The following is a 68,919-nucleotide window of genomic DNA, read 5'->3' on the forward strand; positions in this document are numbered from 1 at the left end:
TAGGTGCTCACGTGCAGCGGCGCCCGCCCATGCCCGGTGCCCCCGTGTGCTCGGCCCTCTCTCTGGGGCTGTCATCGTGGGCGCAGCGCGTGTGAGCGCACCAGGGTCCTGACTGGGGCAGACTTCCGTCCCCACCTCCACCGCCCCCTGGGCTTTAGTGCTTCAGGGAGGAGGTGTCGGTCTTAGCTGAGAACCTGGCTCCCGTACGTGATTTTCTCCTCTTGCTCGTGACCATCAGTCAGCCTTTCTGTGTATAGACTTGGCCCTGGTGCCAGCAGAACCCCCGGAAGGAACGTGCCCCAGTGCCTTCAATAGGGAAGGAAGACGGAGCCGGGTTCCCGGCTTCAGAGGTCACCATGGATGACAAGAACTTTCGCACCGGAGGACTAAAGGCCTCCTGCCTCCTCAGGAGGCCGGCGGGCTCTGGGAAGGCTGGTCTGACCCCCTGCACGGCCTTCAGCTTCAAGGTCGGGCCTCGGGCATCTCTGGTCTTGCTCATGTTCTTCATCTTTTGCATAAAGCTTGAAACTGTATTGTACAAACAAGACAGGCTCATCACAAACCCCTTTAGAACGTGCAGCTACAGCAAAGAGAGCTCCAAGATTTCTACTGTGGCCCCCAAATACACATGTGTGACCCCGGGGAACTCTGGGGTTCGTGTCTCTCCAGATGGCTTTCCTATAAATGCAGCTGGAATGTCCATTTTGTTGTTGTTGAGTCGCTCAATCGTGTCCAACTCTTTTCGACCCCATGGACTGCAGCATGCCAGGCTTCCTTGTCCTTCACCATCTCCTGGAGCTTGCTGAAACTCATGTCCATTGAGTCAGTGATGCCATCCAACCATCTCATCCTCTGTCGCCCCTTTCCCCTCCTGCCTTTCCCATCAGCTGAGTCTTTTCCAGTGAGTCAGCTCTTGGCATCAGGTGGCCAAAGTATTGGAGCTTCAGCTTCAGCACCAGTTCTTCCAATGACTATTCAGGGTTGATTTCCTTTAGGATGGACTGGTTTGATCTCCTTGCTGTCCAAGGGACTCTCAAGAGTCTTCTCCAGCCCCACAGTTCAAAAGTATCAATTCTTTGGTGCTCAGCCTATGGTTCAATTCTCACATCCATACGTGACTACTTGAAAAGCCATAGCTTTGACTAGACGGACCTTGGTAGCCAAAGTGATGTCTCTCTGCTTTTTAATATGCTGTCTAGGTATGTCATAGCTTTTCTTCTAGGGAGCAAGTGTCTTTGAATTTTGAATTCTTGCAGAACATCGTGGGATCAAGTCTCTGTAATCCCAGTGGGCAGCCAGCCTCCAAGGTGGTCCCAGTGGCTCTCATTCCCTGGTGCTCCCACTCGGTGTGGGCCCCGTGCTGAGTAGGGCTAGCCTGCGTGGCTGGCAGGAAACTGCAGTGACAGAGTGTGCCATCTGTCTCCAGGTCCTGAAAGCCTCTCTTGGGTCACTCGCCTGAGGGACGCTGGCTGCCGGAGGGGTGCTAATCTGCGCACCAGCATTGACCTGCCATCCCCACAAGTGAGAGCTGGGACCAGTAGAAGCGGACCCTCCAGGGCCTGTCCAGCCTCCAGAGGATGCCGCCTAGCCGACAGTGTGACCCCGTCTTCACGAGGACCCAGAGCCAGACCCTCCAGCTGAGCCGCTCCCGGATTCCTGGACTCGAAGCTGTGTGGACAGGGTGTCTAGTTATTTCAAGCAGGTAAGTTTGGGGGTGATTGTTTGCACAGCCTCCCTAGTGTGTTATCCCGCCCTCCCCCCCTCCCCGACCCCAGCAAAGTCCCGCAGATGGGCCGGTTTATACAGTGGAACTCTCACTGTCCCAGAGAACACAGAGATCCCGACGGCAGAGACCAGGGTGGGGCAGGGCCGATTCCTCCTGCGGCTTCTCTCCTGGGGGTGCAGACGACTGTTCCCCCACCCCCACCCCATGTCCCCCCACGTGGTGCCATCTGCGCATGTGTGCCCTGATCTCTTCTTCCCGCTGGATTAGGGTCTGCCCACATGACCCCACTGTACCTTCACCACCTCTTCAAAGACCTTCTCTCTAAATACAAGCACATCCCAAGGAACTGGGGGTTAGGGGTTCAACATAGGAATTGGGGGCATGCCGAGCCCTCAGCAGCGGTGGAGAATACACCACACTACCCTTTTTTGCCCTCATTCTGGCCTTTGCCTTAGTGTGGCCTCATTTTGTCCAGTGAATTCTGGTCATCAGCTGGCCCGTCCTGCAGAAGCATCCCCCTCTACAGGCATGCGGGGTGTTAATTTTTGTGCACTGTGGCTGCTGTTGGGTGGCAGGCCACATTGTGCACCCCTGTCCACTTGTGATGTGTTTCAGATCGGACCCTGGGAATATGGGTGCCATGGCAACGGGGGAGGGTGTCTCTGGGTTTGCCCTCCCAAACCCTGCACTGCGTGGCTCTCCCGGGTGCAGGAGAGAGGCCTTGTTCCCACGCCCATCTTTTATCCCTGCTCACCTGATAACCGTTTTCCAGTGAGGTTGAAGGTCATGCCCCCAGCGGCCTGCCCCTCCTTGGCCTCAAGCCCCAGCCTGGCCCTGGGAGACGCACTTAGTAGAATTCCCGCCTCACTTGCTCAGAGAGGTGAAGCAACCTGGCCAGAGTCACACAGCCGGTGGCTGCGCTGGGCGGGGGCTCCAGCCTAAGCCCAGCTGTAGCCGAGAAAGAAGAGGCTCTGTCTCTGGGCTGAAGGGAAGTGGCTCTCGGGGACAGATCCTGGCCTGGCCGTGGGAGCCCAGCGTGGGACCTCAGGGCACAGCCATTCCCACTTCACCAGCTGCGGACATGTCCAGGGTCCCCTGGGGCCCAGAGCTCAGAAACTTCCTTCTGAGACAACAGGCAGGCTGAGGCTGCCGCCAGGCTGGCCCACCGCGGCCCAACGTGTAATTATTAAGGACATGGGCTTCCAGCGGGGCCGGGGCCTGGAGAGAGGAGCGTCTGAGAGCATGTCAGCCGCTGCTTGGGGGCCCGAAGGGTGTTTGCACGGCGCCCCACACTGTGAGGGGCTGGGGGACAGCTCGGGCCAGGGGGCGGAGGGCCGGGGCTCCCCAGCTACCAGCTGGTGACACCAGAGCCTCCTGCCTGAGCTTGAGCAGCCTCCTCAGACCAGAGGACGCCTGCCCTGCCTTCCTCCGGGGACCCCCTCACCTCTCCTCCCGGGAGGCCTGCCCACCTTCCCCCCAGAATCTCCATCACGCCCTCCCCTCTTCCTTCTGTCACCCAGGAGCTGAAGGCAGGGGAACTCCCTCTTGCCAGGTGGGAGCCTTGACATGCTGTGCGAGCACCCTGGGGCGCCGACCCCTACCTCAGACAGGGTCTCGTCGCCTCTCACGAGTGTCACCCTGAGGCTTCCCGGCCTCTTCACCGTGTGGCCACAGCCCCGCCACACGGAGCTTCCGGGCACTCGGCATCCATGTGACTGGACGGTCCCCGTGAGCTGGACTCGGGGTGATGGGCTGCCTTGGGGTCCTGTGTGCTCGGAGGGGTCCCGAGCCTGTGACCACCAGGTTTTCCTCCATCTGCCCTCCTGAGCCCCGTGCCCCCTGGAAACAGTGACGGCCAAGGACCCCCATCCCTTCACGCCCCATACCTCCCAGGACCGCCTGCCCCCGCATCTCCCGAGCTCAGACTCCCGCCTGCTCCCGGCGGCTCCTGAGGCGATGTTGCCACCGTTTGTAACCTTCTCCAGCGTGGGTGGCAGGGCTGCTCCCGAGGCATTGGACGCGTTCGTGAAGGACCGGGGGCCGCCCCCTTGGCGTCAGGCGCCATGGCTGGACTGCAGGGTTAGCGCTCACTTTCTTGGCCGTGTTAAGCGCCACCCTTGGCACTCACGGTGTGTGGGGTGTGAGGTAGGGATCTGAGCGTACGGGTGTTTGTGGGTAGACGGTTGTCCCCACACCCGCACCGGTCGCTGGAGAACCCCTGCTTCCCTCGCTGACGCTCAACGCGCGAAGTTTCCATGTGTGAGACCTGTTGCTGAACCCTCTGTCCCAATCCGTCAACTCAAATCAACCCGCAAAAATGAATTTAACTAGCCTGGCTATGCGTGACTCTGAAACAGCTGGTTAATTCAGTGAGAAGAATCACGTGCCAGATGTCAACGGATCGTGTAACCAAGCGTCCGGGTTGCTATTTTCAGTTTAGAGAGGGTGCTAAGGGCCGCTCATGCACAATTCACAGGGCGTCACGTACTGACCGCCCCCCGAGGGTCAGGGCCGGGCTGGACTGCAGGGTCGTGACAGTGCGTGGAGCTAAGGTCCAGACGGTCTGGAAGGAGATGGGCAACCAGGGGGCAGATGCTCGAGATCAGAGGGCCAGCGTGGGGAGGGGACAGCGCAGTGTGGCCGAGTGGCTGGCTAGGAAGGGCTTCTCAGCCTGCATTTTTGTTTAGTCACCAAGTCATGTCCAATTCTGTGACCCCACAGACTGCAGCATGCCAGGCTCTCCCGTCCTTCACCACCTCCCAGACTTCGCTCAAAGAGATGCTGTCCAACCATCTCATCCTCTGCTGCCCTGTCCTTCTTTTGCCTTCAATCTTTCCCAGCATCAGGGTCTTTTCCAATCAGTCGTCTCTATGCCGCAGAGTATGCTGTGGACCAAATGTTTATGTTAAATCCTATCCCCAAGGTCACGCTGTCAGGAGGTAAGGGACGCTAGGAGGTGACTAAGCCTTGAACCTCGCAAATGGGATTAGTGCCCTCTAAAAGAGACCCCCAGGGCCCCTTCCCCTTCCATGAGGAGGACACAGCAAGAGACTGGCCTTCTCTGAATCAGAGTTAGGTCCTCCCTGGACGCAGACACTTGCCAGCACCTTGACCTGGGACTTCCAGCCTCCAGGACTGTGAGAAATCGAGGTTTGCTGTTTAAAGTGCTCAGTCTGGGATGGTTTCCCACAGCAGCTGGAGGGGACCAAGACACAGGAGGTGGCCTCACTGCCTGGATCTGATGGTCAGGCTAGAACCCAGGCACAGCGCTCTGGAGTGGAGATGGTCCAGGAAGAGCAAGGGCAAAGGCCCTGGGGCTTCCCATCACCTAGACAGGGCCCCGAGTTGGGAGGGGGGCTGGAGAGGCCATCAGAGAAGCAGGAGGCGTCAACCCCAGAAAGAGGAGACCCATGAGCCAAGGAAGATCGGCAAGGCGGCCAGGACATCCTGTCCCCAGGCCCATTGTGCATGTGGCTGCGGGGGCCCGGAGTAGGCTCCTCGCAGACGGGGCCTGGTGGAGGGAGACTGAGCTGCTCCCTGGCATGGGTGGCCCCGTGAAGCCCAGATATCTGAGCCTGGTGCTGGGGCTGCTGAGTGGGATTCCCGCTCGCCCTCTGCCCAGCTGCCCATTTGCAGTTTTCAGGTGCAGCCTCCCGGCCAGGGACATCCATCCAACCAACGTGCTCGAAAGCCAAAGCCGGTGGCACATTTTAAAATCTGAGAACCCTGGACGAGCCTTGTGGTGTCACTCTGCAGCCACGGAGCCCACGTTTCGGGGGCCCCGTGTCTGGACAGACACAGCATCCACTGGAGCTGATGCGCTGGGGCGGCTCTGGGCAGCTGCCAGGAGCCCTGCTGGATACAGGGGCCAGCCTGGTCCTCCAGGGACAGCGTGGCCCCACCTGGCGTCCAGTGCCCGCCTCTCCTGGTGGGGGTGGGGGGAAGGGGGCAGTGGGCAGACTGAGCTCCAGTTGGAGGGGGGACACTCTGGGGCCTCTGGAGGCATCAGGCTGCCCCCCGCCCTGAGCCGCAGGGCGTGGTGGGCGGGAGCGGGTAATGGGCCCTGGCTGTGATTCTTGCTGGGGAGGGCGGGGCAGTGGGGAGCCGGCTTGTTCGGCGTCAAGCCTGGCTCCGCTCTGCCAGCCATGGAATTCTTCCTCTGATCCAGCTCCAGATGGGCCCAGAGAGGAACTGGGGGAGCACTGATTTGTGCCCCATCCAGGACCGCAGGCAGGGAGCCCCTGCCCGTCTTCCGCCATCCTGTCCCGCCTCTCCCCTCCCCACACCCCTGGGACACCCCTGGACAGCCTGCTGGTGCCACCAGGAAGGTGGAGCTGGGAGCAGTGGGTCGGGCCCACCCACCGGGGTCCTGCTCACCCCCAAAGGCAGGAGCCCAGCAGGGTCTCCAGGGGGCTTGCTCTACCAGCCAGCACTCAGCTGGGCACGGGACCCAGGGACGGCAGTCACGCCCTGGCCTGAATCCCCCAAGGACAGAGACACGCCTGTGGGGAGTGTCAGAGACTGAGGGGTGTCCCCAGGCCTGGGTAGCCGAAGTCAGAGATGAAGGGAGGCCACGGATGGATGCAGCCACGTGCCCTTCCTGGGCTCTTGCACTGCCTACTGTGAGCTTCCGGGAGGGAAGGGTAGCCTTAGGCAGGCTTCCTGGAGGAGGCAGCCCTGAGCTGGTGAGGGGCCCGGTGACGGGCAGCAGTGGGCTGGGCTGCGGGGAAGCCGCTCAGTGGGCCGGGCCCTGGGCGGGCAGCCCTCGAGGCTCCGGCTTCAGTGAACCAGACGTCCTCTTCCCATGGGCCCCGTGGCGACCGCACGCCTCACGCCTGGCTGAGTGCTCTCAATCGCCCGGAACGTCTCTCCCCAGCGCCTGGCTTCCCTGAGCGCCCGAGTCGCCCAGCAGGCCCCGGGGGGCCTCCTCTGTGGCCAGGCCAGGGTGGGAGGAGGCGGGCAGGGCCGCCAGGAGGCCGGGCCAAGAAGCCGGCTGGGGAGGGGGTGCCCCAGGCAAGTCTGGCTGGCTGTCCCCGAGGGATGCTCTGAGGGGACCCGGCCCTCAGCATGCAGGGGGTGACCCCTGGAGCCTGAAGGGGTGGCCCCTCCACAGAAGGAAGCCGACGGGGCGGTCCAGCAGCAGCCCCCGGGCTGTGGTGGGCTCTGGCCTCGGTGTTGCCCTGGCGGGTGGGGCCGCACCTGGGGCAGTGGCCCCGCACAGCAGTGGCCGTTCGCAGCCCCTACCCCGGCTCCTGCCCCGGGAAGCTGCGTCCACTGTGGCGAGACCTGGGTTGGTGTGCAGTCCCCACACTCCTGGCGGTGTTCAGGCCCTGAGCCAAGTTTTATTTTTACTCCAATCTTGCCACTGGGACTGACGATTCTCACTTTTTATTTCCGTTACATCCTGAACGTTAACACTGTTAACTCCAACCTCTTGTTCTGAGGGACAACTGTACTAACAGCCCAGAGGGGGGCCTCCTGCCTGCTGGCCTGGGCCCTGGGCAGCCCCTTCCGACTGCCGGGTGGGTAAGGAGGGGCGGCCTGATCCAGAGTCCCGGGCCAGCTGGGGAGCAGTGGGGAAACCGGCCCAGCGTCCGTTTGCCAGAGGCCTGCCTGACCGTCGGACCCGCCAGCCTCCCCGGCTGGCTCCAGCTGTCCTTACCTAATGCCGCCGCGGGGCGGGAGGCCGGGCGGCCGCCCCCACATGTGTTCCCGGCCGCCGTGGGGTGGGGGGCCGGGTGGGAGCCAAGCCCAGGCCTCCCGCCTTCCCTGGAGCGGCCTGCCCAGTGTCCAGAGCGGGGCAGCCAGGCGCCGGCTCGCTGCCTGCATGACAGGCCCCGGGGGGCAGGGCTGGGAGGAGCCGGGGGCCAGGGAAGGCCGCAGGCCGAGCCTCTCCTGGGGTCCCTCCCTGCCAGCTGCCGGAGTACCAGCCAGCTCGGGGGAGAGGGGGCTTCCTGGGGCGATGGGGGAGGGGAGGGCTGTCTGGCCTGTGCTCAGCCCTAAGGGGAGGGAGGAGCCCCCAACCCCGGCCTATCCCGGGCAGCCTCCTGTCACGCTCCCCACACCTCCAGGTGATCCTGTGTGCCTTCCGCGAGCAGGGAGACCAAGGCAGAGAGGGGCATCCACTGTCGGAGCCCACGCTGGCCAGGAGGGCCATGTCTGTGTTGCTCTGTCCGAGGGGTGTCCAACTGCCCGAGCGGTCTGACGGCCGCCCTGGCTCCTGGGAGCCTCCCTGTCATGCTGGGCCCTTCTGGGCCCCACTTCCTGCTCCTTTCACCTCTCACCACCTCCAGGAAGCCGCTGGGACTGCTCTGCTCAGAACCAGTCCTGTGTCCCCAGCCCCAGCCGCTGGCAGGCCACAGCACCGGCATCCGCGTCCTGGGTGCGGCTGGGCACTGGCAGGGGCCTGTGGTGGGGTAGGGGCCGCCTGGCCACACGCTGTCCAGGCCGAGTGGGCGGGCCTGGGCCAGGAGAATAGGCGCCTTCATGCTGCAGCCCCGGCTCCGTGTGTGCCGCGCCCCGGCCCGCCCGCGCCCCCCACCCCGCTGGTGCCCGCCGTGCCCTCCTCCGCTCGCGCGGCTGGCGGCAGGGCCTCCCCGTGTGGGACCGGGCAGCCACCTGCTGCCCACAGCCGCAGCCACACAATGGGGCCCTTGTGCGCCGGCGGCCGGCGGCCGGCGGGCAGCGCCTCCCGGCCCACCCCAGGCTCAGAGCCCTGTTGTGTGGGGTGGCTGCCCGGGCTGGGCAGCACGGAGCCGGACGGGCGGGCCTCACCGCCCTGGGCCCCACGGCTACCAGGCCTGGGCCCCCAGCCCTGTGTGGCTCCTGCCCCTGAAGCCCATTAGGGAGAGGTGGGCTTCCCCAGACTGAGGACTCCATGCCAGGGCCCCTTCCTGGGGAGTCTGGGGTGTCTTGCGGCTGAGCGCCCACCATGAGGCACCGTCTGCCCCTGGCCCCCAGACCTCGCCTCCTCAAGGCCAGGGTAGGGAGGGTGGTGGTGGGATGTGCTCTGTGGCTCTAAAGCCGCCCCATGAGTTATCTCGCAGCTCCCAGCGGTCTGAGGTGGCTGGTGGACACGTCCTGTTGGGGAGGGTCCCCAGAGAGCCAGTGGGGTGCTGCTCTGGGTGGAGGGGCACCAGGCAGAGGAGGGCTGGCTGTGTCCCCGGGAAGGGCTGTTGGGACGCCAGGCACAGACAGCTCGGGACATGGGGCGTTCAAGGCTCAGGGCTGAGCTGCTTCCTAGTGTAGCTGTGGGGTGCAGGGCTCTCCTCCTCAGATTTTGCCGCACACCCTGAGGTGTCACTCGAAAGGCCAAGGGTCTCTGCTGGCACAGAGATGCCCCGTCTGTAGGCCGACAGCTCCATGTGCCAACCCTGCGACATTAGAGGCCCACAGGTCCTCCACCCGGCCACCTTGGCTTTGTGCGGTGGGCAGGGGCTTTATCACAGAGCCTTCTTTTCCACCGTGGATGTGACATGTGACCACAGGGCCAACCTGAGCCACCCCAGAGCGGGACAGAGGAGAGACAGGTCCTCCCGTATGCAGGAGCTCAGTACATGGAGGGGGCCTTCTTCCTTGGGTAGTGAGAGCACAGAAATGCTGAGCCGAGCACCTGGATCCAGCCGAGCCTGAAGCTGTATTCTGCAACTTCATGATCCTGGAGCTGGCGCTTTTTGCTTATTTCCGGGAGTCTGATGCCTCTGTCCTTTGCTCCAGGATGTGGGGTGGACCCTGGGTGCAGGAAGGGGCACCGGGACATGCTCAGGACATGTGACGGGGAACCTGGCCCCTTCCCCTCACTGGGTGATCAGGCTTCAGCAGCCTGTGCCCATGCCCCTGCATGGACCTGAGGAGAATCACGGCCCCACTCTGGCCTACCACCCTTCGGGGCCACGCCTCCTTGGGGACCTGCCCCTGAGGGCAGCACTTAGCAGGCAGGGAGACCCTGCGGCCGCCAGGGGCCCCGTGAGGATGCGTCTGTCCAGCTGGGCCTGGCAGGGCCTCTGAGCAGCACAGATTGCACCTCCAGGCTCTCGAGGTCACTCCCGCACCTGACCAGAGGCCAGCACCCCTGGGGGGTTGTCCTGTGTCTCCTGATCATCCCAGGCCACAGCCGTGTGGCCCCTGGACCTGCTCCAGGGCAGCAGGGAGTGGGGCCACACCTCCCCTCAGGCTCGGGACCCCGAGGAGCCCCTCCTGCCCCGACTTCCGCCCTCAGTGGGGGCTGCGCCCAGAACCTGGCTGTCTCAGGAGCCAGGGATGTGGTTCTGTCCTGGCGGGGGGAGAACGGACAATCACAGCTGCTCAGGGCAGATCGTCCCTGCCCTGAGGTGGGGGTGCCTCCCCGGCAATGCCGACACAGGTCCCTCCAGCGGGTCTCCTTGGTGGCTGGGAGCAAGTTCGCTGGCGGTGGGTCCTTGGAGAGCAGCCCCTGCCTGCCCCTCTTCAGGCAGGGTGCCCCCAGCCCAGCCCAGCCCCCCGGAGCGGGAGAGCAGCCTTCCCCCACCCCCACCCCCGCACCCCCGGCAGCGCTCCCTCCCAGCTGTTCTAGACAAGCTGCATCCCCCGGGACCTGTGCAAAGCTGAGGATTTCCTCCGGCCCGGGGGCCCACAGCTGCGCTCACACGTGTGCGAGATGAGGGGTGAGATGGGCTGCGGGCGGGCGCTCGCTGGAGCCCCTCCCCCCGGGCAGCTCGGTGGTGCCTGGTGGGGGCTTGGGCTGAGCCAGTCCCAGTGCCGTGGCCTGAGAGCCTGCATCCGCGGGTGGAGGGGCTGTCGGGCTGCGTCTGGGGCGGCTTGTACCACCATCTGGGGGACCCAGCTGGGCACACACAGAGGGCCCGGAGCTCAGGGCCACCCTCGGCCTCTCCTGAGGCTCCTGACACCTGCACGTGTCTCCTCTGCACTGAGCACCCAGGTCTGGGTACGGGCTGGCGGCAGGAGGCACACCCCCTGGTGGCACAGGGTCTGGGACCCTGCATTGGTGCAGCAGGGTGCCTGGGGCTGTCAGGGGCCAGACCGGCTACAGCTGCTGCTCCTCGTCGGGGCTGGGGGGGTCCGCATCGTGTCATCCTGATAACCTCAGCTGCCCAGGGCCTGTGCCTGACCCCGCACCTCCTGGGTCCCCATGACCTAGGAGGTCCTCCAGGGGCCCAGCTCCTCCGAGGCCAGCCGTCCACTCTGCCAGCCCCAGGACTCAAGTGGAGAGAGGAGACCCAGCCTGGTGCCCAACCATGGATTCTGTCCAGGGTGGGGGTTGCTGGGCAGGGCAGTTTAAATTAAGGCGCTGAGAAAGGCTGGGTGAGCTCAAGAACACAGGGCCTGCAGCTCTGAGCTTTATAGTCCAATTTTGATGGCAATTAGCCAAGTCTGTCATGAGACAGGGAGGGCCTCAAGGGTGTGGGAGGCAGCACGCGCCCGGCCTGCCCCACCCAGGCCCCTCCGTGTCTGGGCCAGGAGGGTATCCCCAAGCCTCCTCAGTCAGCAGATTTTCCTAAAGTCGCCCCTGAACCCCTCCTCTTCATCAGAACCCCTCCCCCAATGCACACACAGCAGAGTGGGGGGAGGGGACAACCTCGTGCCCAGTTGCCCACCTGCCACCTCTGGTTGCCATGTGGGTGCTCAGCCTGTCTGGGCCTCTGCTCCCTCATCTGGGGAATGGGCTAATAGTCATGCACGTGTTGGATCAGGGTGGAGAGAACGGGGCACAGTCCACGGAGGCCTTCCAACGGTGCGTGGTGCACAGGAGCGCTCTAAGAATTTAAGTAACCGCCTCTCTGAGCCTCGCGCCCCTCCTTATAAGGGGAAGGCCACAGGTGTCAAGTTTAGAGATGGACAAGTCAAGCCAGGGGCACACAATAGGTGCTTAATGAGTGCTAGTGGACACTGGCCCAGGCCAGACCCAAGAGCCCCAAGAGGCGGCTGCCACCCAGGGGGTTGTCTTCCAGGGCAGGGAGGTGCCAAAGGGAGTGGCCAACATGAGGCCCAGCTTTGCTTCCTAGCGTCCGGCTCGAAAGTGTGGCCCAAGTGTCTGGGCTGAGATTCGGGCAGGCGTTTCGGGGCTGACCTGCTGTGGGTGCTGGTCCAGCCTTGGGGAGCTGCTGCTGGCCCCGGGCAGCTGGGCCCACATGAGGAATGGTAGAGTCATCTAGCTGAAATGAAGATCTTAATAGCAAAGCCACGTCTTTCGAGGGAAAACATGCTTTGCGGCCAGCCAGCACATGCACACAGGGGTCTGGAAAAGAAGAGAGGTCTGTGCAGAGCTGCCTCGAGCCTGCGGCTGGATTATTAAACTCCTGCGTGGGGAGAAGCGATAAAAGAAACATGCATGGCTTCAGCCGTGCTCAGAAGTGCACGATCCCGGAGATGGGAAACGCAGACCGCGCGGAGCCGCCCCGCAGAAATAAAACCATCAGATGTCGGTTTGAAGATGCTGGGGAGAAACAAAGCCCAGATAAATCACCTGCCTACAGCCACGAGCCTCTCGCTCCAGGCCTGCGCCGAAGGCTGCTGATGGATTGAGTGCTGAGGAGGGACTGCAGAAACTGATACTAGGGGCGCCGGGGGCCCGGAAGCGGCGTGGGGACCCTGTCTGCCTAATCAGACGTGTCTGGCCTGGGCCTCCTTTCCTGGGGGATCAGCAGGGGACCAGCCAGGGGAGCTGGTGTGCCCACTCCCTCCTTGTCTTTCCAGGCAGCCCTGGACTCACCTGGAGACCTGGGGTTCTGGACAGCCCACTCCAGGCTGGACATCTGAAGTTGGCCTGAAAGAGATAGCTCCCAGGGGGCGCCTGGCGCTGTTTTGAGGCCCCAGCACCCCCCGGCTGGCAGCTGGTTTGGAAGAATCTTCAGAGGCTGTCTGGTTCTCCTGCTCCATCTCAGCCAGGCAGCAAACACCAGCATAGCATAACTGCTCATTGTGGTGCCCGGGCAGACATCACTAATCGAGCCCTGCACACGCTCCTGCAGAAATGACTTCCTGACCTTCCCAGCACATCCCTCCAGGCAGCCTAGGCGTCTGACAGTGCTGGCTGGAGAGTTCCAGCCCACCCCCAGCCCTCAGTAGTCCCTGCCCCAGGAGAAAAGGGTCTCCCCTCCTCCCCAGAACTGTACCCACCTAGGGGCTGATGCCACCCTCCTCGATCCTGGAAGCCCAGATAAGTCACCCTGTGTGCTCCCCCCAGTGGGGACTCCTACTCTGTGCCCAGGGGACAGTCCTGTTGGAGAGGGGACAGTCCTGCAGAGGAGAGGTGGACGTCAGGGGGATCACAGCCTCTCCCTATGGGGTGACGGAGCAGGAAGAGGGCCTGATGCCCGGGGCCACACTGCCCAGCCCTGCTGTAGTGCCGGGAGTCACCCCTCCAGGTCCCTTGGCCTGCTTGCTGTCCTCAGGTCCCGTGTGTGGTCCACCTGTTCTATCCCCCCACCCTCTACCTGGGGCTCGACAGAGATGAAGATTTACAGCCCCCCACGTGCAAAAGAGGCCTCCAGGGCCCCGGGGTGAGTGGAAATACACCTGTCTGCACATGAGGCAGCCCCACCAGGTGTGGCTGGAGCCCACACAGGTGAGCCTCGATCTCAGAGCCCTGACATCCCAAGGGCCCCTTCCACAGCAGGGCTGGTCCTGATCTGGGTTCCTGCCCTCAGAATGAGCAGTTCAGTTGACAACATAAATTTAAACCCAGTGTACAGGTCAGGTGATGCTGCCCACGCACAAGGGCTGTGGAGGCCCACCACCCCCGTCAGGAGCCACCACCACAAGCTGTGCCCAGGTGAGGGTCCTGGGGACGAGGCAGAGATAGGCGGGCTGGTGGACCGTCCAGAGGGGGGCCTGCTGGGCACCCCAGAGCACCAGGCACTGAAGCACAACTGGGCCACAGCCAGGAAGTCCTGCCCCCGCCCGCCATGTCCAGGGACAGGCCTGTGCTGGTATCCTGGGGCCGGCCACTGTACAATGTTCACAAACAGGGCTTAAAGCAGCAGGGAGGGACCCCTCTCAGTCCAGAGGCCAGGACTGTAGTCAGGGTGTGGGCAGGCCCCACTCACTCAGTCCCCCTGAGACTCCAGCTCCTGGAGGCCTCTGCAGCCCCTGGTCTGTGGCCACGTCCCTCCAGGATGAGACCGTGCCCGTGACATCAGTGATTTGGTGACACTGGTGCTCCCTCGGCCCAGCCCGGCCTCACGGTGACTTAACCACACCTGCAAATAGGACTGCAGCTGAGGGTCCAGACGCACGTGAACCTGGGGGACACTATTCAACCCAGTCAAGGCACCAGTGGTACGAGGGGCAGCTCGTGCCAGCCTGTGCGATAAGACCCCTCTCCGAGTCCCGGTCTTTCCTCTGTGAAGCAGAGCCACCTGCCTGCAACCATCCCAGGCCCCGTCGTATGCAGGAGTCACGCCTTGTTCTGGGATGAGGTACCAGGCAGAGGGAGGGTGTCGGGGCAGGGAGTCAGTGCGCTGGTGTGGGGTGGCGGAATGGGATCCCCAAGCTGGCCCCTGGTTTGAAGCCTTAAGCTCCTCCCACTGTGGCCTCAGAAGGCCCGAGATACGGGTGGCCATGCTGCAAGGAACAAGCAAGAGTGTGCTGGAAGCAAGCAGAGGGGGTGCCCGCGACTGACGCTCACACGTGGCCTCCACAGCTCAGGGCCCCTCGTCCTGGAACAGATTGGGGAGCACGCTGCGGGTGCTGGGCCCCGAGGGTGGGCACTGAGGACAGGCTCACAGGTCGGCGGGCACGCTGCGGGTGCTGGGCCCCGAGGGAGGGCACTGAGGACAGGCTCACAGGTCGGCGGGCACGCTGCGGGTGCTGGGCCCCGAGAGAGGGCACTGAGGACAGGCTCACAGGTCGGTGGGCACGCTGCGGGTGCTGGACCCCGAGAGAGGGCACTGAGGACAGGCTCACAGGTCGGCGGGCACGCTGCGGGTGCTGGACCCCGAGGGTGGGCAGTGGCATGGGGCAGGGCCCCGGCTGAGCCTGGGCAGAGGGTGGGGGCGGCCTCCCGGGGCTGCTCACTGCTGCTCACTCGGGGGGCCTGGAGTGAGGACACTGTGGTCCTTGGGGCACCTACTGCTCTCTGCCCCGGGGACCTTGGACAAGACGCCTGTGTGCGTTTTCATGGCTGGCCTTGAGGTGTGGGTGCGAACGCGTGGCAGGGCCCACTCCTGGCGCTGGTCACAGCCCACAGGCTGGCCGCTGGGGCCCTGGCCTCTGCTACCACAGGCCCGAGAACCCTGAATGCCAGCCCCAGCCCAGGGCCCCTCCAAGACCGAGCAGATGAGGGCGTGGGGCCTGCTGTACCCCTGGGACCAGCCCTTGGCAGGCTGGGCTGGGCCATGGGGGGCACACCTGCTCTGGGGAGGGTGGGGGCTTCCGGGGCTGCAGCTGTTAGTGCCCGGGACAGACACAGCCTCCCCGGCAACAGCTGGGCCGGAGGTCGGACAGCCAGGACAGCAGAGCCCAGGCCGCCCCCGGGCCCCCTGGGGGTCGGTTACAGCGGCTGCAGATGCTTGGAGACGGTGGGGTGGGGCGGAGGAGAGGAGCGCCCTGCCCAGCCCCCAGTCCTCAGGGGTGATACCAGGACTCCCCTGGGTGGGGGCAGCATGGACTTGGCTGTCCACCCCCTCCCACGGCCCAGGGATCCCGCCACCAACCTGAAACTATCCCTCGGCCTCCCCTGCTCCAGGTCTGAGTCTCTGATCAGCAGCCATCTGCAGCCCAGGATATAGGAAGACCCCCTCCCACTAACCCTCTGGGCAGCGCTTGGGATACCCCACCCTCTCCCCAAGGCTGACGACCACCAGCCAGCATCCTGGGGCTGAGTGGAGGTGGGCAGGGCAGGGGGCAAGATGGAGGCTGGGGGCCTCGGTGGGGCAGGCCCGGGGGCTAGGGATGAGAGGGGCTGCCCCGTGTGGGGGCTGCAGGGTCACCATGGGCACCCCAGAACACAGCAGGGCCCCATCGGCACTCCAGGCGTCGGCAGCCCAGGCTTGTCATTCACTCCTGCGGTGCTTGGTCTCACTTCCCGCGCCTGAGATTTGGGGGTCCCCAAGCAAGGGACAGTGGGTCTCACCCCAGGCCTGGGAGCAGCCCAGACACCAAGCTCCAGCCGAGGGGCTGCCATAACGCTGGCCCCTTCTCTCCGGGCCATGTGGGTCCTGAGGTCCCCGTCGTGACTGTGGGCTGAAGCCTCCCCACTGGCTGCCTTGTCTCAGAGGGACAGTGCCCAGACCCCCGCCTTCTGGTCCAAGGCGGCCAGGGTGCCCAGACTCTTGCTTAAATGTCTCCAGGCCTGTCTGCTGACATGTGAATCTGTAGGCCCCTGAGACCCAGCCCCGCCGTGGGGACAGGTCCACTCTGCCCAGAGGCCCGGGGTCTGCACAGCCTGGCCAGCCTGGATCCCCTGGCCTCTCCGGGCCCTGGGGCTGTCTGCTGGCCTGCCTGGCCTCAGTCCCTGCCAGCCAGTTCAGCAAAGGACAGGCCAATCGTCAGGGCCAAGGACTCCCTGGCCTGGCCAAGTGGGGCCGGTTTTCAGGACTCGGGGATTTTGAACCAGCTGCTGTGGCAGGTGTGGCCGGCCCAGCTGAGCAGAGGCACCGGCCGCCCGGAAAGTTGCCAGCCAGCTGCTGGAGGGTGCGGGGCAGCCAGGCTGGCCCCTCGCCCGGGCAGCAAAGCCAACAGAGGGCGGATGGGGCTGGGGGTGGCAGGAGGCCCCCACAGCCTGCAGGGTTCACTGCCACCCCACCGGAGCAGGGACCGCAACCCGGCTTTTCTGGGCCCTCCGGATGGCCGGGGTGGTCGGCTGGCCTGAAATCCCCGGTTCTCAGTCCACAGTGGGAAATCCTCATCATCCACCAGAGAAGAGGCGCCGCCAGCAGAGACCCGTGCCCCAGCCCACGCCTCAGCCTCGGTCGCAGGGTCGGGAGCATTTGTGAGCTGCTCACACCTCCCAGTGGCCACTGCCAGCTTTGTTCGTAGGAATTCACAGAGGCTGAAGGGTGCCGGGGGATCAGGGAGCCCCGCGTGGTGCTGTGCTGTGGTCCACTGAGGGGACAGGCCCAGAGGGGGACCTGATCTGTCTCATGGGGGGACAGGGTCAGGGGGCTGGGCAAGAGGAGGTAGCCGAGGAGAGGTTGCCCTCTATGGGAGCCTCACACCAGACAGGGTCTCAATGCTACCAGGAGCCCCGGGGGGTGTGTGGGCCACCCTTGGGCTTGGCCCCCATCAAACGGGTATCAAATGAGTATGCCCAATACCCAGGTGACTGGGCACCAGCTGGCCCCCGTGCAGGATGGTGGTCCCCCTGCGGAAGGGGCCACTGCCTGGCCATTGACCAGTGGACTCAGGCCCTCAGGCAGGTCCCCGAGGAGTGGGGAGAGGTGCGCCCCCTCCCCTGTTCTGTCCGGGCCACCACACAGCCCTGAGGCCTCTGACACTAATCCCTGAGAGAAGGGCACCCCATGGAGGGCTGTCCCCAGGGAGAAGAGCTCGGGGAAACACTGGGGAGGGGTCAGCCAACCGAGGGGCCCCAAGGACCCCAGTCCAGGCTCAGGGAAGGGGCAGGGCTCTCCTGGAAACTTCCAGAGGAGGGGACCAGAGGCGCAGTAATTATGATCCCGGGTTTTTGAGGAGGATGCTGAGGCTCAGAGAGGTTGGGTGACCAGCTGTGGCCACATGGTGACCTGGTAGGAACCTGGCCCGGCCATAGGTGGCACTGGGGACCGTAGGCAGACTCTGGTCACCCGTCACTCGACTCGCTCCAGAAGCCCAGCGGCGCCTCCGCCCCGCCCGCAGTGACCGCAGCGCCCAGGCAGTGGCGCCAGAGGCCGATGGATGCGCGGAGGCCCCGTCAGCTTGCGACCTTCCCCGCAGCACGTGTCTGGGTAGGGTCCCGCCGCGGAGCGACAAGGGGTCGGTGCAGCCCCTGCCTGGGGACCGCCTGGCGCACGGAGGGTCAAGTGGGGGGCTACCTCCTCCCAGGGGAGGAGACGGGGGTCCCGGCATCCGGGCGCCTTCCCTCTGCTCCTGCCTCTACAAGCTGCCTCCCACCCCGGAGAAAGGGGAGAGCTGGGTGGGCCCCACAGGCAGAGGGAACACAGCAGGGGGCTTGGGGGGTCCCAGGGAGAGGGCAGAGCAGTTGAGGGTTGGGGGGAGGCGAGGTGGGGGCCCTTGGCCTGGGTCTGTGCTGCCCCCCCCCCCCACCCCCCGCTGAGCCACTCCGGCTCAGACCAGGCCCCACCCCCGGCTATTTTCTCCCAGACCCGTTGAGAGCCTCTAATTTGCCCTAATGCTTTTTATTTGTCTTTTCAGCTGGTTATCACTGTGTCGGTTTGATGTTGAGAGAGTCCACGTGAGCACACAGGCAGGGCCAGGTTCTTGGTACCTTTGAACATTTTCTGCTTGAGGCCCAAAGCCCCTGACCAAGAGGGGGTCCCAGTCGGGGGCTCTGGCATTTGGGGGGCGCTGCTGGGCTGGGGCCTTTACGATCGCGTCTCACGCCAGAGGCACAATGTGGGCGCCGGGCAGCAGGCTCTGGGGGCCCCGGCTGTGCCTTTCCCAGCCCCCCTGTGTCAGGTCAGCGCCTTCACGCTACACGCGTGGCCCGGCCTGAATCTTCAGTGGAAAACCCAGTTTCTGCACCCCATCCCGCTGTGGGATGGGGCGGGTAGGGGGCCAGGGGGACACGGCCAGTTGCCTGGGTGATTCCTCAGGCCCACCTCCACACGCGAATTGCTGTGCAGACCCTCCAGGAGGGTTTTGCTCCTCTAACCGCACTTCTCATTCGGAAGGTTCCATCCGGTTGTTTTCCGAATCCCCTGCCTCTTTCCCTGCTGTTGGTTTTCACTTCCGCTGTTGTCAGTTGAATCACTATGCTGACTGCCTGCTCTCTTCTGACTCACTCCGCTGTTTCATTTCTCGTCCTCAGAGTGCTAGTGTGCCTGCTGCCACCCCCGTGTGTGCGCTGATCCTCAACAGGAGCTGCTTCGTGCATGGGGGGCGCCCCCCTGCAGTGGACACGTGCCTTTGCTGGGCCCTGGGTGGTCTCTGCAGAGGCCCACAGTCTCTTCTTCCCAGCCACCCAGAGGAGCCTTCCCAGGGCCCCGCTGCGGCCTGGCGTGGACACCTGATCACTCTCAGCCACAGGCCCAGGGCCTGGCTCTTATGGAGTGGATAGCAAAGCCAGCCCGGTGCTTGGGAGAGTGTCTCGGGCTGCCCCTTGCTCTGGGGCAGGTGGAGCTGGGTGGGCTCTGCCCACACCAGGGTCAGCTGTCCTGCCCCACTGATGCTCCAGGTGGTCCCTCACAAAGGTACCGGGGGGACCAGCCCCAAGCCCGGGGAGGCATTGCTCATAAGCAGTGCTGGCCGGTGATCACCACAGCCGGAGGCCTGGGGCTGAATCCAGCACTGGTTCTAGAAGCGGGTGGTGCGGGAGGACCGTGGACCTGTGTCTCCCCAGAGGTGTGTCTAAGTCTCCCTCCCAGTAACTGCTGGCGGGACACTATGTGGAAATAGAGGCTTGCAGTTGTGACCGAGTCGAGGCTGTGAGGGCAGCTCCTGGCCAGTGACTAGTGTCCTTGTGAGCAGAGGGAACTTGGACACGCAGAGAGGCGGCCGTGGATGGAGCAGAGGCAGACAGGGGTGAGGGAGCGTCAGGAAGGAAGCAGGAGGGTCCCCAGCCTGAGGAGTGGGTGCGGCCTGCCCAGCCCTGCTCCCACCTCTGGCCTGCAGACCCCGGGGAGCCAGGCTCCTGTTTCAGCCCCGGCACCCTGCTCGGTCCTGCAGCTGCAGTGACCACGGCCGGGCTCTGCCCGCGGGGCCTCCCTGTGCCCCCAGCCCTTGGCCGTAGGCATGACTGAGGTCTGCGAACAGCGCTTGAAGCCGGGTCCTTCCAGGCACCTGGTGAGCCCGGCTTCAGCCCCGGGGGCCTGGCCCGCCCCAGCCCCCACCCCAGTCCCCAGGTGTCATGAGAGTTGCATGCTCTGCTCCTGCCGCTGGGGCCCGGCCACCGCGCTGGCTCTGTCGGAGTTGGGTCAGATCGCACCACCATCTAAAGGGCGGTGGCCTCGGTGTGTGGAGCCCAGTGGCGGTTCAGGCCTCTGGGCACAGAGCTGGTCCCACAGCTGCCAAGATCGCAGGCCGCTGGGCAGGACCATCAGCTTGGGCGCGTCCTGTGGCCCACAGGCGGTGGGGCCAGGCGCCAGATCACCCACAGGGAATCGGGGCAGGCGTGACCGTGGTCCCTGTGGGGTCCCCGGGATCCTGGGACGTGACTCAGCGCGCAGGCAGCGTCCCCCGGGGTGTGGCCTTTGACCCCGCAGCGATCCCTTCCCAGGAGGCCCCAGTCTTGCTCCTGAGGCCTCCAGGTGGATGAGGCCCACGTGAGCCTGAGCGACGGCGTCTCCCTCAAGCCACCTGATGCAGGTATAAGCGCAGGCGCCAGGCCCACACCTGTGCCCGCGGTGGCTGAGCAGCCGCGTGAGCGCGAACCTGCCCGCCACAGCCGGCACTGTGGTGGCTCGTTTTCCGTGTTTTCACTGTTTCCCTTTACAGACGAGGAGGCAGCGCTCAGAGGAGACCACTGGCCTGGGTCCGCGGCTGGCCAGGGCAGAGGCAGGGCTCCCCAGCCGCACCCCTGCCTGGGCCGCCGCGAGGAGTCTGGGCTGTGGTCTGGGGTCGGGACGGCTCTGCAGCCCGCACTGCCCCGTGGGCCAGGTGGTTTGCTTGAAGGGAAGGTGGCCAGCACCCTGGTGTTGGGGCAGCCACGGGGCCAAGACAAGGCCCTGGGTGTGCCGGGAGGCACGGTGGAAGTCGTGGGTGGAGTTTGCTGATGGCCCGTGTGGATCCGGGCAATGAGTGCAACAATTTTCCTCTTGAAAAAAAAATCAGAAGTTCTGGGACTTCCCTGGTGGTCCAGTGGCTGGAACTCTGAGCTCCCAATGCAGGGGCCCAGGTTCAGTCCCTGGTCAGGGAGCTAGATCCTGCCTGCTGCAACCTGCACCCAGCACAGCCAAATAAACAACTATTTAATTTAAAAAATCAGACTTTCTGGTGATGCTGGCCCTGTGTTCTCGAGGGCGGGAGCTGGGAGGGACTGTTGCTTAGCCAGCGGATGGCAGGGCAGTGGCCGAGCCTCACCTCACCGTGACTCAGAAGCGCTGCTGCTCCTCTGCTCCCCCTAGCTGAGGACGAGGCGTCCGGGAGCCTGGCAGCGGCTCATGGCTGGGGGCTCAGATGCTGAGACAGGGTGAGGGGGCTCCATCCCGAGTCCCAGCCCCGCGACTCGCTGCTGGGATGGTGCAGTGGGGACTTCACGCTTTTGTGCCAACTTACTGATGACTTTTCGTCTGGTGGGGAATTCTGCCTCCAAACGCCATTTGACTGTCAGATGTAAATGAAATGAAGTAAACTGATGAATCACTAAATTCTAACATATTAGAAAAGAGCGCTCTTGTGGCATCTGGTGACTTTTTAATTGATGCAAAAGTTGGTTGCTATGAACAAATCGAGACAAATGTGCTCTTTCTGACTTGCCTCCGAGTGGGAAATTAAGCAACTCTAATGGACTCTGAACGCACCGTCACCAGAACACAGTAAATGTGGAAATGCAACACAGAGCCCTGCGGAGCTCTCCGTCTCAGGGAAGAAAGGGGAGGCAGCCGCTCCCTGCCCCAGGGACACAGCCCGCCCTCCCCTGGGGAAGCTGGGCCACAGAGGACCCGGCAGGCTGTCTGGACATCCGGCCACAGCCAGTGGGGTGTCCAAGCAGAGACCAGAGCATTAAGCCCCGGGGTGAAGCCTCTGCACCCCACGTCCCACCCTGACGTCTGGGAAATTGCATCTTAACAAAGCACGCACTGAAGCCTGAGACCACGGCCGAAGGCAGCGCGCACAGCGGCACCTGCAGCCGCTCACTCACCAGCACTCACACCTCAGTCAGGACAGACGCTGCCAAGGGGTTGCGGTCTGGGAGCTGCTGGAAGCTGAGGGACAAACAGGCAGCGTGGAGCACTCAGGGGCCTCCTGAAGGAGGGGGCGTGGGGAGGGGGATGTGGGCCGGCCCGGGGAAAGGCTCCGTGGTGGGAAGAAGCATGGTGCGGGGAGGAGGGCCTCCTGGCCCCCAGGACCCACCCAGCTGCGGGGTGGCTCCAGGTGAACTGGAGTCAGCCTCCTATGCTTCTGAATAGTCATGGGGCGCCTCAGCCCTGGTGCCCGAGCAGGGGCGGGGGCAGGGTGGCTGGAGGGGGATGTCGTGTCCAGCAGCCACTGGCCTCAGACTCTGCAGAGGGAGACGGCAGCGCAGAGCGGAGCTCCAGCGCGGGTGGGCCCCACGAGAGGGGTCGAGATCATCTGTGGGGGGTGCCTCCGGGCACTGTCCCGTTGCCATGGCTCCCGGCTGGGGCCGGCGTGACCTCTGCAGGGTGTCCCCAGGCTTCACCTCAGCTGACCTCCTGGGGCTCAGAGGCCAGGGGACACCTGCCAGGAGCGGGGCACAGGGAAGGGACACATTGCCGCCTCTCTGGGCGTCTCCTCCTTCTGAGAGCCCAGGTGACACCCTCCTGGGTGTTAAGGTGTGTGGGCATCTCAGCCTGCTAGGCGTAACTGACCAAGCACCCGCCCACCCACAGTGCCCGTCCCTGCCATGTGCCGGGCCCCGCCCTCGTGCACGCCCCTGCACACAGGACAGTGAGCCTCAGAGAGGCTCTCCCTGGCCTTCCTGTCCCCACTGCCCTTTCCCGTCACCCTGATCCTCTCCACTGATGACAGTCTAAACGTACCTCTATTAAGTCACTTTTGGTTTGCCGCCCGTCTCCCTGCTGGCCTTGGCGCTCAGAGTATGGTCTCGTCTGTTTCGTGCTAAGTGGCGTCCGCACCAGCCCGTGCAGCCGTGGCCCCTGGGGACGCAGGAACTCCGTGTCTCCCACCTGAACATGTCCAGAGTGGGTGTGTGAATCTGCTGAGTGTGCAACAGGCCACGTGAGAGTGCCAGCCAAGCAGGAGATGCTGTCCAGCCCTGCCTTGCCACCTGGCTCCATCCGGAAGGCCTTATGCACTAAGACACAGGGACGTTGTCGAGGGGACAGCTATGCTCTGATGCCTGGGTTCAGGTGGCTCTGACGCCTGCTAAGGGGAGACCCCGGAGTGGACCTCCCGGCCAGCCGTCCTGACACCCATCGCTGGGACACAGCCCCACTCCATCCCTCAGAGTCAGCCTCCTGCCCGTCTCCATCCTCCTCAGACTTTCAGAAGGGCACTTTGAGCCCCGTCCGACCCCCAAGCTCCGGTCTGCGGCCCCAGCGGACCTAAGAGAACGAGGTGGAGACGCCACCGTCATCAGAGTCACCGCCACCGACGGGACTAGGGTTGTGGGCGAGCTGCAGAGACCTCAGGGAGAAAAGGGGTCAGAGGACCGGCTGGCGCGGGGCCCGCGGGGAGCCGAGTGCCCGCCCCCACCCCGCCCCAGCCCCGCCCCGGCACCCCCACCTCCCTCCAACGCTCGCCCCGCCCCGCCTCCCCGCCCGAGCCCCGAGCCCCAGAGCGCAGCTCGGAGTCTGGAGCCAGCGCAGCGGGTGCGCGTCTCCCCGAGGGCCGAGGGCTGCAGGCAGCGCAGTCCCCCGGTGAGTGCCGCGCCCCTGCCCCGCACCCCTGCCCCAGCCCCCAGAGCCCCGACACACTCCCCGCGGGTCTAACCGCCTGAGCGCAGCCTGCACCCTGGCCCTGGGTCGCTCCACGCGCACCGCCCGCAGCCGCCCTGTCCCCGGCTCCTCCACACCCCTCCCTCCCTCCCGTGCACTCCTGGAGTTCGCCGCCCGCTGCCCGGGGTCTCTCCCCACCCCTCTCATCGGCTCCTCCCTCGGTCTTCCCGGCCCCCCACCTGCCCTCGCTGGCCACCCTCGACCTGGAGTCAGGGCCGGCGCCCTCTGCCCTGAGTGGGGACCTCCCAGCCTCCCCGCGGTGGGCGCCGCAGTGGGGCCACCCAGGCTGGTCTGTGCAGCTGGAGGCTGTGGCTGGAGTAGGTGGTGGGGAATAGGGGTAGAAGCGAGAATGGGAGGGGGCAGCTGGGCTGGGACTTCTGCGTGGGGAGACAGAGGGGAGAGGGCGGTGGTGCTGGGCCTGGGCGCAGAGGGCCTGGTCGGGGGCTCACCCTGTAGTGGGAGGGAGAGGGATGCAGCCCTGGGAGCTGGAGCTGGGGACAGAACCCCAGCATCTCTAGGGCTCCGGTGCTCTGGGCCCACACACCCCCTCCTCAGAAGGGAGTACACCGCCTAGAAGTTCGCCTGTGGGCGATCTCCCTGCCCAGGGTCTAGGTGGGGCCTGAACTGCTGGCCCTGGCCTCCCGCGAGCCTGGGGCCCCAGAGAAGGCGAAGGCAGGGAGACCCTGCTGCCCAAAGTATGAGGCGATCGCTGGTGCTGCTGAGCCCTACCCTAGGAGACTGCTCCTGGGGGCAGCACAGAGGACCAGGAGCCCCCGCCCCGCCCCCCCCCCCCCGCGGCAGACGCGGTCGATGCGCCAGTGATGGTAAAGGCACCGCTGGTTCCCAGGGACAGTGGCTGGGAGTTCTGGGGGTGGGAGGTGGCCCTGGAGACTTCCCGAAGGGTGCGGAGGCCCCACGGAGATCCTGTTGTCACCTCCTGTGTCACGCGCACCTCAGGTCCCCTCGTGGGGGAGGGTGCCCCACGCCAAGGCTGCCTTAAGGACAGATGGAGCGAGTTTAGGGGTGAGGACAGGGGTGGCCATCAGCTGCCCCCCTGAGCCAAGCCCTCCGTGGGGAGGCAGGCCTGGGTGGGGCTCTTGGGTGGTGCTGGGGACTGTCCCTGCCCCGCACAGGGGAGGACCCAGGAGCACTGAGCTGCCATCTCAGTGGGTTCCACAACTGCCCCTGGGTGGCGGGGCCGGCTCCCTCTTGCTGACCAAGCATCATCTTAGCCTGTGAGGGGCTGGGCCCAGCGCTGGTCCTCCCTGGGGCACGGAGCACCAAGGTCCCCTCCCTGTCCCCAGGTCCCCGCGGAGGCTCTGGCCCCTCTGCGGAGCCCAGGGCTGCTGGTGCTGGGCAGGAGATGTGGGCTGTTTGGGGCAGGCAGGTGGGAGCAGCTATTGAGCGCCCATTGTATGCGGGGCATCACAGTAGCAGCCTGTGCCTGGATCGTTTCCTCTGCTCAGTGGCTTTGTACAAGTCTCTGTTATGGGAGCCTGGGACCAGAGAAGTGATATGACTTACCCAAGACCCCTTGGCCAGCATGTGGGGCGGGGGGCTTGGGCAGGGGGGTGGGCTCTATTCCCTAAGCCACAACAGCAGTCCCTTCCTGGTGGGGGTCTGGGTCAGAAAGCCCCAGTGACGGCTTGTGGTCCTTCCACCGCTGCCCTCCCCATCCCTTATCCAAGAGGAAGGGGCCGGAGGGATGAGTCCCCATGAGGGTGTGATTCCTGTGACCAAGATTGCTGTCCCTGAATAGTGACTCTTGCAGAATTGGGCTTCAAGTGGCAGGCACAGCAAGATCGACCTAATTTTGTTCTTTGCTGCTCTGAAGTTTAACTCAGGCCTTGGGGTGCCTGGGGGAGGGGGGCCTGGCAATTTTTTCGGGTTACCTTGGGTCCTGGGTGTCAGGAGCACCCGGCAGCCTCCTGAAGGCGCTCATCTGATTCAGAATCAGACTCACATTCAGGCGCATTGAGCTCCTGCCCCACTCAGCCTCCTGAGAGCCCTTCCTTGGGTAATTTTTGGGGGAGGGTGTAGTCCCCAGGACTCTCTCCCCAGATGCCGACACAGTCCACCCCACCATCTCCACACCAGAGTCTAGCATTCACTCCCCAGCAGCACCTCGATGGAACTTTAAACATTATTTTACATTTAATTTCTTTCTGTAATGTGAGGGAGCCTTCTGTGCCCAGCCCTGGGGCACAGAGATCAGCAGGCCGACCCCCTGCCCACCAGAGCACCACTGCCTTGGGTCCACTCTCGGGGTGTTGGAGTGGCCCTCTTGCCAGCCGGGTGCCAGTCCCGCCCACCCCTGTCCCCAACTTGGAGCGCAGCCCAAGAGACCCCCAGCTTCGTCTTGAAATGCATCAACCCCAGGAGCCTGTGTGCATGCGTGCCAAGTCCCTTCTATCGTGTCCAACTCTTTGTGACCCCATGGACCATAGCCCACCAGTCTCCTCTGTCCATGGGATTCTCCAAGTAAGAATACTGCAGTGGGTTGCCGTGCCCTCCTCCAGGGGATCTTCCCGACCCAGGGATCGAACCCGCATCTCCTGTGTTGCAGGCAGATTCTTTTCTGCTGAGCTACTGGGGAAACCCCCTCTTCACCAGGAGCCTGCCTTAGCCTTTTTTAAACAGAGGTTTTGTCATATATCTCACATCTGGTCACAATACACAGCAGGAGTGCTGGCGACCCAGACCAGCAAATCCTGCAAGACTCATAGAAAGGTCTTTTTCTGCTTCCAGCCAGCCGGGGCCCTCCTCCAGGTGGGGGCTTCAGAGGGGACAGCGTTCGTCTCTCCTTGGCTCCTGGGACCCTCGCGGGTGGGGCCTGCCATCCTAACCCCCTGCGCTGCTCCAGGGTTTCTGTCCAGCCTCCCTGCCCACATTCTCCAGAGTTCTCGCTTCCTCCTCGATGCCCTGTAGGTCACTCAGACGCTGTTTCATCTTTACTTTATCTGCTCGGGACAGAGTTCGTCCCAGGTCAGTTTCTGCAGGCGCCCCTGCGCCCCGACCTCTGCACCTGCTCTGAGGGGGTGTCCCTCAGCCCCTCTTCCAATTCTGATTCTCTCTTCATCTGTGTCCAGACTTTTCTGGATTTTTTTTTTTTTTGGTCCAAATGTTGATGTTTTTCACATCCAAGAGTTGTAATTTTCAAAAATAGACGCTTGTTCATTTTACTTCTCAGATAGAAGCCAAATTCATTTCAGAGTATTTATATCCAGGCCTGGAGGATCCTAAACATTTCTAAACATATCTCAAGCACACTTGCTCATTTACTTTTATGTCACCTGAGCGAATCCACTGATCACCTTCGCGCTGCTGATTTTCCGGGTTGAGTTTCCCGGTGGCCGTGGGGGCAGAGAGTCTCCCTGTCCTTGCCGGTGTTGCTTATGCTACGCCCCCTTGTCCACCAGGTGTCAGTCGCCCACCCCCAACCCTGGGCCCCCGGCCCAGGCCCGTCAGCCGCTGGGGATGCCCTTGGCGCTGAGGTGGCTTCGGGGGTACCGAGGGTCAGCTGACCCCGGCTGGTCATCACGGCGCTTTCCAGGCCCCTCGAGGCCTTGTCTGGGCTCCCCGGGGGCGCCTGGACCCCCATCCCGGCTGAGGTGTCAGCCCCCATCTTCCCTTCCTCCTCTCCTTCTCGTCAGCGGAGGCGGTTCCTTCCGCGTGAGGATCACCGTTTTTATGAACCACTTCAATGTACAGAAAAGTACCAGAGGGATACGGTGGGTACACGCGTGCCCGTCACTGTGGACTTCAGTTGCCACCTCCCCAGCCCTGCCCTGGCTCTGTCTCTACAAACCCCATCACCCCTGAAGCCTCCCCTGAATCTGCCTGCCCCACATTGTCCCCCCGACCACACACACACACACACACACACACACACACACACACACACACGGACACACAGACACATACACACATAGACACACACAGACATACACACACACAGACACATAGACACAGACACACACAGACACAGACACACACACAGACACATACACACAGACACACACACAGACACATACACACAGACACACACACAGACACATACACACAGACACATACACACATAGACACACAGACACACACACAGACACACACAGGCACACACACAGACACACACACAGACACACACACAGACACACACATGGACACACACACAGACACACACAGGCATACACACACACAGACACATAGACAGACACACACAGAGACACACACACACAGACATACACACACAGACACATAGACACACAGACACACACACATACACACACGGACACATACAGACACAGACACACAGACACAGACACATACATACAGACACATACACACATAGACACACACATACAGATAGACACAGACACATAGACACACACACACAGAGACACACACACACACAGACATACACACACACAGACACATAGACACAGACACACACACAGACACACACACACAGACATACACACACACAGACACACACACATACACACAGACACACACACACAGACATACACACACACAGACACATAGACACACAGACACACACACACATACACACACGGACACAGTCACACAGACACAGACACACAGGCATACACACACAGACAGACACACACAGACACAGACACACACAGATAGACACAGACACACACAGAGAGACACACACAGACATACACACACACAGACACATAGACACCGACATACATAGACACACACACACAGACACAGACATACACACACACATACACACAGACACACACACAGACACATACACACAGACACATACACACATAGACACACAGACACACACACAGACACACACAGGCACACACACACAGACACACACAGACACACACAGACACACACACAGACACACACACGGACACACACAGATACAGACACACAGACACAGACACACAGGCATACACACACAGACAGACACAGACACACACACAGACACGTACACACACAGACACATAGACACACAGACACACACACATACACACACGGACACATACAGACACAGACACACAGACACAGACACATACATACAGACACACACATACAGATAGACACAGACACATAGACACACACACACAGAGACACACACACACACAGACATACACACACACAGACACATAGACACAGACACACACACAGACACACACACACAGACATACACACACACAGACACAGACACACACACATACACACAGACACACACACACAGACATACACACACACAGACACATAGACACACAGACACACACACACATACACACACGGACACAGTCACACAGACACAGACACACAGGCATACACACACAGACAGACACACACAGACACAGACACACACAGATAGACACAGACACACACACAGAGACACACACAGACATACACACACACAGACACATAGACACCGACATACATAGACACACACACACAGACACAGACATACACACACACATACACACAGACACACACACAGACACATACACACAGACACATACACACATAGACACACAGACACACACACAGACACACACAGGCACACACACACAGACACACACAGACACACACAGACACACACACAGACACACACACGGACACACACAGATACAGACACACAGACACAGACACACAGGCATACACACACAGACAGACACAGACACACACACAGACACGTACACACACAGACACACAGACGTACACACACAGAGACACACACAGACAGACACAGACATACACAGATACACACACACAGACAAATACACACACAGACACACAGACACACATACACAGAGACACATAGACACAGACACACACACAGAGACACACAAAGGCACACACGGACACACACAGACACACACACAGAGACACGCAGACACATACACAGACACACACACAGACAAACAGACACATTCACGGACATAGACACACACACAGACACAGACACACGGACACACACAGACACACACAAAGAGAGACAAAGACACACACACACACGGACACACAGACACAGACACCACCGACACACACACACAGACGTACACACACACAGACACACAGACACACACACACACACGGAACAGACACAGAGACACACACACCACCGACACACACACCACAGACAGACAGACACACACACACAGATACAAACACACAGACACACACAGACATAGACACACAGACATACACAGAGACACACAGACACAGACGCACACACAGACACAAACACACAGACACACACACCACAGACACAGACACAGACACACACACACACACACACTGCCAACACACACAGACACACAAACACACAGACATACACAGACACAGACACACGGACACGCACACAGACACACGGACATACACACACACAGACACACAGAGACACATGCACAGACACAAACACAGACACACACACAGAGACACACATACCACAGACACACACACACACACACACGGACACACAGACACACACAGAGATACAAACACACAGATACATGGACACACACACAGACACACAGAGACACACACACCACCGACACACACCACAGACAAAGACACACGCACAGACATACACACACACAGACACACAGACACAGACACACACACACACACATGGAACGGACACACAGAGACACACACACCACTGGCACACAAACAGACACAGACACACACACGGACATACACACACAGACACACAGAGACACAGAGACACACACACGGACACACACAGACACACACACACAGATACAAACACACAGACACACACAGACATAGACACACAGACATACACAGAGACACACAGACACAAACACACACACGGACACACACAGACACAAACACAGAGACACACACACCACAGACACACACAGAGACACACAGAGACACACACACACACACACAGACATGCACACACAGACACATAGAGACACCTGCACAGACACACACAGACACACACGTGCGCTTCTTTCTGGCCCGCAGCTCGGGCTGGAATGTCCCTCTGCCTGTTGTGTGTTACCTGTTCACGGGGTGGGATCCTCTCCGACCCACTCCCGCTCAGGGTCCTTTGCCTGGGGCTACAGTCTGCTGTCCTGTGACTGGGGGTGCGGCCCCACCCCAGAGCACGTGCAGCCCCATCTCCGGTCGTCTCCTTGGCCCAGGGATGTCCCTGCTGTGGCAGACAGCTGCTGGGGGCAGGGAAGCCAGGTCCTCTTGGCCACGCGGCCAGGCTCTGCTGGGTGACGTGGACACAGCTCACAGGTGGGTGCTGGCAGAGCCTCTGCAGCCTGAGGTCTTGCTTTTCAGCCACGTGGAAGGCTGGGAGCCTCTGGATGGTTCCAGGAGGCCACCTGGAGTCCGGCTCTGGGGTCCCCCAGCAGAGTGGGCCTGGCGGCTGTCTCCACACTCTGGCTTGCCTGGGCTGGGGGTGCCCGGCTGCTGTCCCAGCCTCCTTGTCCCTTCCCTCCCACTTGTCCTGCAGGTCCCTGGGGAGGCAATTCTGAGGGTCCTCAGTCTGTTACCTGCGAGGTGAGGTATCGGTGCCCTCCCAGGACTCCATGAGGATGGCCTGGCTGAGCCGGCAAGGGGGCCCTCTGGGCGCAGAGGGCTGAAGGGACAGTCAAGTCTCTGGGGGCCGCTGTGGCATCTCGGCTCCAGGGGCTGCCTGCCCAGTGCCCCCACAGCCACCGACCCGCTGCTCCTTCCTCTCCAGGTTTGTTTTCCAAACAATTTGCTTAATGTGATTCCCAGCCCAGTTGAACATGAGTAATCGTGTTTACCCGCCGCCCTGGGGTAATCCCGTGCGTCCTGGGCAGGTGGGGCGGGCGCAGGGGAGACGCCCTCGGCTCAGTCGCTCCGTGTCCTTCCTTCTCTTGCAGCAGACACCCGGCACTCCCGCTCAGCCTGCCCTGCCTGCAGTGGCCGCGATGGAGCCTCTGTTCCTGGCCTCCCCGCTGACCGTCTGGAACACCTCCTCGGCGGTACCCAGCGGCAGCGGCGATGAGAATGGGACGCTGGCGGGGCCGGGGCCCTCACCAGGCGCCCGGGCGGTGGTGGTACCGGTGCTCTACCTGTTGGTGTGCGCGGTGGGGCTCGGCGGCAATGCGCTGGTCATCTATGTGGTCCTGCGCCACGCCAAGATGAAGACGGTCACCAACATCTACATCCTCAACCTGGCTGTGGCTGACGTGCTGCTCATGCTGGGGCTGCCCTTCGTGGCCACGCAAAACGCCATCTCCTACTGGCCCTTCGGCCCCGTGCTGTGCCGCCTGGTCATGACGCTGGACGGCATCAACCAGTTCACCAGCATCTTCTGCCTGACGGTCATGAGCGTGGATCGCTATCTGGCCGTGGTCCACCCCATCCGCTCCGCCCGCTGGCGCCGCCCCCGGGTGGCCAAGCTGGCCAGTGCTGCAGTCTGGGCCTTCTCGCTGGTCATGTCGCTGCCGCTGGTGGTGTTTGCCGACATCCAGGAGGGCTGGAACACCTGCAACCTCAGCTGGCCGGAGCCCGTGGGGCTGTGGGGGGCCGTGTTCATCATCTACACGTCCGTGCTGGGCTTCTTTGGGCCGCTGCTGGTCATCTGCCTGTGCTACGTGCTCATCGTGGTGAAGCTGAAGGCGTCCGGCGTGCGCGTGGGCTCCACGCGGCGGCGCTCGGAGCGGAAGGTGACCCGCATGGTGGTGGTGGTGGTGCTGGTGTTTGCGGGCTGTTGGCTGCCCTTCTTCATCGTCAACATCGTCAACCTGGCCTTTGCACTGCCCGAGGAGCCCGCCTCTGCCGGCGCCTACTTCTTCGTGGTTGTGCTGTCCTATGCCAACAGCTGTGCCAACCCCCTGCTCTATGGCTTCCTCTCCGACAACTTCCGCCAGAGCTTCCGGAAGGTTCTGTGCCTCCGCAAAGGCTACGGTGCTGGCGCCGAGGATGCGGATGCCACGGAGCCACGGCCGGGCCCGAGCAGCCGGCTGCAGGAGGCCACGATGCCCATGCGCAGCTGCAAGGCCAACGGGCTCATGCAGACCAGCAAACTGTGAGTGCTGAGGCTGCAGGGGCAGAGGGGGCCCGGCAAGGCCGCGGGAACCCACAGCCACCTTTTCTGCCTTTCCTCCCCGAGTTGGGGGGCTGGAGCAGAAGAGGAGACTAGCCAGAGAGCAGCGGGCGGAGGGAGCCGCCTCCCAAGGCAACCAGCAGACTGGAGAGGCCATGGGTGCGTGCAAATGCTGGAGCCTGGAGGAATTCGGCTTTCAGTCTGGTCTGGACGGAATGGTCCTCTCCACCCCAGAAACACCAGCTCATCCCACCCCCTCCACCCCCAGCCCCAGGCCTGAAACAGGTCCTGGAGAAGGTGCCTGGCAGCCTCACGGGGGGAGGACTGGGCTCCTGGATGCCCAGGCCTCACTGTGATCACGGCTGGAAGGAGAAGAAGGACATGGGGGTCACTCGGCCACAGGTCCCGCTGAGACAGCCCTTCCCAGTGTCCCTCCCCCAGCTGGGGTCCACGGCTGGACCAGAGGAGGAAGCAGAAACCAGGGGGCGCAGGGAGCGGGCAGCGCCGTGCTGGGCAGGGGAGAGTCAGGGTCAGCGCTGCCGGGGCCTCGGCACAGACCCCAGACGGAGGCCAAGCCCTGGAAACGAGATCACGTAACAAGGGCACTTGTGTTTGACAAGCGCTCCCTGAATAAATTAGAGAATAAATGTTTGACTCTTTCCCAGAGCAAATATTGTCCCTGGAGCCGATCGAAACCGGGGCACATCAGAGCGGGAGGATCACAGGCGGCTGGGGTGGGCAGCAGGACAGCCAGATAATACTGAGGGGAGCGTCCACACCCGCGGAAAGGAGCCTCGGGCCGCGCTGGCAGGAGTGGGGTGTGGCCGTGAGGATGTGGGCGGTGGGGCGGGGGCGTCCGATCCTTCCCTGGCTGCCGGGTGTGGGGAGTGGGCAGCTCGCTTGGGGTGAGTGGGGTCCCGGCTGCCTCCTCAGCCCCAGGTTTAGTATCAGCCCCACCTGGGCTCTGCCTAGGTGGTGGAGGCCACAAACCCTGGTGTCAGTCACAAGGAGCTGGTGACCAAAGCCTCCCCGCCCGGGCCTAGGGGAGAGGCCTCCCGTGCAGGGGTTGGTGCCTGGGAGAAACAAGTCCGTTTGATCAGTCACCCCCCTCCGCCGGTCAGGCCGCCTGTGGGCTTGGATGCAAAGTCCATCTGCTCAGAATGACTTTGGCGAGCAAGCAGATGGCAAGGAAATATCTGCTCGGGTCAATTTCTCCCAATTGATTTGACATGGCGAGCTCCCTCCCTGGGCGGTGCCGACGCTAGAGTGCCCTCGCCAGTCCTGCCTGTGAGGATGTTGGTGTGTGGGGACATGCCTGTGTGTTTGTCCATGTGCCTGCTTCTGGGTGTGTGTGCCTGTGTGTGCACGTGTATACACTCATTTGAGTGTGTGTGCGTGTGTGCATGTGCCTGCGTGTGGGTGTCACACATGTGTGTACATGTGTGCACACATATGTGAATCGAGTGTACCTGTGCGTGTACATTGTGCTGGCATGTACACGCGTGTGCCTGTGTGTACACGCATGTGTGGGTGTGTGTGCATGTGCCCCCTTGTGGGTGCCTGTGTAATGCATGTATAGACATGTGTACCTCTGTGTACATGTGTGTGCATGTGTGTGCCTGTGTGTACACATTTGTGAATGTGTGTGTGCCTGTGTGTGCACGTGTGAATGTGTGCCTGTGTGTGAATGTGTGCCTGTGAACACGTGTGACAGTGTGTGTGTCTGTGAATGTACCTGTGTGTGCGCATGTGAATGTGTGTGCCTGTGTGTGCCCAGGCCTGATGGACTCAACAGGTGGAGGAAGAGATGCCAGGTGGCCCTTGGACCCTGGGTCTGAGTGGGAACTGGTGACTGGGCTTGGCCAGTGTGGACAGTCCCCAAAGCCCTGGGTGGGGGGTACTGAACAGGAGAGAGTGAGCACCTGGGCACCCCCGAGGGCCTGTCGAGGTGCGGGGACAGGAGTGTCCCAGAAGGACGTGAGCCCACGGAGCTGTGGACATGGCACAGCGGGTGTGGGGATGCAGCCTGGCCCGTCCACTGCCCTCCCCGCCCAACACAGGCTGGGGACAGCTGCAGGGGCCAAGAGCACCACACTGCTTGCAGGTCTTGGGGCCCCAGGCCCCGAGCAGGGTGGGGAGGGCAGAACAAACACCCTCAGTGGAGGGGGTGACCTGCTTTACTGTCTCTCTCTCCGCATCAATGGGCTTTATTGGCTATTGGGCTCCAGTGGCTCCCAGAGTGACCTTGCTCAGGAAATCCGGCCCGCAGGGCATGGTGAGGCTGCCTCCGGGATCAGGATGGGCTGAGGCTTGGCTATTTGCCAGGCAGCGGGGGGTGCGGGGGGCCGTGGTGCAGCCCCCACGGGCAGAGCCCGTGCTATGGCCCACCCTGAGGGCTCAGGGAGGGCATCCCTGGAGGGGTCAGCGGGGCCCATCCTGGGGTGTCTTGGGACAAGAGGCGGGCAGGCCGCGGGTAAACACCAGGAAGAGCTTCCCACGGAGTCTGGGGACTGAGAGCTGGGATGCCCTTTGGGGGTGTCAGGGAGCTGACCGACTGAGAACAGGGTCTTTGCTGGTCGCCTGTTCCCGCTGTGGAAGCCAGGGCCTCAGGGCTGGGCGGGCTGGGGACCTGGGGAGGCCGCTGGGGCTGTGGCTCCTCCAGCCCAGCCCGCGGGTCCAGCCCAGCCTGCCGCCTCCTCTCCGTGCTGGCCTGGCTCCTCGGGGCTGGTCCAACCACCATGAGCCACTGTCCAGCTGGAGTCCTGCCCTTGAAGGTCCAGTGACTGTCCGGGAACCTGAGGGGGTCCCCACTGCTGCCCCCCGCCCTGTGCTCAGGCTCACCCCTCCCCACTCCCTGGGCTGCACGCCCGGCCGTGGTGGTGACAGCTGTGCACTTGCGGTGTCTGCGCTGACGGGGTTCTGGGGACTCCACCTGGCACCTGCGTGGGTCCTGACCGGTGCCGGGGGGAGGGTCTCCGCCAGAACAAACCTCCTCCCTGGCTCCTGCCTCTGGGGAGGGGGCTTGAGTCTCCTTCTCAGCAAGTCTCTTCTCTGACTTGCGCACACGGCAGACCGTGGCCACGGCCACGGGGGCAGCGATGGGGCGCCAGGCCTGGGTGCAGGGGCAGGGGCACTGCAGGAGGGGAGGGGCAGGGCCATCCACAGGGGCTGGCTGTCCAGGCGAAGGAAACTGACCGCGGGGCAGCGGGGACTGGCCCGATTCCCTTCTGCTCTGCACCCCGAGTGTCTCCTGTGCCCCCATGGGTCCTCCCTCTCCCCATGCCCAGGAAACAGGCAGCCCCTCCATTGGGCAGCTTGAGGAGGGTTTAATGAAAGGACATTTGCAGAGTGGACCCAGGGTCCCCCTACGGCCAAGGGCAGCAGCCATCCTGGGGGCTTAGGGCCCGTCCTCTCCCCCACCACCCACGTGGCACCTGGAAGGTGACCTGGCCTGTAGGGATCCATATTCTGGTGGTCATCAGGCCTGAGAGGGTGGCCAGAGGAAAGGTCAGCTTCCAGAGCCCCTTGACTTCTCCCCATTTGGAACCCAGGACCCACCCTCCCAGCTGAGGCCCCAGGAGACATGCCGAGGGGTCCCTGGCTCCAGGCAGGGGTCCAGTGGGTGCAGGTGTCACGAGAGGGGCCGAGGCCCCCAGGAGCTGTGCTGTGGCTCCTTGGCCCCCTGGACAGTGGACCTGTCTGCCCGCGCATCCTCTGGAGGCCCTGCCCAGAGGAGGGACACAGATGATGGTGATGACCAGGCAACTTGGAAAGGAGGCTCTCCAGATGGACACCCTTGTACACCCTAAATAATGCTGAGTTGTTCACTTTTGGGGTGTCCCTGCTGGCTCAGTTGGTAAAGAATCCGCTTGCAATGCGGGAGACCTGGGTTCGATCCCCGGGTTGGGAAGATCCCCTGGAGAAGGGAAAGGCTACCCACTCCAGTACTCTGGCCTGGAGAGTTCCATGGACTGTATAGCCCGTGGGGTCGCAAAGAGTCGAACATGAGCGACTTTGGTCACTTTAAAATGGTACATTTCATGGTGTATGACTTTCACCCAAATTCTAAAGATGGATGTTTTGTTGGAATTCCACCAAATGGATAAAAACTGAGACAAGAAACGGCTTCCATAGGATTCCGCCTCTGGGCTGCCCCGTGTTCCGCTCGTTTCCAGCTCTCTTCCCCGGGGGCAGGTGCATCCTGGTCCCCCCAACTCCACCCTAGCCCATCGTGCGGTGCTTTGAGGATGCTGTTCACCCTCTCGTCTCCTGAGTGAGCAGCGCAGGCCCGGATTCCTGAGTCTGGAGCTTCTCATCACTTTGTGGACATGACGCCTTCCCCTCACCCCACCCATTCTCAGTCGTGGGTTCTAACTAAGCCGGGGGTGGGGGGGCAAGCACCCACCCACCGTGTCCCTGGAGTGTCCCAGGCATGGAGGCTCTGACCAGTAGCCTCCACACGGTTCTTGCTCGCACTCAGGGGAGCCCCCACCTGGCCCCTGCTCTCTGAGGGTGGGGGTGGCCTTGACTTTGGAGTTGATCGGACACCGTCTGTTTGGCCTGCTCTGCCCTCTGGGCCAGCAAGGGGAGCAGGGCTGTCCCGGGGGCTCAGTGGAGCCACCCCAGTGCCTCTGGTCCAGGCCCCACGAACGGAGTGAGGTGAGAGGGAAGCCCAGCAGCCAGCGGATCCGCAGATTTCATGGAAACGCCCCCCATCCCTGCACCCTCAGGGCCCAGTGCATCCTGAGGCCAGACGGGGAGCCCGAGAGAGCCGGCTCTGCCCGGGCTGCTGGGCCGGGCGGCCCTCCTGCCCCCGCCCAGCCAGGCTGGCCTGCAGCACTCAGCGGGCGGGGTTCCAGTTGGGGGGAGGGAGTCCAGACCTGGGAGGATGGAAGGAGGTCCTTCCACCCCTCACGCTCCTGTGTGGGTGCCTTTATCTCTGCCGTGGGACCCCCCCTCGGCCCCCACGGCCCCTCTTAGAGCTCTTGATGCCCTCCTGGTTGCCAGGCACCCTGGGCGTGTCCAGTTATTCCAGCCATAAAAGGGCTCGGGCCAAAGGGCCAAAGTGCAGCCTGAGGTTCCTCGGCCCAAGTCAGCATCACTGGTGGGGGTGGGCAGTACCGAGCGGGTCTCAGGAGGGGCTGGGGAGGTGTCCAGGGCCGCCCTCTGGCTCCTTGCGGGCTCTTCCACACCCTCTACTCTCAGTGGGGCCAGGCTCACCAGTCCAGGGTGCCCCACTCAGCTCCCAACCCCTCGGCTATGGCAAGCCCCCCAGAGTCCTGTGGCCCCCTGCCTTGCACCACAGCCAGGCCCAGCTGGGCCTTGGGGCTCCTGGGGGTGGGCATCACTGTGAACCTTGTCCCCCATGCTCTGCATCTTGGGGTACAGACCCTGCTTGTGCTGGGGGTTTGGGGTCCCAGCCCCGCCCAGGCCTGAGCTCAGGGACTCAGGCCTCTGAGTCCCAGCTTCCTCCTGGGGTGTTCTCTCATACCTGGGCCTCATACCTGCGACCCCAGGAGCCCCCAACCCTGGTCCAGAGCTGGCCTGAGAGCCAGCCTCAGAGGTGGGACTGTCACAGCCCTTGAGTCCCTGCAGAAGGCTGCTGGCTGAAAGCCCCCTCTCCCTGCAGACTCGGAGTCCCAGTAGTCCCTCAGTGGGGGCCTCCCCTCCCCCCATCCCAGGCCACACTACAGAGTCAGCCCTGTTTGAGGGGGATCCAGCTCCTGGAATCACACGCACTTGGGGGTCTACACATCCTCGCTGGACCTCAAAATCTCCACCTTTCCAGGGCGCCCCGGTCTGGGAATTTGGGAGGGTGGGCCCTGCTGCCCACGGGTGTGTGTGGACGCTCCCGATCCAGCCTCACTCAGGGCAGATGTTCCTGAGGGTCACGGGGTTCCGTGCGGCGGAGGAGCAGCGCCGTGCTCCCAGCTGTGTCTCCTCCCCCAGCACGGGGACGAGGGGCCCCCACCCCCTCCCCAGCCCCCCAGCAGATGACCATGGTCTGGGGAGGTCTGCCAGAGACCATCTCAGGATGGACTGAGCTCCTGCGGCGGGGCGGGGGGGCCGTGAGGAGGAGACAGGACCCGACATGCAGTGTTCTGTGGGCTCAGGGCTCCAGGGTGGAGGCCCCGGCGTGTTCATCACCTGGCAGCCCCAGCAGGCTCGGTCTGGCCAGCCTGCAGCTCCAGCCACATCCGCCTGGCCCAGGACCTCAGCCAGCATGCCAGGCTCTGGTGACTCCAGACGCTGCTCCCGCCAGGGCCCCGGCTGCCTCGCCAGCTCAGCATCCTCACCAGCTCAGCATCCTCACTTGGGCGGAGCGGCCACAGGAAGGGAGGCTGGGGAGGGCCCAGAGAGGAGGCGGTGGGCGGTGGGGCCACAGGGGCCGGACAGAAGGCCCCAGAATGGCCGGAGGACACGTGGCAGGAAAGGAACAGGCTCGGAGCGGAACGGAGGGCGGGCGGCCTGGTGGCTCCTACTGCTGGGCGGCCCGAGGCCTCCAGTGGAGAAAGCTTGGCCAGGGCTAGCTTCAGCATATGGAAGTGGGAGGTGATACCCCAGGGGTCTGGGGCTCCCCGGGCTCAGGCGCGAATGCTCCTCCCAGCCCACTTAAGAGACCCGGGGATGCCGCAAGCCCCAGAAAATCGACCCACCGGGGATGTCAGTGTGCTCACCCAGGCCTGTTCTGGCTTGGTCGGCTGCCCACCTACTCCATGTCGTTGGTCCTGTGGCCTCTGCTGCCCTGAGCACCCTGGAATTCAGCATGCTCCACTCCTCCCGCGGAGCCTCCCCAGCGTCCAGCCCAGCACCCAGTAGGTGCTTTGTAATTCTCTCACAGCGCGGGGCCTGGCACAGCCTTTATAAGAGGAAAGGGAACTCGACCAGGGGGCCAAGCTCCTTAGCGGGTGGAGGTGCCCCGCCCCAACCCCGCCCACCGCCGCGCGCCCGAACGCAACGCGGGTCTGCTCCGGAATTTCTTGCTGGGACCCCTCGGTTGGGGTCCGTGTCTAGCAGGGCTGGTGGGTCTGTCTTGCTCCTGCCGGCCCCTCCACTTCAGCGTGTGCACGCGAGCGGCGCTTAATCACAGCTGGCCCCAATCCTGGGCGGGGCGGGGGGGTGCTCAGGAGGCTGGGCCCTGGGAGCTGGCGTGGCGCCGGGGCCATCAGAGCTCGGCGTCCGGCTTGACCAGGTGGCCGCTGAAGGTGATGTAGAGGTCGCCGTGCTCGCCGAAGATGGCGTTGTCGCGGTCGCGCTGGAACATGCGCACCCAGACAGCGTCGCCCGCGGCCAGCGGCAGCAGCAGGCTCTGCGCCTGCATCACGCTGCGCTCGCTGGGCTGCGCGTACAGCACGGCGGCCGCGTGCGCGTTGCGCATGATGTGCAGATAGGTCTCCTTGTAGTTCCAGGTGTGCACGTTGAGGCTCAGGAAATAGACGCCGGGCGCGGTGCAGAGGAAGCGGCCGGAGGCCAGGTCGAAGGCGCCGTCCAAGTTGACCAGCTCCGTGTCGAAGGTCACCGCCTGGAGGGCGTCGGCGCTGTGCAGCCCCTCGCTCCGGCCCACCGAGAAGGCCGCGTAGGTGCGCGGGCACTGCGCGCCCGGCAGCCCCGCCTGCCCCTTCTGGCCCTTGCGGCCCTGGAGGCCCCGAGAGCCGGGCGGGCCCTCCTTCCCGCTCCTGCCAGAGCGACCTCTGACCCCCACCTCGCCCTTCTCACCTGCCGGGGAGGGGTGGGGTGTGAGGAGAAGCCCCTGGTCAGGGCCCGCAGGGTCAGGTTCTCTGGCCACGTGGCCCTGCACGTGGCCTCGCCTCTGTGGGCCTCAGTCTCCTCTCTCAGAGCGGCGCTAACTCACCCTCCAAGGAGCAAAGAGAGAGAAGCCACACCCCGAGGGCCTGGCTGTTCGGGGGTCTGTGCTGAGCATCATGCGGGGGTGGGGGTGTCAGGCAGCCGCCAGAGGAAGGGTCTGAACTGGTCTTTGAAGGAGAGCACTGGGGTTCAAGCTCAGTGCAGCCGGCAGTCCAGGCCCCAGGGTGAGGCCCTCCCAGAGCCCTGCCTCTCTCACCCCCAGAGGGGACCCAGGACCCTTCCCCTCCCCTAGGGGCAGGGCTGAGGGCAGCCTCAGGCCCCCTGTCCACAGCCCCTTCCCCAGGACACCCTCTGCCCACCTGGGGGGGGGGGGGTGGCCATGGAGAGCAGGGAGCAGGCACCCATCCATTGCCCCCTTGGGGCCCCCTGTCCCCTCCCCTCAGCATAGGTGTCCCTGTAGGGCCAGGGGCAGAGGAGGCCGCCCCTCCGGGTACACTCACCTTTGAGAATCGAGATGTCAATAGTGGGCCGCAGGCGGGGCAGCCCCGCCCACGTGTCCCCGTCGCTCACATGGGCACCTGGGCCGGGGGCGGCGGGGGGCCAGGCTGGACGGCAGCACTGCACACACGGCCGGCGAGGCAGCCCCAGGCCACGCCAGGCCCCAGCAGGCAGCGCCAGGAGCAGCAGGAGGGCAGGGGCCACCATCCAGGCCAGGGCCTGGGGCCGGGCAGGAGGGGAGGAAAAGGGTGTGAGAGGAAGGCAGGGAGTGGAGGGCTTGCCCTGCTGAGCCCCCCGTGCCCCCACGGCAGCCTGGCAGCTCCCCTGTGTGGGGGAGACAATGGGGGGCCCAGGGAGCCGCCTGGGTGGGGAGGAACAGCTGGGACCCCTTGAGGGGGCTGCGGTGGGGTCGGCCAGAGCCTTGTCCCGCACAGAGAGCCCTGTCAGCCCCTCCTGGACTCTCATCCCACCCTGACACCGCTGATGGGTCCTTCCCCGGATCTGAGACTCCTCCTTGACACAGCCTGGGGGCCACCACTGCTGAGAGGGCCCTGCACCGCCCTCCCGGAGCCCCAGCAAGCGCCGAGGCGGCCGCCTGTGGGAGCTGACACTTCCTGGGCGCTGCTCCCTGCTCGTGCCCCTCCCTCCCTGAGGCCTTAGTTCTGGGTGGCAGTGGGCACCCTCAGTGCCTGCAGTTGGGGAGTCTGGGTCCCCAAAGCCCCCATGGCCAGAAACCCCACACCCGGCAGATGGAGGGGGTGCTGAGTGGGGATGGGGGCTCTGAAACAGACCCCCAAGCCCCCCTCACCGGGACTGGCCAGAGCCCTCCAGGAGGGGCTACTTCAGGGAAGGGTATGCTCCCCACCCCACACCCCACACTCAGGGCAGCCGGGACCTGGGCCCTGTGCCCATGTTGGATGGGGCCCGACATGAGGCAGTTTCTACCGGGCTGCCTTGCTGGGCAGCGGGGACATGTACATCCTGACCCCCTAGGAGGAGGGAGGGTAACCGGGGAGGCTACCCCGGCCCCCACCCAGCTGTACAGAAGCTGATCTTTAATCCCTGCCAGTCCTGAGCCTCCGGTCTCCATGTCCCCTCCCCCGGGAGACCCTGCCTAACCCCGGGCCCATCAGTGCCAGGTGGAGCCACACTTTCCAGCTGCTGGGGGCCCTGGGTGAGCTCCATATGGGCCCGGGCCTCAGTTTTCCTGGCAAATGGACTCTGCCTGCCCTGTTCTCCCAAGGGCTGCATCCGAGAGGCTCAGGCAGGGTTGGTCTCCTGCAAGGGCAGGTGTGTGAGATCGGGGTCCTCACTCTTCCCTGTATCCTGGCCATCCTGAGCAAGTACCCAGGCCCCTTCTTCAGGAAGCCCTCAGGACTGCAGCCCAAGATGCAGGCCTTCCTCTCATGTAGTCTGAGACCCACTCCCAGGCTGAGCTTTCCTGGCAGATGGGACCCCTTGTCTCTACCACCTCCTTCTCAAACCTCGCAGACCCTCACCCACCCCCTGAGCCACACTGGACCCTGCAGGACTCTCCTGGACCCCTCCCATGGAGGAAACGGACCGGCATGGGTGTCTCCTGGGCAGCCACCCCGGCAGGCAGGCCTGTGCTGCTGGGGCCCTAACCCCAGGCCCTGCTCAAGGTTGCTGTGAAGACCACCACCCACCCCCACTGCCCATTACCATTTCACGACTGGGTGTTGCTGCCTGCCTGGCGGTCTCCGGCGTCTCTGCGCAGCGGCCGGTGAAAGAGCCCTTTCATGCCCGCCCCAGGCACCCGTGGCTTCCCTCTGGGCCATCCAAGACCAACAGGCCTCGGGCCAGCTTCCGAGCTCCCGGCAGGAGGCTCACGGGGCCCTGTTGCCCGCCGCCCGGCCTGCCACCTGCCACAGCCCCGCCTCGGGGGCTCCAGGGTCCTCCCCCAGCCCTGTCGTGGCGGGGCTTGGGGGCCGGGGGAGGCTGGGACTGTGAGGCTGGCTGCCATCTGGGGTGCGATGACTTAGAGTCGGGGAGGCTGGAGCAGTGGCTGAGTGGAGACTGGCAATGAGACCGGAAGCCAAAGTTGGAGACAGACCACTCGCCGGTGCCGAGCCCACTGGGTGACAGTGGCACCCTCCCATCTCTGGCTGGGCCGTGAGGGCTGGGCCTGGCGGGTGGCGCTGAGGGGTGGGGGGCAGCGTCTGGCCAGGCTGTGGTGTCTGCCCCCGCCTCCCGCCACACCGTAGCAGGGCTGTGGCGCCCAGCGGAGAGGCTGTGATACCCTGTCGGGGGCCCTTGGCAGTAGCCGAGCCTTTCAGGGGATGAGGGCTATGTCCCTGTGATGCCAGCCCCCTCCGGCAGGAATGACTCACAGGGTGCCCCGGGCAGTGGCAGGCGGGGGCTGTGACTACACCAGGGCCTGGCCTCATGCTTGCTTGGGCCTGGGCAGCGCCTGGTGCCTCGGCCTCTGAACACGAGGCCATGTGACTCCCTGAGAAGCATCCCCCGCTGCTCGACCACACCAAGCCAGGCTGCCTGGCAGCGGGGCACCGACGTGGCCTGGGGAGCTGGGGCCACCTTCTGGGAGGCAGGCTGCAGGCATCTGGGGCTGGCTTGCTCGCCCCTGTGGATCTGGGCACAGCCCAGGGTCCGGCACTCCCCACAGGCACCCCGTGCCCTCCTCGCTGCTGACCATGGAGGAGGCAGGCTGGAGGTAGAGGGGGAGACAGGGGACCCCGCCTGTGGGGGGTTCTCATGCCAGCCTGGGGAGAGCAGAGCGGGTGAGGGCTGTGGTCAGGGGAGCCCGCCAGCTGGAGCTGGGTCCCAGATGCCCCCAGCCCCTGGAGGTGAGGGTTCACACAGCAGTGCTCAGCCGCCCCCACGCCTTGTGCTTGTCTGGAGCAAGGACACGTTCTTGTGGAATCCGGATCGGATGGCCTGGATGGGAGGCCTCTCGGCAGACACCCCCCCCCCAACCCCGCCAGGGCTGGGCTAACCCAGGCTCCGGCCAGAGGTGCTGGGCCCAGGGGTGGGCTGGGGGCTCCTCTCTGCCTGCTCCACTTTCGTCTCAGGGGCTTCTGGGGCACCCAGAGAGAGGTAGACGCGCGAGCTCCACTGCTCCCTGCGTCCAACCTCGTTTCCCCATCTGTAAAATGGGCACCAGGGACTCAGCAGTGGCCAGAGTGTCCACGGGCTTCAGCTACCCTCAGGGCCCTGGTGTGCCCTGTGCCTCCAGCTCCCCACTCCTGCAGGGCCTGAATCCCTGGGGGTGGGCGCAGCTGTCTGCCTCCTCCCCAGGGCTGCTGACTCCCCAGAGAGATGCAGCAACCGCCTCGGGAACCTGCCGAGCAGCCCAGGGCCATCCCTCAGCTCCACGGCCTGGTCATTTGTCTCTACAAGAGGACAAGATTTCCGGCCTCACGGGTGGTCATGAGACAACTGCGAACAATGAGTGCCCAGCCCCCGGGCCGTGGAGATAATGAGCTTTGCACAGCACCTCCACTTGGCTCCCCGTCAGCGGCCCCAGTGGGGGGTGGGGGCTGGGACACGGAGGCCCTGGGCGCTGATGGGGGCTCCGCACAGCGCGGCCTTGGCTGATAATGGGGTCTGAGAGCTGCGAGTGTGCGGCTGGGTTATTATCTCCTGACCTCTTAATGCAAGCTGCCCGAGTCCTGCTGATGAGCTGCTGTTGGGGAGGGAAGCAGCCCCCTTGAGCTCGTCAGCGGGGGGCAAAGGGAGAGAGCCTCAGCGGAGGGGGAGAGAGAAGGCCTGGTGCTGCTTGGGGGGTGCCCCAGAGGCAGCGCCCACTTCTGTCCAGAGCCGTGGACACCCCCACCCCCAGCTCAGGTGTGCCCTCTGGTGCCCAGAGCCCACGCCAGGTGGGGGTGGCAGGGAGCGGTCCCACAGTTCCCTGGGTGGTCACTGCCCCAGGCCTGCAGTGTGCAGCCCAGGGGCCAAGTCCCTTGGGGGTAGCCGGGCCAGCATCACGTTCTGACGCCCCCGCTAATGAGAGGGGAGTGCCAGCCGGCCTTCGGTGACCGTCCAGGGCATGGTGAAGAAGAATAGAGCTTCAGCCGCCAGTGCAAGGCCCAGAGGCCATGACCAGTGGTGATGGGAGGTGACGCTCCCCCGGAAGCGTCTGGCAGGTGGCCCAGGTGGTCAGTGGAGGGCAATGAGGGGGACCTCGACTGACCCCTGTCCCCAGGGGACAGGTAGGAGACCCTTGGCCTCCCACGGCGGGAATGATGGGGTCCACAGGCAAAGCCCACCTGCCCAGGTGCGCACCCTGAGTAGAAAGCTAACATGCTCTTTATTCGAGGAGGGGTGGGCCCTGCGCCTGGCGGTCACTGGTAGCCGGCCAGCTGCAGCACGGTGGGGTAGTGGGCACGGTGGGCCATGCACTTGTGGCGGTCGATGAAGAGGCTGTTGGTCTTGACCGCGATGTCCTTCTCCAGGCTCATGCGCGTGTCCTCCAGGTTGCGCAGAGACTGCTCCGCTTCCAGAAGCTTCTCCTTCAGCGCTGCCAGGGACAGGTTCAGCTCCTCCACCTCGCTCATCAGCCTGTGGGCAGAGGTGGGCTGAGCGGGGCCAGCCTGGACGCCGGGCCTGCTGAGGGCGCCAAGGGGGCAGCCCCGGGTTCAAAGGCTGGGGACCTGGGCGGGGTGTCTTGCTCAATACACTCGGCCATAGAAGGACCCCTCAAAGCCCCAGGGGAGACCCAGGCTGGGAGGAGTAGGTGCATCCACCCTGACGTCAGAGGTGTGGAGGGCCAGGACAGGTGGTCGGGGCGGCCATGTGGCTTGGGGAGCTCTGCCTCCCAGACCCCGAGATTCCAGACCAGGGTGAAGTGGGGAGTGTGGCCGGCCCTGACACTCAGAGACCCACACAGTGTCCCCCCAAAGGACATGCAGTGTCCAGTGGGGCTGGGGCAGGAGAGGGAATGTGGGAGCCCAGTGTGTGGGGTGGGGGTGAGGTGGGGGCCGGCGTCTTTCCTCTTTACATCTGCAGGGCTGTGTGTCGGAGGGTGTTCAAGGGGGCCCCAGAGGCTGAGGAGGCCTGGGGGCGGGTGGACGGCACCCATGTGGTGGAGGGTGACGGCCCAGCCCAGGGAGGCCCCTGCGGCCGCAGCACCTGAACTGGGCAGCGTCTCTGCACAGCTCCACGTTGGGCCGGTGGGAGCGCTGGTACAGGCGAGTCTGGGCCACCTTCAGAGGAGCCTCCTTGTCCTTGATGGCCTGCTTCAACGCCGCGATGTTGTGCTCCTGGTCCGTGATCTCCCGCAGCGTCTGCACACAGGACAGCCTGTGGGTCACCCTCTGGGTCTTACCCACACAGGATGGCCCCGTGGGTGACCCCGCACCCCAAGCCCTAACCCCTGCTTCTAAGGGCAGTGTGGGAGCAGGGAGGCTGTGCACGGCCACCTCAGCCCTGCCATGGGCACCCAGAGGCCTAGGGTGAGGCTGGGGGAGGACAGCAAAGCTCAGCGCACGGTGTTTTGTCCTAAGAGCCCCAGCCCTGAGGTCACCAGACCCCGACCCTGGTCAGGTGCTGTGGAGACAAAGGCAGCAAAGGTCACCCAGAGAGCCTGGGGTCAGGGCCCTGCTGAGCCAGGGCCAGCATCAGGGACACCCCCTAGATAGCCGAGCCTGCCACCTCCTTCCACCTTCCCTGCTCTGGCCTGCAGCCCTCCCCTGTAACAGTTACGCCGCTGGCAATGCCACCATCCTCAAATGTCATTCGGCCTTCTCATCAGCTTAATGAGGGCCCTGGGGGAGGGGGGGGGGCCTTGACCAGGGTTCCCTCAGGATGGACAGGGCCAAGGTGGGCAAGGGCCAGGCCAGGCTGTAACCAGGGCATAGTGGGCAGTGGGAGTGTGATGGTCTGGGCTACCCATTCTGAGCCTGGTCTTTGCCAGTCTCAGGGGCTGCCCTGGCGGGGCCAGGTCATAGGCTGGGTGCGGCCTGGCTGCGCGGTGGGCGTGGCCTGGCCCCGGGATGAGCTCAGTCACGAGGCCTCACCTTGCGCAGGTGGTGCTCTAGCTTGTGGCGCGCGTCCTCCAGCTCCTCGCACCGCCGCCCGAAGGCCAGGTTCACGGCGTCGCACTGCAGCCGCAGGTCCTCGGACGTGTCCTGCAGGATGCAGTCGATGAGGTTCCGCAGGTTGACCGAGGCCAGGCGCTCGCGCTCAGCGCGGTACAGGTGTTCCTGGGTGAACTTGGCCCACGTCTCGGGCGTGGAGGCACTACGGGTGGGGGAGTGGGCTGACACCGCGGTCGGTGGGGGCACCTACCAGGACCTCCCCGCGCCTGCCTCACCCCGAGTCCCCAGGGCCTTGGCACGGACGACCACTCGCAGTCCGAGAGCCACACCGCGGCCCCGCGCCCCGGTGCCCCGCCCCTGACGGCGCCCGTAGGGTCTCTGCGCGAGCTCCCAGCGCCTCCTGAGCCGCCCGGGGGTCCCCGCGCCTGTGCCCCGACGGCCGCGGCTGCGCCGGGTGGTGGCCGCGCGCCCCCTGCCGGCCGCACGCGGAGCTGCAGCCCGCTCCCCCTACACACACACACACACACACACACTCTCACACACTCACACACACACACTCACATGCACACGCACACACATTCTCTCTCACACACACGCACACTCACACACCCTCTCTTACACTCTCACACACATACACACACACCCTCACTCTCACACACTCACACTCAATCTCACACTCACACTCTCACACATACGCACTCTTACTCTCACACACTCACACACACACTCTCACTGTTATGCACACACTGCACACTCACTCTCACACTCTCACACACTCACTCTCACAGACTCTCGCTCAAACACACATATACACTTTCTCTCACACACTCTTCTCTCTCTCTCTCTCACACACACACACACACCCTGCCCCAGTGCTAGGTCCTGCCTCCTCCTGTGAAGCCCAGCCGGGACAGTCACCGAGTGTGCGCGGCCCTTGGGCGGGGCCCGCCGCGCGCCTGCCCTCCCCAGGAGCGCAAGTGCCGCACAGAGGCCCCCGGCGGAGGGACGGGAGCCCGGGCGGCGTCTCGCAGCCCCACCTCTCCTCGAACGTGGCCGAGTGCGGGTAGAACTGCACGTCGGTGCTCTGGCTGTTGTAACGGCAGCAGGCCTCGTCGATGTTGTAGGCCTCCACCTTGTCGGACCAGTCCATCTCGCAGGTTTCCTTGTGCTCACGGTTCAGCCTGCGGGCGAACAGCGGGCAGGGCCTGCGTCAGGGCGGGTGGGGAGCTGGGCGCACCCCGACGCCGGGCACGGCCAGCCCCCAGGCGGCAGGGGGGCCTCATCTGCTGACGGTGGGCCCCGGGGTGCTGGTCTGGCTCTGGATGTCCAGGCCCCTTGGCCACCCCCATCTGCCCAGTGCCCCCTCCCCGCCCTGTGCTCCTGGCTGTGGCCGGGGACAGTCCGTCACCTCTCGGAGCCTCAGGGCCGGGTCACCCAACCTCCTGCCTACAGTGGCCTGAGGGGTAAGAGGACAGGGTCACCCCGAGGGCAGCTCTGGAGGCCGCCCAGACCCACCGAATCTGGCTCACAGCCTGCATGATGGTCCTTTTCAGGAGCTCCTGAATGTTCCGGATGAGCTCGGCCTCCTAGGGGAGAAGACCCCCACTCCTGGTGAGAGTCTGAGGACCTCCAGGCTCTTAAACCCCGAGGAAGAGCAGAGTTTCGGGTGATGCCCAGTGGAACTGGGCCCTGCTTGTGGCCCCAGTCTCTGGTGGAAGTGGGGGCGAGCCTGGTTCTCTTAGAGGATCTATTCTGGGCTTGGAGCACCCTGTCTGGGGCACTGCAGTGGGCTCTTTGGGGGTCTTCTATGGGCTGTGGGGAACATCAGCCAATGGTGGTTCCCACTTGCTGGGCACGCAGCACCCCCGGGCTCTGAGCCATCACTGGCGCCTGCCCACGGACCCCAGAGAGCCCGGCAATAGCCTCTGAGGACCCTGTCAACTAAGTCCGCACCCAGGACTGCCCTCACACACCCAGGACACATGAGAACCCTGTGTTTCCTCCTGCCTCCCTGACGGGTTCATTTCCTGGGGAGGAAAAGCCCTCCCTGGATCTGAATCTTCCCCTCCACGGGGCTCTAAGCCCTTGTGTCCAGTTCTGACCCATGGGCCCGCTTTCCTGTCCTGACTCGGTTGTCCATGTACTGCTGGGCGAGGGGCCTGGCTCAGAACAGAGCCATCCCTCCTGGAGCCTTGGGAGGTTCTTGAGTGAATGAGTGTGAAGGTGGGGCCGTGGGGGGATGGCAGAGGAAGGGCCTGGGCTTAGGGGAGGCACCCAGGTTTGAGGGGGTCCCCGGGTGCCTGACTGTGTGTGTGTGTCTCCCCACGTCTCATGAGTGACTGTGGCTGCACCCTGCTCACAGCTGAGGCCCTTCCCCACCAGCATGGGTGACCCCCAGTCCTTCAGGGCTGCCCCAAGAACAGGTCCTGCCGGGTCTCTGTGGGATGCACGAGGCCCCCGCCCCACCTTCACTGCCCACACCTGCACGCCGGCCTGAGGCTGGATTTCCAGCACAGACATTGGCAGGGTAGGGGTGTGGCAGGGCTCCGCCTCTGTGAACTCACGGTCGGGCTTCATCTGCATGACCCAGGGTGACCAGAGGGGCAGGTCAACAGGTGCCGGGCAGGAGGCACCGGCGCCACCACGACCTGACCAGGAGGGTCTCCCTTGGCCTGCACGCATTCCAACCCCAGCCAGCCGCCCCTGGGGCCCAGCTCAGGCCCTTCCTGGTTTCCTGGGGGCCGAGCCCTGTCCTGCCTCAGGCCAACATCATCCCGGCACACATTCCGGGATGAATGCCACCATGGCCTGGGCCCTGCCTCTCCCCGAGTGAGAGCAGGGGTGGAGCAGGCGAGTGGACAAGCACCAGGCTCCAGCCCTACCCCCGTGCAGGGGGGCACCCAGGCCACGATGCCCCTCACCCAGCAGGGCCTGACTGGCCCAACTTGCAGGGAGCTCAGCCTTGCCCAGCACCCACTGTGGGAACCAGGCCGAGGGAAGGCCAGACCTGGCACCCTCCCCCCTCCCTCCAGGGAGCCCGAGTTCTGCCCCTGCCCCCAGCTGGGGAGGCCCCAGGACCAGCTGGTTCTGGCACCCCACCCCTCTGTGCCTGGGCGTGTGCTCGAGTGTCCCCACGTGGGCAGAGTGCAGGCTCCCAGGGGTGCCCAGGCACCAGGCTCTGCACAGCCAAGTCGAGGGGGGAACACTGGGAAGGTCGTGCTCCCTGGAGAGAGGTGGGAGGCCGGTCTGCGGCTCCATGGACTGGGCAGCCGAACCTTCAGCAGCTCGATCTCCACACAGTCGCGCACAAGGTCGGGTTGCTGGCGGCGATCGCGGCACTGCAGGTTGTCGGTGACGATGGAGAAGGGCCCGGCCGTGGCGTCCAGGGCGCGCTCCAGCCGCTGCTTCTGGGCCAGCAGCTGCTCGGTCTCGGAGACCAGCTCCTCCACCTGGCGCTGCAGCTCCGACTTCCAGCCGTGCGTGTCTTGCAGGCGCCCGCCCACCTTCCTCGTGGAGTCTTGCTGTGTGCGCTGCGCCAGCGCCTCGGTCTCCGCCGCCAGTTGCTGGCTCTCGTGGCGCTGCCGCTCCGACTGGTCTCGGTCGGCGAAGGCCTGGTGGTAGCGGGCATAGCAGTTCTGGAACCACTCGTCCAGTAGGTACTTGGCCGTGCGGAAGCCGGAGGTGGCCAGGCCCGAGGATGTGTGGGCGCCCGTGTTTCGGGCCACATCGTACAGCTTGCGGGGCAGCTGGCATGCTGGCACCGTCTGTGGGGCGGGCTCCTTGGTCAGGAGTATGTCCGTCTGTGCCATGGCGCCACCCAGGCACAGGCGGGAGTGGGGAGAGAGGGAGGGGGGCCGCTCAGCTCGCTCAGCAGGGCAGCTCTGGCCACTGGGTCCCCAAGCAGGATGTGGCTTCTGGTCTCCCGGAGACAGTACACACCAAGCCCTCCTGTTGCTAGGCAACTGGAATTCTCCCACCTCCCACCACCTGGTGGCCCTCTTAAAGGGCCAGGCAGGCCCCAGCCCCACCTGTCCTGGCCACGCCTGGTACCTGCCAGAGGAGCTGCATGAGGGACAGGCCCTTGTCTCCTGCGTCAGACTTGTTCCCGAGCAGTGCTCTCCTGGGCACCCGCGTGTCCCTGATGGGGGCTGACTCAGCCTCCAGTGGGGGCCTTGAATCAGATCCGCAGATCTGCCCCATAGGAAGGAGGCAGGTCCTGTCACGGGGACAGTGTCCCCGCCACCACCCAGGGCCTTGCCTGTGTCTCCTGGTCCCTGGGCTGCCTGTTGTCCTTCAGCTGCTCAGTCGTGTCCCACTCTTTGGGACCCCCTGGACTGCAGCACGCCACGCTTCCCTGTCCATCACCATCTCCCAGAGTTTCCTCAAGCTCATGCGGCTTCAGTCGATGATGCCGTCCACCCATCTCGTCCTCTGTCTCCCCTTATCCTCCGGCCTTCAGTCTTTCCCAGCATCAGGGTCTTTTCCAATGAGCCAGTTCTTTGAATCTGGTGGCCAAAGTATTGGAGCTTCAACTGCAGCATCAGTTCTTCTAATGAACATTCAGGGTTGATATCCTTCAGGATTTTCTGGTTTGATCTCATTGCCGTCCAGGTTACTCTCAAGAGTCTTCTCCACCACCACGGTCCTAAAGCATCAATTTTTCGGCACTCAGTCTTCTTTATCATTCAACTCTCACACCTGTACACGACACTGGAAAAACAATAGCTTTGACTATATGGATCTTTGTTGGCAAAGTCATGACTCTGCTTGTTAATACACTGTCTAGGTTTGTCATAGCTTTTCTTCCGAGGAGCAAGTGTCTTTTAATTCCACGGCTGCAGTCACTGTCCTCAGTGATCTTGGAGCCCAAGAAAATAAAGTCTGTCACTGTTTCCACTGTTCCCCATCTATTCGCCGTGAAGTATGAAGTGGATGCCGTGATCTTTGTTTTTTTAATGTTGAGCTTTAAGCCAGCGTTTTCACTCTCTTTTTCACGTTCATCAAGAGGTTCTTTAATTCCTCATCACTTTCTGTCATTAGGGTGGTGTCATCTGCGTATCTGAGGTTACTGATATTTCTCCCAGTAATCTCACGTCCAGCTTGTGCTTCATCCAGCCCAGCATTTCACATGATGTACTCTGCATATAAATTAATTAAGCAGGGTGACAATATACAGCCTTGATGTTCTCCTTTCCCAATTTTGAACCAGTCCGTTGTTCCATGTCCGATTCTAACTTGCCTCTTGACCTTCGCTTGGTACCTGGGGAGGGTGACATCTCCAAGTGCCCCCTCCTGGGCGGGGAGTCCAAGAGCCCTGTCGATTCCCAACATGACCGGCAGAGGGAGACATTGGCCATGAAATGCGGGAAGAAGGCAGGAAAGGCGGTCTGGTTTTCCCATCTCTTGAAGAATTTTCCACTTTTTGTTGTGATCCACAGGGTCAGAGGCTTTAATGTGGTCCAGGAAGCAGAGGTGGATATTTTTTCTGGAATCCCCTCGCTTTTTTAGGATCCAGAGGATATTGGCAATTTGATCTCTGGTTCCTTCTTCTTTTCTAAATCCAGTTTGAACATCTGAAAGTTCTCAGCTCATGTACTGTTGAAGCCTAGCTTGAAGGATTTTGCTTTGCTAGCATGTGAAATGAGCACAATTGTGTAGTAGTTTGAGCATTCTTTGGCATTGCCCTTCTTTGGGATTGGAATGAAAACTGACCTTTTCCAGTTCTGTGGCCACTGGTGAGTTTTCCAAATTTGCTGGCATATTGAGTGCAGCACTTTCACAGCATCATCTTTGAGGATTTGAAACAGCTCAGCTGGAATTCCATCACCTCCACTAGCCTAGTAATGTTTCATAAGGCCCACTTGACTTCATAGCGATGTTTCATAAGGCCCATTACTTCCAACTTGGGGCTTCCCCTTCTGTCCAGGGACTTCCACTCCCAACAAGGGCCTTAAGACTCCCACCCCAGGTTTCCCCCTCCCCAGGTGCTGGGACCACACCCTCTCTGATGCGCTCCACCGGCTAGATCCTGCGCCTAGCCTGCCTGCTGCCTCCCGCTGCGCCGGCCCGCCCGTGGCTCGGGGTCCGCTCTGCTCTCGGTGGAGCTGGTGTGGGCGGTGCGGGCTCCTGCTTAAGCATGTCATCATCTCACCTTCCTCTCCCCCCACCTGCCTCCCCCTACCTCAGTTTAAAGGGCTCGTGAGAGGGGCCGACCTGCAGGAGGAGCAATCTGGGGGGGCGCCCTCCCAGGTTAATGTAATGTTTCATAAGGCCCACTTGACTTCACAGCCCAAGATGTCTGCCTCTAGGTGAGTGACCACCGCACCATCTGGGTTGTACAGGTCATTAAGACCTTTATTGTACAGTCCCACTGTGTATTTTTGCCATCTCTTCTTAATCTCTTCTGCTTCTTTTAGGTCCTTATGTTTCCCGTCCTTTATTTTGCCCATTTTTGCATGAAATATTGCCTTAGCGCCTCTAGTTTTCTTGAAGAGATCTGCAGTCTTTCTCAGTCTATCGTTTTCCTCTGCTTCGCATTGTTCCCTAGAGAAGGCTTTCTTATCTCTCCTTACTATTCTCTGGAATTCTGAATTCTTGGGTATATCTTTCCCTTTCTCGTTTGCTTTTCGCTTGTCTTCTTTTCTCAGCTATTTGTAAGGCCAGGTCAGACGCCTTCTTACATTTCTTTCTCTCGCAGATGGTTTTGGTCACCACTTTCCGTACAAAGTTACAAACCTCCATCCTTAGAGCTTCAGACATTCTGTCTGTCAGAGCTAATCCCCTGAATCAATTTGTCACCTCCACTGTATAATCATAAGGAATTTGATTTAGGCCATACTTGAATGGCCTGGTTGTTTCCCCTACTTTCCTCAATTTGAGCCTGAATTTTGCAATATAGAGCTGTTGATCTGAGTCACAGTCAGCTCCAGGCGTTGTTTCTGCCGACTGTTTAGAGCTTCTCCTGGAGGAGGAAATGGAAACCCAATCCAGTATTCTTGCCTTGGAAGTTCCACAGACAGAGGAGACTTGGAAGCTACAATCCATGGGGTGGCAGGGACCGACATGGCAGAGCGACCTGAGAACCACGTGGAGCTCCTCCAGCTTCAGCTGCAAGAATATCATCAGATTTCATTGCTTGATGCCCAACGTGGCCAGCAGAGGGCGACAGTGACCGTGAAATGCTAGAGCAGGGGCCGGTGTATGTACGGATTTATCAAATGTATTGGTTTCCAAACCTCAACTGCGTCAGAAAAATTGAGCTTCGGACCTACGGGACTGCCCTGCTCCCTTCTCAGCAGTGTTCATTCGGACAGCGATCTGAGGCTGCGCTGGGGTCAGCAGAGCTCTGAGCCCCCAAGGACAGGCTGCTTGCACACCCAGGACAGGACACTGTCCTCCCCACAGGGGGGCTCTGGAGGGCGCCCCCCTAGATCGCTCCTCCTGTAGGTCGGCCCCTCTCACGAGCCCTTCCCTGTCTAATACTTTAGGACAAACTGAGGTAGGAGGAGGCAGGTGGGGGGAGAGGAAGGTGAGATGATGCTTAAGCAGGAGCCCCGCACCGCCCACACCAGCTCCACCGAGAGCAGAGCGGACCCCGAGCCACGGGCGGGCCGGCGCAGCGGGAGGCAGCAGGCAGGCTAGGCGCAGCATCTAGCTGGTGGAGCGCATCAGAGAGGGTGTGGTCCCAGCAGTTGGGGAGCTAACTGACAGGGAGGGGAAGCCTGGGGTGGGAGTCTTAAGGCCCTTGTTGGGAGTGGAAGTCCCTGGACAGGAGGGAGAAGCTCCTGGGTGGTGTTCTTGTTGTTCAGTTGCTCAGTCCTCTCTGACACTTAGGGACCCCATGGGCTGCAGCACGCCAGGCTTCCCTGTCCTTCCCCATCTCCTAGAGTTTGGTCAAATTCATGTTGATTGAGTCGGTGATGCCATCCCACCATCTCATCCTCTGTCGTCCCCTCTCCCCCTGCCTTCAGTCTTTCCCAGCATCAAGCTGTTTTCCAATGAGCTGGCCCTTCAAATCTGGGCAAAGTATTGGAGCTTCAGCTTTAGCGTCAGTCCCTCCAGTGAATATTCATGGTTGATTTCCTTCAGGATTTTCTGGTTTGATCTCATTGCTGTCCAGGTTACTCTCGAGAGTCTTGTCCACCACCACAGTCCTAAAGCATCAATTTTTTTGGCACTCAGCCTTGTTTATCATCCAACTCTCACATTCATACAGGACACTGGAAAAACCGTAGCTTTGACTACATGGACCTTTGTTGGCAAAATGATGTTTCTGCTTTTTAACACACTGTCTAGGTTTGCCATGGCCTTTCTTCCGAGGGGTAAGTGTCTTTTCACTTCATGGATGCAGCTCCTGTTCTCAGTGATCTTGGAGTGAAGAAAATTAAGTCTGTCAGTGTTTTCATTTTTTCCCCATTCGCCATGAAGTGATGCGGTGGGACAGGATGCCATGATCTTTGTTTCTTCAACGAAGTTGAGTTTTAAGCCAGCTTTTTTACTCTCTTTCACCTTCATCTAGAGGGTCTTTAGTTCCTCGTCACTTTCTGCCATTAGGGTGGTGTCATCTGTATATTTGCAGTTATTAATATTTCTTGATTCCAGCTTGCAGTTATTAATATTTCTCCTGGTAATCTTGATTCCAGCTTGTGGTTCATCCAGCCTGGCATTTCACATGATGTACTCTGCATACTGGTGGCTCAGCGGGGAAAGAATCTGCCTGCAGTGCGGGAGACCTGGGTTCGATCCCTGGGTTGGGAAGATTTCCTGGAGAAGGGAATAGCTACCCACTCCAGTATTCTAGCCTGGAGAATTCCACGGCATATATAACATGGGGTCACAAAGAGTCAGACACAACAGCAATTTTCACATACTAACTTAATCTCTGCATATAAGTTAATTAAGAAGGGTGACAATATACAGCCTTGACGTACTCCTTTCCCAGGTTGGAACCAGTCCGTTGTTCCATGTCCGGTTCTCATTGTTACTTTCACTTCCTACCTGAGGAGGGTGACATCTCCCACTGCCCTCTCCTGAGCTGGGAGTCTAAGAGCCGCAGCGATTCCCAACACGACCGGCAGAGGGAGACATTGGCCATGAAATGAGGTAAGGAGGCAGGCAAGGGGGTCTGGTTTTCCCATCTCTTGAAGAATTTTCCACTTTTTATTGTGATCCATAGAGTCAAAGGCTTTAATGCAGTCCAGGAAGCAGAGTTATATATTTTTTCTGGAATTCCCTTGCTTTTTTAGGATCCAGCGGATATTGGCAATTTGACCTCTGGTTCCTTCTTCTTTTCTAAATCCAGCTTGAACATCTGGAAGTTCTCAGTTCACGTTTGAAGCCTAGCTTGAAGGATTTTGAACATTACTTTGCTAGCATGTGAAATGAGCACACCTGTATGGTAGTTTGAGCATTCTCTGGCATTGCCCTTCTTTGGGACTGGAATGAAAACTGACCCTTTCCAGTCCTGTGGCCACTGGTGAGTTTTCCAAATTTGCTGGCATATTAACTGCATCACTTTCACAGAATCATCTTTTAGGACTTGAAATAGCTCAGCTGGAATTCCGTCACCTCCACTAGCTTTGTTGGTAGTGATGCTTCCTAAGGCCCACTTGACTTCACACTCCAGGATGTCTGGCTCTAGGTGAGTGATCACAGCATCACGGTTATCAGGGTCATGAAGATCTTTTTTGCGCCGTTCTTCTGTGTTCTCCCCACCTCTTCTTAATCTCTTCTGCTGCTGTGAGGTCCACATCGTTTCTGCCCTTTCTTGTGCTCTTCTTCGCCAAAAATGTTCCCTTGGTATCTCTGATTTTCTAAAGAGATCTCTAGTCTTTTTCATTTTATCGTTTTTCTCTATTTCTGTGCATTGTTTCTGTTAGAAGGCTTTCTCACCTCTTCTTCCTATTCTTTGGAACTCTGCATTCAGATGGATATATCTTTCCCTTTCTCCTTTGCTTTTTGCTTCTCTTCTTTTCTCAGCTATTTGTAAGGCCTTCTCAGAAACTGTCTTGCCTTGTTGCACTTCTTTTTCTTGGGTATGGTTTTGGTCTCTACCTCCTGTTCAAAGTTACAAACCTCCATCCAGAGATCTTCAGACACTCTGTCTATCAGAGCTAATCCCCTGAATCTATTTGTCACCCCTACTGTGTAATCATAAGGAATTTGATCTAGGCCATACTTGAATGGCCTGGTGGTTTTCCCTACTTTCTTCAATTTGACCCCAAATTTTGCAATTAGGAGCTGATGAACTGAGTCACAGTCAGCTCCAGGTCTTGTTTTTCCTGACTGTGTAGAGCTCCTCCTGGGGGAGGAAGTGGCAACCCGCCCTGCACCCTGCCCCCACCCCCAGTATTCTTGCTTGGAAGTTAGATGGACGGGGAAGACTTGGGGGCTACAATCCATGGGGTGGCAGAGTCGGACAGGTCGGAGCTCTGAGGACCGCCGGAGAGTTTCCGTCTTCGGCTACAAAGCATGTATTAGATATATTGATGATTTATTAACTTTATTTGTTTCCAAACTGAATTTGTGTCGGAGAAATTCAACTTCAGCCATGCTGGGACTGCCCAGCTCCCTTTTCCGCAGCAGCGTTCAGACAGCGATCTGAGACTGCGCTGGGGTCAGCAAAGCTCTGAGGCCCCAAGGCACCCGGACGGACCTTGCACACCTAGAATAAACTCCTTCCACACCCAGGGACAGGACGCTCCTTTCCCCCACGGGAGATCTGCAGGGCAACACAGACTGATCCTTCCTGAGTCAGCCCCTGCCTGGACCCTTCCCTGCCTGGGCCTGATCTCGGGGAAGCTGAGGTGAGAGCAGGCAGAGATGGAGGAGGAGGAGGGCCAGGTGATGACCCTCTAGCAGGAGCTTGGAAAGCGCCTGCCCCTGCTCTCTGGGCTCAGTGACTGCTGTCCCTGGTGCAGGGGGGCCCTGGGCCACAGGCAGGGCAGCCCTGCCAGGAGGCAGACTGGCCCGGGCTGGGACACGGGCTGTGGCTCAGCATCGGGGCGCAGACCTGGCAGCTGGAGCGGCTCTTCAGAGATACGGTCCCAGTGCCTGTGGGCGCTCCTGGAAGCGAGGTGAAGCCCCTGGGAGGGAGTGAAGTGGCTGGCAGGAACGGGGAAACCCCTGGTAGGAAGGGGGGCCCTGGCAGGAAGGGGGAGCCCCTGGTAGGAAGGGGGGCCCTGGTAGGAAGGGGGAGCCCCTGGTAGGAAGGGGGGCCCTGGTAGGAAGGGGGAGCCCACGGTAGAAAGGAGGGGGTGCCTGGTAGGAAGGGGAAGCCCCTGGTAGGAAGGCGAGCCCCTGGTAGGAACAGGGAGCCCAAGGTAAGAGGGGGAGCCCAATGTAGGAAGGGGGAGCCCCTGGTAGGAAGGGGAGCCCAAGGTAGGAAAGGGGAGCCCCTAGCAGGAAAGGGAAGCTCCTGGTACAAAGCGGGGAGCCTCTGGTAGGACACTAAAAATCCCTGGAAGAAAGATAGAAGGCCCTGCTCAGGAGAAGGAAGCCCCTGGTAGGAAGGGGAAGGTTCTGGTAGGTAGAAGGAATCCCTTGGTCAGAAGCAGGAAGCCCCTGGGCAGGAGGAGGAAGCCCTTGGTAGGATGGGCAAACCTCTGGTAGGAAGGGGGAAGTCCCTGGTACTAAGTGGGAAACCCCTGTGAGGGAAGGGGAAGGCCCTGGTAGCAAAGGAGAAGGCCCTGGAAGAAAGGGGGAATTCCATGCTAAAAAGGGGGAAGCCGCCAGTCGGAAGGATGAAGCCCCTAGAAGGAAGGGGGATGTCCCTGATACAAAGGCGGAAGACCCTGGTAGGGTGCTAAAGTCCCTGGAGAAAAGATGAAAGCCACTGGGAGAAGGGGGAAACCCCTGGAAGGAAGGGGGAAGCCCCAGTTGGGGTTGGGGTTGCAAAACTACACAGAAGAGCTATACCAAAGAGACTGATGATCCAGACAACCATGATTGTATGATCACTCATCTACAGCCAGACACCCTGGAATGTGAAGTCACCTGGGCCTTAGGAGCATCACTAGGAGCAAAGCTAGTGGAGGTATCGGAATTCCAGCTGAGCTTTTTCAGATCCTAAATGATGATGCTGTTAAAGTGCTGCGCCCAAGATACCAGCAGATTTGGAAAACTCAGCAGTGGCAACAGGAATGGAAAAAATCAGCTTTTCATTCCATTCCCAAAGAAGGCCAATACCAAAGAATACTCAAACTAGCGCACAGTTGCACTCATTTCCAATGCTAGCAAAGTAATGATCAAAATTCTTCAAGCCAGGCTTCAGCAGTACGTGAACCGAGAACTTCCAGATGTTCAAGCAGGATTCAGAAAAGGCAGAGGAACCAGAGATCAAACTGCAACATAGAGAAAGATAATTCCAGAAACGCATCTACTTTTGCTTCCTTGATTATCTAAAGCCTTTTACTGTATGAATCACAACAAACTGTCGAACATTTTCAAAGAGATGGGAATACCAGACCGCCTTACCTGCCTCCTGAGAAATCTGTATGCAGGTCAAGAATCAACAGTTAGAACTGGACATGGACATGGAACAACGGACTGGTTCCGAATTGGGAAAGGGATATATGAAGGCTATATACTGTCTCCCTGCTTATTTAACTTATATCTAGAGAAAACGACGTGCCGTGCTGGGCGCATGAAGCACAAGATGGAAATAAAGATTTCTGGGGGGAATATCAATCACCTCAGATATGCACCACCCTTATGGCAGAAAGTGAAGAGGAGCTAAAGAGCCTCTTGATGAAGGTGCAAGAGGAGAGTGGAAAAGCTGGCTTAAAACTCAACATTCAAAAAACGAAGATCATAGCATCTGTTCCCATCTCTTCATGGCAGATAGATGGGGAAACAGTGACAGACTTTAATTTTCTTGGGCTCCAAGATCACTGCAGACGGTGACTGCAGCCATGAAATGAAAAGACGCTTGCTCCTTGGAAGAAAAGCTATGACAAACCTAGACACTTATTAAATTGCAGCGATAATACTTTGCCTGGGTGGCAGGGGAACCCCCTGAGATGGACGGGCAGCCCCTAGTTGGGAGGCAGATGGTAAGAATACACAGGAGAACCATGCAAAAAACCTGGATAACCACGATGGTGTGATCACTCACCTAGAGCCAGACATCCTGGAGTGCGAAGTCAAGTGGGCCTTAGGAAGCATCACTAGGAACAAAGCTAGTGGAGGTGATGGAATTCCTGCTGAGCTATCTCAAATCCTTAAAGATGATGCTGTTAGAGTGCTGCACTCAAGATGCCAGCAAAATTGGAAAACTGAGCAGTGGTCACAGGACTGGAAAAGGGTCAGTTTTCATTCCAGCCCCAAAGAAGGGCAACACCAGTTTGGACTATAAAGAAAGCTGAACGCTGAAGAATTGATGCTTTTGAACTGTGGTGCTGGAGAAGACTCTTGAGAGTTCCTTGGACTGCCAGGAGATCCAACCAGTCCATCCTAAAGGAGATCAGTTCTGAGTGTTCATTGGAAGGACTAATGCTGAAGCTGAAGCTCCAATACTTTGGCCACCTGAGGTGAAGAACTGACTCATTTGAAAAGACTCTGATGCTGGGAAAGATTGAGGACAGGAGGAGAAGAGGATGACAGAGGATAAGCTGGTTGGATGGCATGACTGACTCAATGGACATGAGTTTGAGCGAACTCTGGGAGAAAGTGAAGGACAGGAAAGCCATGGGGTTGCAAAGGGTCAGACACGACTGAGCGGTTGAACAACAAGCCCCCAGTTGGGAGGGGGAAGGCCCTGGGAGGGAGGGGGCGTCCCTGCAGGAATGCTTGGACCCTCTGTGCCCTGTGTCCCGTTTATGCACTTGGGGTCCGATGGGTCAGTTGAACCCCTGAGCTGTGTCGGCTAGGTTTCCAGACCACAGGGGCCTTGGAGGGCGTGCTGCCTGAACTCAGACCCCTGGTTAGATACCCAAACACGGGAGGGCAGGGCCAGGTTCACCTCGGCCACAGCTGGAGGTCTGGGTCATGTGTGGGAGCTTGGATGCAGCCATCAGCCGTGTCCCTGTGCGGGTGACGATTAGGATGGCTGCCCCGCAGGACCCTGGGAAGGGTGCCCTGTCCACGCCTCACCCTGAGCTCCCAGAGGACGCCCGGCCTGGAGGGGCCTCAGAGCACGGAACCTAGGTCCTCACGGACGCCCAGGAGAGGTACCCTGCCCCCTCCATCCACTTGCCGAGGGCCTGGCCCCAGCCTGGCCCATAGGGCTGGGGGCTGCAGCCCCGTCCCCACACTGGGCTGATGCAGAGCCCGTCCCTCTGGAGCGGCGTGCCTTGTCGCCATCTCCAGACAGAGGCTCCTGCTGGGTCCAGCCCGGGTCACCTCTGCCCAAGGCCCCACCAGCTCTGTCCCTGCCGGAAGTCCCCAGATGGGGAGCTGGGGGCCTGCGTCTCCTCGAGAGGCCCAGGTGGCCATGAAGGACCCAAGGTTGCGCCACTGCCAGAGGCAGAGACGCACCATCTGGTCTCCTTGGCTCCCCCTCGCCCTCCTACGGTGCCACCTGGAATGTCAGCTCAAGGAGCTGCTGGCCTCCAGGCAGAACACTGGCCGGGCGCGGGGGACAGGCCCCCCCTCCTCGCCTGGCTCTCCCGGGGCCAGAGGAACGTTTTCATAACGAGAGGATTTGAAGTGGCTCAGACAGCCCTGAGCCTGGCCTTGGCATAGTCAGTGGATGTGGGGATCTGGGAGCAGGGAGGGGCCCGCGTGCAGGAGGAAGACCAGGCCCCGCCCCTGAGGAGGAGCTCAGGAGGGCTTCCTGGAGGGAGCATCCCCCTCGGCGAGGCTTGGTGGGCACCCAGCCCAGGTGGCGGCAGGCGCCCCCAAGGCTGTGGTCTGACCCCCGAGGAGGCAGTGGAGCCTCTTCCCTCAGGGATGTGAGGCCCAGGATCGAAACAGAGACAGGAGACGTGAGCCTGGGCAGGCGGGCTGGCCAGGAGCAAGGCTGCAGCAAGAAGCTGGCCCCAGCCGAGCTGGGCTCTGAGCCACGTCTGCCAGCCAGGCGGCCGGGTGGACGAGAGGGAGGCTGACGGGCTGAGAATGGGCCCCGGGCAGTGGGGTAGGCAGGGGCTGAGGGCCGCGGGCGCTGCCCTGTCTGTGCCTCACCAGGGAGGGCATCACACACAGGACCCAGTTCACCTGCCTGAAGGCGGGGGCTGCGTGTGGCTGCTGCAGGCGTCACAGCCAGGTCACCCCGGAGGCTGTGTGGCCGGGAGCCATCCTGTGACCCTGCCTCCATTTCCCCATCTGTGAAATGGGGATGCAGGCGGTCTCCCAACCTGGTGAGTGAGGATGGAGGGAGGTGTGTGTGTGTGCAGCTCCTGGGTGGAGCTCATCTGGGCGGCCTGAAGCCCCAGCCTGGTTCCCACCCTCAGGTCTTTCCCAAGCGGGGTCTCTGCTGTCTGAATGGAGAGGTGGTCACGGGTGGGCTCGAAGGCTGGGAGGGCCTGAAACCAGCAATCCTGCAACAGAAGGCACATGGGCGCCTCACTCTTGGTGGAGGAGGAGGAATCACTGGACGCAGCATAAACGGTGCTTATTAAGGCAGCTTCACAGAGAAGCTCCTGCCCGAGGACCTGGAGCCGGACAGAGCTCAGGACGCGGGGAACGAGACAGCGCCTGCAAAGCAGCGGCCATGCCTCCTCTGGCCGGCTAGCCAGCCGGGAGGCCACCCGCAGGCCTTGTCCCCATCTGTAGTCACAGTTATGAGCCCCCCTGGGAGGTGAGAGCCGCGCCCGCCGGGCACAGAGCAAAGGCCGCCCGAGCATGTTACCAGTGGCGCTGCTTCTTTACCGTGACCCTGATCCTGGGAAAGACTGAGGGCAGGAGGAGGGGGGCGACAGGATGAGACGATTGGGTGGCGTCACCGACTCAATGGACACGAGTTAGAGCAAGCTCTGGGAGTTGCTGAACGACAGGGAGGCCCGGCGTGCTGCAGTCCGTGGGGCCACAGAGTCGGACATGACTGAGCGACTGAACAACACAGAGCATTCACCGTGTTCACCGTTTTAGATCCAAGCTGGCCGCACCTATTCCATTCATCCAGTTCCAGAACTTTCTCGTCACCCCGTCCCCGCTGGCGCTCACTCCCAGCCCTCCTCCCCCAGCCCCTGGCATCCCCCGACCTGCATTCTGTCTGTGGGCCTCCAGGTTCTGGGTGTTTCATGCGAGTGGAAACGCGGGTATCTGCCCTGTGGCTTCTGGCTCCTTTCGCCGCACACGCCGGTTTCGAGGTTTATCCGGGCTGTAGCCCGTGTCAGCGTGTCACTCCTTTTCATGGCTGAGTAATATTCCACCACATGGATTATCCTCGTTGCTGGTGGGCATCTGGGTTGTTTCCACCTTCCAGCTGTTGTGAACATGGGCATCAGGCTTTTAGTTGAACACTACTTTCAATTCTTTAGGATATGTTATTATTACCCAGATGCCACCTGAAAGTAATAAAAATCTGATGGGCTGCCCACCACCATCACACCCCCATGGGTTTGAAACCCACCACAGGTGGGGTTGTCCCGTGGGCCCAGCCAGTTGGGTCGGCTTTTCTGGAAGTGGTTGGGCAGTTGACATGAAGAGATGCTCCTGCGCTCAACGTGGCACTTCCAGCCCCTGAAATCCAGCCCTAGGAAAGATTGCAACTAAGAGGGAAGCTTTAAACACAAGCAAAAAGTCACCTGTACCAAGCCGCACCGCAGTGGAGTTTATAATGAGAACAAAGCGGAAAAAGGAGTGTACCCAACAGTCAGATCAGCGCAGCAACAAGGAAGACACAAGCATGTCCTTGAAGGACACAAGCGTCTGGGATCTGGACGCAGACGAGCGAGGCCTGAGACGTGTCCATGAAACAGAGAATGCTGAGACGCAGGCGCTTTAATCTCAGCCCGGGGCAGCACAGCTGTGCTTCTCACAGGGAGGGAGCTCTCCGTCCATGGAGGAGTTCAAGCAGTCAGGTGTGGGGATGTGGGGTTGAAGCCTGCAACCAGAATGGACAGGCCCTCTGTGACGCCTTAGGACGCTCTGACTGCCTACTGCAAGGACGCCAGCGCGGAGCAGGCACAGGAGCGGGACCTGGATTCTGCCTCCAGGGGCTGGACAGAGGCGGCATCACCAAGGGAGGGCCTGTCCTGGCCTCTGGGGGCCCCTGTGAAAGATGAGTCCCTGGGGCCACCACCCATGGTCTAGCCATGGTCCAGTGCACCTGGACTCCGTCTGCCTGTCCCTCGGAACGACAGAGAGAAGGGGGCGGCTGGGGGACGCAGCTTCTCAGGGGGGGACCTGCCGTCTCTGAGGTCGAGGTGGGCCCAGTGCACAGGGAGCCTGGACAACAGAGGTCTTCTCCTCATGGCCGGAGCCAGACCCCAAGTCCCACGTCTGCACGGGGTAGCTCAGGAGAGGCCCCAGCGGCCCCTGGAAGCTGGGTGAAGCCCCGTGCCCTGCTCGGGTCTATAACACAGGAGCAGAAGTGACCCAAGTCACTCAGTCACTCACAGGCAGAGATCAAAGAGCTGGCACCGGTTCTCCTTCTCCCCTGACCCTGCTGGGTGGCCACTGACATGTCCCTCAGTGAGGATGGTGTGGGGCAGGCCCTGGATAGCTCACCAGGGACTGAAATGCCTTTGCTGTGGGAAGTCACCGCGATGACCAGCCCTGTCACTATAGCAAAGCCAGGACCTGGGTCACCCCAGGCTTCAGCACCCATCCTGGGGTGCTCTCCACCCTGCTTCCTGCAGACTCACCCTTCCTCCAGGAAGTCTGCCCTGATTGCCTCCTGCAGTCTGAATTGGCTCAGGAGCTCCTCCGTCCTCTGCCTTCAGCAGTCCAGAGTCAGGGGCACACCCAGTATTCACAAACTTTTGCTTGAGTGAAAGGAACTCAGACTCGGCTAAGGAAACATAAGAAACCAGCTTGAGGTGTGTGCAAGGAGAGAGGAGACACTCCAGAGGCAAAGAGGATACAAAGGGGTCCAATGGGCAACTCACAACACTCTTGGGTTTGAGCCACCTCCTGCCCACTGGCTAAACATCAGTTCAGTTGAGTTTAGTCGCTCAGTCGTGTCCGACTCTTTGCAATCCCATGGACTGCTGCACGCCAGGCCTCCCTGTCCATCACCAACTCCTGGCGCTTATTCAAACTCATGTCCATTGCGTCGGTGATGCCATCCAACCATCTCATCCTCTGTCATCCCCTTCTCCTCTCGCCTTCAATCTTTCCCAGCATCAGGGTCTTTCCTAATGAGTCGGTTCTTCGCATCAGGTGCCCAAATTATTGGAGCTTCAGCTTCAACATCACTAGCATTAACATCACTTGCATTAAAGAGACAAATCCAACAGTAATGAGCAGACCAGACCAAAATCGCCTTACCACTAGGATTTCCGAGGCCCCTGGTGGACATCCGCCAGTAGGTTTCAAGGCTGACAAACCAAATGTCACCTGGGGTCACATTAAAAGGTGTATATGTTCCCAAATGAGGGAGGCTCCCATTCTACTTCCCCACTCGGCTCTGGCCACACGTGTGGCAGATTGGAAGAGACTATTCCAGGGCTGAGGGTGTTGGCTAAGTCCAGGGCAGAGCAGCCAGCGAGGGCAGGATTGACACCCCTTCTCCCAGGGGAAGGGTCTCTGGAAGCACAACTTTGAGAAGAGAATTCAAAGGATGGCTGAGCATCAACAACTGCCCTCCGCCTGGCCGCATGTAATTCAGCCCCTCAAGTCTTGCTGTGCATGGACCCACCTTCTAACACCGCCTTGAAGGTGTTCCTTAGGGTCTGGCCCCCATGTGTGTCCTTCATGCCCCTCACCCTGGGGAACCTGCTGACCCAGCTGTAGACTCTTCAGGGCCGCTGGCGGGGGCGAGGGGGCATTGCTGTGTGTGCTCTGAGTGGGCTCCTAAGCTGACTCAGTCATCCTGGACCCACCTGCCCCCTCCCAGTCCAAGAGTTTCTTCAAGAACAGCCAAATCCCTGACTTATCAGCTCAGCTTTATCTCCAAAACCTCCTACAATTTCCCAGAGAACAAAATTAAATACAGGATTTAGGGGAGATTTTGCGTCTGCATGAGCAGGGCCAGAAACAGGCTGACATGGCGAGGCTGCTGATGCCGGAGGCCAAGGGCAGGTGGGCAGGCAAGGCTGCCCAGCTCAGCCCCCACCTGGCTGCACTCAGCGGCCACGTGCGGGGTCACAGGCCCCTGCACCCGTGTTCCTCTTCTACACCGTCCCCAACTCATCGCCCTGGAGAGCCTTCCAGAGCCACACAGAGGCTCCATCAGCTGGGCCTTGACGTCCAACATGGATGTTAGGGGCAGACGCACGCATGGTCCAGGCCAGGATTCAACCTACCTCCCACCCAGACCTTTCCCGGGCGAGGAAGCTGGGGCTGGGGGAGGTGAGGGCATCTCTGGATCCCAGAGCCCAGTCAGCAGTGCAGCTGGAAGCGGCCTCAGGGAGGCTCCCACGGGCCTCCTGCCCACCTGCACCTGGGAGTCCCTGAGCTCGTAGCATCCCCAGGGACACCCCAGCACACGGCTTGGAGCACTGCCCATGTGCCCTCACAGACATGCTAGGGGTGTGTTGGGGGTGACAGGGGATCTGGGGTGTGGACCCTGGCCCGCCACTGCTCTGTCCCAGTGATAAGCTGTGCCCCTGGGCATCATGGGACTGTGAGTCCTGAAGATTCTCGGAAGCTTGGGGTGGTCTCGGGAACCCAGGCTTGCAGCAGGGTCAGGAGTGAGGGCCTTAGGGTGGTCCCTAACTTGGCAGTCTCCTACAGGCTGACAGGTGGAAGCCGATGGGCCTGGCAGGGAGCCTGGGGAGGGGGGGCGCCCACCCGGCCTGCCCGCCCACCGCCTGTCCAGACTCCTTGTCCCAGGCTGGCACCCACCACCACAGGCTCCGCTGGCCTCAGAAGGGCTGCGGGCTCTGGCGCCTTCACCCTGTCAGCTCTTAGCCACACTGGGCCTGGCCGAGCCCTGTGGAAGTGACTGGACTGACTGGCGACGGTCTTCCATGTCCTGGAGGCCCTGGTCCCTGGGGGTCAGGTGTGGGGTCACAGTGGAGGCCGTGGGGTGCAGGGCATTGAGCCGTGAGAGGGTCTGGGGCCTGCCCAGCCCCCACCAGCTGGGTGACTTTGCCTCTCTAACGGGAATAACGGGACTCGGGGGCCTTTTCAGGGAGCAAGGGTGGATGGGTGACGATGAGCAGCTGGGCTGAGGCGTCCAGGGGTGTAGGTGCGGTTGGGCCCCAGCCAGGGGACAGAGGAGCTGTCTGGATGCTGTTAGTACTGGGGCCTGAGCCCCGGCTAAGCTCTGGGTCTTGGGCTCTGGGGCTGGCTGTCCTGGACACCCTAACCTTTGATAGGTCTCAGGGCTGCTCACACCCCACCCCACCTTATGCCTCTGCAACCCCAAGGAAAAAAATGAGTGGGGGCCCTGAGGCGGCCGGGGGGCACACCGCATCCCTGGCTGACCCTGAGTGTAGATTGTGAGGTCCCTGGGGACAGGGCCTGGAGGGGCCTTGAGTGGGGTCCCCTCTCCCCCTCTGCACAGGGTGCCTCCCCCAACCCCGATCTAAGCTGGCCTGCCCCAAGGGGGGCACCACGCTTCCCACCCCTGTTCTCGACACCCCCTGCAGGCGTGGTCCCAGCGACCTTGGACTGTCCGGCAGAAAGTCAGCGGGGGGAGCCGCCTCTGATGTTAAGAGGCTCCAGTGACATCAGCTGCAAGTGCTTCTGTGGGCAATCGAGCCGATTAGGGGTGTGCAGGCTCCAGATAAGAGCCCAGGTCACTCGGAGGGCAAGCATGGAGGAGGACCAGTGCAAACGCGTACTCTCCACCCAATCCCTGCCTCCTACCCGCCCAGCCCCCCTTGCCCAGCCCCTCTGGAGGCTCCCGTCAAGGGCATGGAGCTGCCCTGAAGTCAGTCCTCCCAGACGAGCCCTCATCTGGCCTGAGCGCTGTGTGACCGCTGGCAAACCCTTAACCTCTCCGGGCCTTGTCTGCAAACTGGAGGCATGGTCTGCTGTCAGTGACTATGAAAGGGTGTCCAGCTCTCTGCCTGGCAGGCTACAGGCCACAGTGGGCCCGGGGCGCCCGCCGTCTCATGCCGGGGACTCTGGCACTCGTCAGGAAGAAGGGTGAAGTCTGGCGCTCCTCCGGCGGCCCCCGGGGGGCTGGCAGGGGGCTCTGGGCTACACTATGGCCCCCGTCAGACAACACGGGTCAGGGTCCCACATGCAGTGCGACTGGGGGTCCCCAGGCCCCAAACATCCCCCCACAGGAGTCCCCAGAAGACCTTCACATCACCTTTCTGTGGGACCCCCTCACGCCCCCCACCGCCACCTCAGCAGTTCTCAGCGCAGGGACTCTGCCCAGGGGACACTTTGCAACGTCTGGAAGCATTCGTGGTGATCACGATGGCTGGGGAAGGGGTCTGATGGCATCCTGTGGGTAGCAGCCAGTGGCTCTGGTTACCTCCTCAGCACCCGCCCCCACCATTGGCTGCATCAAGCGGATGGGTTGGGGGGGGTAGATCCTGACCTGGAAGGGGCCTGGCTCTTCCTGCTGGCCATCCTGAGCACAACCCTTCCTCTCTCTCCAGACCACAGTTTTCCAGCAGGAAAGAGGAGTTGGCGCCACCCCCAACCCCCAGCATCCTTGGCCAAGGGCATCCCAAGAACATCTGAAGGGACGTCCGGCCCCCGGAGGCGCCAGGAGCCGGAGGCCCCAAAGAGGACACAAATAGCCCCAGTGCAGCCCCCCGGGGCCGCGGTGGGAGGCCGGGCTCCACCCAGCACTCAGCCCAAAGAGCCCTGAAAATAGACAGAGGACGGTGGCTAGACGCACACCGAGCCCCAAAGGCCCTCACGGCAGCGGCGTGGAGCCACTTAGCTGAGAACCAGGACCACTCAGAGTCTCCGAGAGGGAGCAAGCGGCCTGTTAAGTGCTTGGAGGAGGCGGGCAAGGTCACCAGCGGGCCTGGCCAAGGGGGCGGCTGCAGGCCTGCCTGCCAGCCCTCCTCTGTCTGCCTGCCACTCTCATGCCAGCACCCCCAGCCTTCCCACAAAGCCCCCCCACACCTGCACCCACTGCCCTGCCCCGGACTATGTGAG

The 68,919-nt window shown here is 61.7% G+C and overlaps 3 protein-coding genes across 4 annotated transcripts; 1 reads left to right on the plus strand and 2 right to left on the minus strand.

Annotated features, from left to right (window-relative positions):
• Positions 1 to 17,202: 17,202 nt before the first annotated feature.
• SSTR5 (somatostatin receptor 5) lies at positions 17,203 to 33,141 on the plus strand. 2 transcript variants are annotated; one of them, NM_001009265.1, is given in 5 exon segments: positions 23,311 to 23,340; positions 31,314 to 31,429; positions 31,431 to 31,453; positions 31,455 to 31,467; positions 31,469 to 32,511. In NM_001009265.1, coding segments are annotated over 4 exon segments (1,104 nt in total). In that variant the 5' UTR covers positions 23,311 to 23,340; positions 31,314 to 31,361; the 3' UTR covers positions 32,469 to 32,511.
• Positions 33,142 to 34,196: 1,055 nt separating this feature from the next.
• Positions 34,197 to 42,518, minus strand: C1QTNF8 (C1q and TNF related 8). The gene is made up of 3 exons (XM_027961365.3): positions 42,470 to 42,518; positions 40,789 to 41,005; positions 34,197 to 40,198 (listed from the first exon to the last, which is right to left on the minus strand). The coding sequence occupies exons 1-3, from the start codon at positions 42,470 to 42,472 to the stop codon at positions 39,648 to 39,650; spliced, it is 771 nt and encodes a 256-aa protein (XP_027817166.2). The 5' UTR covers positions 42,473 to 42,518; the 3' UTR covers positions 34,197 to 39,647.
• Positions 42,519 to 45,055: 2,537 nt separating this feature from the next.
• TEKT4 (tektin 4) lies at positions 45,056 to 50,719 on the minus strand. Its single transcript, XM_015103974.4, has 6 exons — positions 50,079 to 50,719; positions 48,319 to 48,389; positions 47,841 to 47,984; positions 46,783 to 47,005; positions 45,896 to 46,050; positions 45,056 to 45,325 (listed from the first exon to the last, which is right to left on the minus strand). Exons 1-6 carry the CDS (start codon positions 50,610 to 50,612, stop codon positions 45,109 to 45,111), a joined length of 1,344 nt encoding a protein of 447 aa, XP_014959460.2. The 5' UTR covers positions 50,613 to 50,719; the 3' UTR covers positions 45,056 to 45,108.
• Between the last annotated feature and the right edge of the window lie 18,200 nt (positions 50,720 to 68,919).

The sequence above is a fragment of the Ovis aries genome, chromosome 24, assembly GCF_016772045.2.
Source record: "Ovis aries strain OAR_USU_Benz2616 breed Rambouillet chromosome 24, ARS-UI_Ramb_v3.0, whole genome shotgun sequence".
Taxonomy (NCBI): domain Eukaryota; kingdom Metazoa; phylum Chordata; class Mammalia; order Artiodactyla; family Bovidae; genus Ovis; species Ovis aries.

Excerpts from the sequence above, each read along its gene's own strand:
- TEKT4 (XM_015103974.4), bottom strand. The coding sequence starts at position 50,612 with ATGGCACAGACGGACATACTCCTGACCAAGGAGCCCGCCCCACAGACG. Across the intron at positions 46,051-46,782 it reads TAGAGCACCACCTGCGCAAG|ACGCTGCGGGAGATCACGGA; the intron begins GTGAGGCCTCGT and ends TCCTGTGTGCAG. Across the intron at positions 45,326-45,895 it reads AGAGACGCTGCCCAGTTCAG|GCTGATGAGCGAGGTGGAGG; the intron begins GTGCTGCGGCCG and ends CTCTGCCCACAG.
- SSTR5 (XM_042239700.2), top strand. The coding sequence starts at position 31,362 with ATGGAGCCTCTGTTCCTGGCCTCCCCGCTGACCGTCTGGAACACCTCC.
- C1QTNF8 (XM_027961365.3), bottom strand. Across the intron at positions 40,199-40,788 it reads TGACATCTCGATTCTCAAAG|GTGAGAAGGGCGAGGTGGGG; the intron begins GTGAGTGTACCC and ends CCTCCCCGGCAG.